At 34.3% G+C, this 72,089-nt stretch overlaps 4 protein-coding genes across 7 annotated transcripts; 1 reads left to right on the top strand and 3 right to left on the bottom strand.

Annotated features, from left to right (window-relative positions):
- Nucleotides 1–8,483: 8,483 nt before the first annotated feature.
- On the bottom strand, nt 8,484–9,566 carry LOC133311284 (metalloendoproteinase 4-MMP). Its single transcript, XM_061512307.1, has one exon. It carries the CDS (start codon nt 9,564–9,566, stop codon nt 8,484–8,486), a length of 1,083 nt encoding a protein of 360 aa, XP_061368291.1.
- A 16,297-nt stretch (nt 9,567–25,863) lies between these two features.
- Nucleotides 25,864–31,629, top strand: LOC133311269 (O-fucosyltransferase 29-like). The gene is made up of 9 exons (XM_061512291.1): nt 25,864–26,527; nt 26,636–26,726; nt 27,419–27,495; nt 27,768–27,856; nt 27,941–28,130; nt 28,318–28,499; nt 28,873–28,975; nt 29,235–29,563; nt 31,010–31,629. Exons 1-9 carry the CDS (start codon nt 26,270–26,272, stop codon nt 31,287–31,289), a joined length of 1,599 nt encoding a protein of 532 aa, XP_061368275.1. The 5' UTR covers nt 25,864–26,269; the 3' UTR covers nt 31,290–31,629.
- Nucleotides 31,630–31,860: 231 nt separating this feature from the next.
- On the bottom strand, nt 31,861–44,851 carry LOC133311286 (uncharacterized). 4 transcript variants are annotated; one of them, XM_061512312.1, is made up of 17 exons: nt 44,645–44,851; nt 44,457–44,548; nt 42,314–43,251; nt 41,363–42,223; nt 40,554–41,078; nt 38,974–39,347; nt 38,265–38,743; nt 37,813–37,865; nt 37,612–37,719; nt 35,880–37,525; nt 35,546–35,654; nt 34,836–35,010; nt 34,357–34,424; nt 34,128–34,243; nt 33,190–34,053; nt 32,951–33,026; nt 31,861–32,853 (listed from the first exon to the last, which is right to left on the bottom strand). In XM_061512312.1, exons 3-17 carry the CDS (start codon nt 43,239–43,241, stop codon nt 32,837–32,839), a joined length of 6,399 nt encoding a protein of 2,132 aa, XP_061368296.1. In that variant the 5' UTR covers nt 43,242–43,251; nt 44,457–44,548; nt 44,645–44,851; the 3' UTR covers nt 31,861–32,836. The 4 variants fall into 4 exon arrangements, with proteins under 4 accessions (XP_061368296.1, XP_061368295.1, XP_061368293.1 ...); XM_061512311.1 differs by having other exon boundaries at nt 41,363–43,251; XM_061512309.1 differs by having other exon boundaries at nt 31,862–32,853; nt 34,836–35,016; nt 41,363–43,251.
- A 9,985-nt stretch (nt 44,852–54,836) lies between these two features.
- On the bottom strand, nt 54,837–64,796 carry LOC133311288 (uncharacterized). Its single transcript, XM_061512313.1, has 11 exons — nt 64,755–64,796; nt 64,222–64,297; nt 63,984–64,094; nt 63,079–63,195; nt 62,251–62,610; nt 61,781–62,094; nt 56,951–57,050; nt 56,812–56,871; nt 56,151–56,237; nt 55,437–55,577; nt 54,837–55,166 (listed from the first exon to the last, which is right to left on the bottom strand). Exons 3-11 carry the CDS (start codon nt 64,029–64,031, stop codon nt 54,837–54,839), a joined length of 1,557 nt encoding a protein of 518 aa, XP_061368297.1. The 5' UTR covers nt 64,032–64,094; nt 64,222–64,297; nt 64,755–64,796.
- Nucleotides 64,797–72,089: the final 7,293 nt, after the last annotated feature.

The raw sequence follows: 72,089 nt of genomic DNA, 5'->3' as shown, positions 1-72,089 counted from the left end.
TTGAGTACTCCGTTGAAGGGGGAGAGCATATCAATGGGCTAAGTGAAAAAGTATATAAGTGGTGTTGGACTCACTTGGTGTATTTGATCCGCTTAGTCCATTGGATTGGCTAGGAGGCGGGTTGAGTAGGAGTTCATCAACCAATTCAAACCACGGTGGCCGAACCGAAAAATCGAAAACCGAAAAAAAACCGCAAAATTTAATTGGATTGGATCGATTTTTGGGTAGGGTAGGTGTTCATCAACCAATTCAAACCGCGGTGGCCGAACCGAAAATCGAAAAAAAAAACCGCAAAATTTAATTGGATTGGATCAATTTTTGGGTAGGGTAGGTGTTCATCAACCAATTAAAATCGTGGTGGCCGAACCGAAAAACCGAAAAAAAAAAAACCACAAATTTTAATTGGATTGGATCGATTTTTGACCGATCGAATCAAAATCAATCCAATTATTTCCCAACCTTACCATCTACTTACTTAGGCCTTTCCCCAATCATAGTTCAAGAACCATATAGCAAAATTATCAATCCAAGACCCATTAACCCATCATGTTGGAGAAAGTGAGATGTGCTTGATCTATGTCATGCTCTCTCTTTTTGGTAAGATACATAATATATTTTTATTACATAGGTTATACAACAGCTCTCTATAGGATGAAAATTTGGGTTACTTCGTATCTCGTGCAACCATATTATAAATTTTTTGTTGAAAGTAAAAGATGATAATTTAACTTTTTGTTGTACAATGCTTTTAGGTTGCACAATAATCATCTTACAAACTGTACAAAGCCGATACATATAAAAGATATGTTACTTTCCAAATAATCATCATACAAATCTTAAGTTTTTCAAAAAACCAAAAACTGATCCAATCCGAACCGAATAAAATTAGATTGGATTGGATCGGATTTGAAAAAAAATTCAAACCGAAGGGATTGGATCATATGATTTTTACGTCCAAAACCGATCCAATCCAGACCGCGAACACCCATAGTTTTGGGTTGAGATGAGGTGTCGGACTCACTTGGTGTATTTGGAGTAGCTTGGCCCATTAGTAGTGGTCCCTCGCCACGGGCTTTCCCTGAACCCGCCTGATAGTGGTATCAGAGTCTAGTTGTGCTCGAGCTAGCCTTATGATTGGCTAGAAGGAGGGTTGGGTACTTGGGGGATTCATGGGTCCTTCCACTTATATACTTTTTCACGTAGCCTATTACCAATCAATGTGAGACTCATCACACTTGAATATTGTAAGAACCCGCACCGTTAATTTAGGAATTTAATTAATATAATTATGATATTAGAAAATAATTTCATAATTGACCTTGAATAATTATGAAAAGACTTGAATAATTAATATAAGGACTTAATAATGTCGAAAGTCGCTTTTCTGACAAAAAATGCAGATACTGATTCTGCCACACGGTATAAGTGCGTACGGATGAAGTATCCCGAAAAATTATGAAAAGTATGTATATATCACTGGATTAATATCTAGGACTAGCATAACAAGTTTGGAGTTGAAATAATGAGACTTGATGTCAGGACTGATACCGGCTACGTAAAAGCGTGGACCGGCAAAGTGCTGCGAAAAATAAAATAAAAATATGAAAAATCCTAGAAAAATGGCTAAGTTCAGAATCTCAAGTTTGAGATTAAAATGATTAGAGGAGCTATTAGTGCTAATATCGACAATTAAAACTTAAGTGAACTATATATAGACTTGGCACAAAGACCTAGGTTAGTTTCCTAGTGTCTCCTACGTGAAATTCTGAAGGCACCTTGCTCTCCATCAGCCACCACCTTCCTCCCCTTAACCTTGTGAGACAATAGACCACCTTTCCTCTTGGTTCCTTCACTAAACCTCCATGTGTAAGTGTACTCTAGCCTTGGATGGTTGAAAAGCTTGTCATTTTGAGTTGTAGGTTCTTCTTTCTGAGTGTGAGGGGCTGACCTCTTGGTTAAGTGAAGAGGGAACCATTTCCTTGGTTGTTGAAGCACCAAGTGGTGAGCTTGGTGAAGAAAGGGCCAATCTTGTTGCTCCTTTTCGTGGCTTGGTGAAGTCAGATTTTTGGAGCTGCTTTGAGAGCTCTAAGAGCACCCTTTTATTCTGTTTTGAGCCTTGGAGTATGTTCTTGAACCTTGTTCATGAGTTTTCTTTGTTAAAAGTGAAGTCTTGACATGTAAAATGAGATGAGTAGGTAACCAACATAAACATTTGCTTAAATGTGTCTAAAAATGCATGCTTGAAAGTCCGGAAGTGTTAAAAATGGAACTTGAAGGGATATCTTCGCGCAAATGCAAAACTGCATTCTGTCGCAAAATATCCGGATATTTGGGTTGTGATATCCGGATATTTGGGTTGTGATATCCGAATATTGATATCCGGATATTGGGTATGTGAATATCCGGATATGTCCATGAGGAATATCAAGATATTCTGGAAAAAAAAATCATATTTTGAGCTATTTTACCCAAACAGAAGCGTGGGTTGGGTTTCTGAACCCTTAAATGATTGTTATGAACCTCTGGAATAATTTAATTAAGTCAGAACCAATAATATTGAAGGCTTATGGCTTTGAAAGAAACCTACGGTCATTAAACGAAAAAGAAAACGTTGTCATTATTTCATAAACTATTAGGTTATGAATGTTGATGTGATTACTGGTTTAAACAGACCGTGAGAGTGCTGTTTGTGGACCGTGGACGGTTGTGGACCGTTGACTTGGGATTGATTGCCCTAGAGGTAAGCTTTTGTGTCCTCGGTTTTGCCCATGTTTGGTTCCACCATACCTCATGGAGGGATGATTTATAAGCATGTCGTGCTTTTATTGAACTGTTAAGTGCAAGTGCCTTATGATGTGTATGTAGAGTTCCACCTAGACGGTAAGCCTGAGTATGTAGCGTCATACAAAATGGTGATCCTGTGGGTGGGTACAGGTAGCGTCTTGTACTACTGTGGGTTGTAGACGTATGTAATTCCTGCATTTTCTCTGGCCAGTAGGATTCTGACACACATGACATGATTATGTGTTGCATTGCACTGATTTTGGAACTTTTACTTTTTTAGAACTTATATTGCACATGTAAGTGAGCTTGGGGTGGAAAGATCCTTGATGACCCCTTGTCTTACTAAGATTTCTTTTTAGAGATCTCACCCCACGTTTGGAGCACATTTTCAGGTTCAGGTACCTCGAGGGTTGAGACCTCGGGCGGTAGAAGTCCGGAGCTGAGCTGAGCTGATTGATATATGCTTGATGATTTAGTTACCTTATATGATCATGTCTGATTCTTCTACTATGAATATTGCATTTGAGACTTGTTGATTGTACTGTTTATTTGGTGAGTCTGGGGATTGTCCATGCCATGTTGACTTGGCTATGTTTATTTAAATTTGAGTTGTATAATTGTATCAAGATATTGTCTGGTCTACGTGTTGTAGTTCCGTGACTAGATACACACTTAATTATATTATGAGATTATTCAATGTAGTTAACTTTTATTGCAATGTACATACATGCAATGTTTTGAAAAAGAATTAAGTAATCAACTTGGTTAATAATAATGACGTCATAATTGAAAAGAAAAAGTTAGCTTCTGCAATTTAATTGAGTTGCGCTTAATATCTTATCATGATAACAATCTGGGTATACACGGGGTGTTACAAATATCTCAACAATAATGAATTAGGGGGCCATAACTAGGGGTGAAAGTGAATCAGGCCGGCCTACGGCCTGACCTATATCAGGCTAGGCTTGGCCTATTACATATAGTCAAATAGAACAGGCTTGAGCTTTTAAAGAAGCCTATTTAGAAAGTAGGCGATAGGCTTTTTTTACATGTCGAGCCTCTAAGCCTACATGCCGTCCTATATCATATTATTTATTTTAAATAAAATAAAATAATATTATTCATAGTAGTACCAAATATGATAGTTCAGTTGATGTATGTAAGCTAAGTAGGTGGTGGAAGGACTAAGGTTTATTCCCTCACCAATACTATCTTTGAGAGTGGCATAAAATCTGTATCAATCTCTACAGTATCATCAGAATCAACATTTAGCGCTGGAGAAATAGTTATTAATGCCTATCGTTCTGACTTAGCTGAAGATACCATCCAAGCTTTAATATACAGCGAAGATTAGCTACGTAATAGGTATGACTTGAAGAAAAAACAAAAGGTATAAATTTAATCAATTGAAATTATTTTATAATTTAATTATATTCGATTACATTTTAAAATAAAATTGACTTTATTTTTTATGTAAGAGGAACCAACATCTCAACATATGAGATTGCCTATATAAATCTATTAAAAGATTTTTTGTTTCTTAATCTTTTTTTTTATTCTTTATTCTTGTTTTTTGTTTTCTACACTTACAAATTGTTTGCCAACTTATGTAATCTTGTTATTGTATTTGTAGGGGAGAGAAAATAAAGAGAAGTTTTTGGCTACTACAAGCATCATGATGTGTTTGTTAGATTCATGTAATTATTTTAATTTACATGGTATAGCTTTTGTAAAGAACCTTGAGGTCACCACCCCCAAAAACTAGCTCAAAGGGTGAGAGTGCCCAAGACCTTATAAATTCCACATTAGCTGCACATACAACCAATGTGGGACTATATATCTCAACAGCTTTGTTTGTTGGATCCGATTTAGTTTGAGCATTTTGCTTTTGAAAGTGACTTAAATGCAAATTGTGAAGAGTTTTGTTGTGATTCCCGGTTCTGTTTGGACGTTGAAATTATGATTTTTGTTTAGGCAACAAAATTTGAGTATTTTGTGAAATTGATTCATGATTCTGCTTGGAAGTTAAAAATTAAGAGGCTAACGGGTCAAGGCAGGCCATTTTTTTTATAAATGGGCCAAATCAAGCTAACAATTAAACTCGTACTAAGACTTTTCGTGGCAAAATTCGGCCAAATCTAGCCCACTTTCACCCTTAGGTGGTGTTTGGTTGAAGGGTTTTTGAAATTATCCCATGCAAATGAAGTTGACATTCTGGAAAGCACTTGTTTGGTTGACAAAGAAATGGCTGAATACCCAGGCAAGCATGATGCATAGCATTTTCAATTTTGTGAAAGAATGCTAGACTTTGGCACTGTTTAAAAAGCATTGTTGGAGGGGATTTTATTATGATAGCCGACTAAACCACATGGCCCCACAACAAATCAGACCATTATACCCCACAACAAATCGATCATTTTCAATTTTAACAAGAATGCTTTGGAACCACTTACATGCCCTGCCATGCCCTTATATGAAAAGGAGGAAGCGGATCTGCGCATTGTGCTTCAGGATGGTGACCTTGGCTTTCTTTCTTTTTTGTTTCTTATCGTTTTGGATCTTTGGTGCTGATACTGAGTATTGACCGACAATTCTTCTCTTTTTTTTCATTTCCTTTTATATTAACCTCCCACGCATCCTTCTCTGTCTCTCTGCTCTCCTTTTTTGAATTTGCAACAAATTGAAGATGATGTCGAAAGTGATTAAACATGTTCACTTGCTGGATAATATATGTCCACGAGGTGTTTGTAAAAATGACTAAAACACAAACTTAATAAAGATAGGGGGAATCTTAACTAATTATTAGATGGTACATAGACTTTACAGTTATTTTAAAAGCAGGGACATTTTTGTAATTGCCACTTATTTCTCCATCTATATTTTACTTCAAACTAAACATAGACTTTATAAATCTTACATAATTTGCCCGGTTAAATTTTTTCTAACCAAACAACTTTTTTTACATTTTCCTACCAAACTCATTTTTCAACAATTTTCCTAATATTCAAAAAATTTCTCTTCAACCAAACGCTCCCTTATGCATATCTGATAGGTCCCGGAAATTCCCAAGTAACCATGTATACTGTTGGTTGACATCTAATCTCCCAGTTAAAGCACTTTGTACTCACGCCCTTCAAAATCCAAGTTGTTCTGGCCCATTCTAAAATCTATATTCTACAGGACATTCATACCATGTAAGGCTGTCTGAAACACTCAAAGAAAGTTTGTCTGTATCTCTTTATAAGTAACTAATTATACATCACTAGACACTAGTATCTGTTTCAAAAAAGAAAATAATTAGTGACATTTCCGACGTGGCTAAAGTTGCTCAAATTCAACAAGAGGCCGTAAGGCCAATATTAGTAAACAAATAATAATTTAGGTTCTTTGCGCGATTCTGCTGCCGTTGATGATTTGACCACACAAACAAGGTTCAGGGCCTTAGTCTCGGCACTTTTTTTAAAAAATAATTGTATAAACAATATTTTATATCATTATTATATTAATTTTTAAGTGTATGGAGTTACTTTAGATTTATATATACAAAATTATTTAATATTAATATCGCTATACTCTTTGTAATCTTTTTTTATTATTATTAAATTGAAAATTAAACATGTTGGATCTCCTAGTGTGAACTATCGGGCCTCGTAATTGAGTGGTTCATGTTTTGCTGTATTTTTTTTTTAAGCCTATTTTTGTTTTGCTTTTTTTTTATTAAAAAGAAAACTGAATAGGTATAGAAATAGGCTAGGCATGCTCCGAAGCTTATGTCCTGACTTACATAAGGTCTAGCTTGATGTAAGCCTCTTTACTAAATAAGTAAGGCCAAAGTTTTTTTTATTAAAATCTATTTAATTAAAAAAATTTGACTTTAAAGCATCTTTTTTTTTAAATTTTAATGGATTGTTTATTTGAGTGAATGTAAATAATATATTATTATTATTTTGTATTATAATATTTTAAAATCATATATTTGTTGGCCTATTTAAAGGCTGCGACTTGTTGGTTTAGATAAAAATAATTTTATGCCCATTGACCTCTTTAGATATAAATATATTAACTTATTTAAAAGTTTTATAATAAAGTAAGCATTTTAATAAACTTTTAGCTCAAGCCGGATCTTAAAAAAATATAAAAATCTTATGTCAGGTCAGTTTTAAGCTTAGGTTTGAGAAATAAATAAAGCCAATATAAGATACGGCTTAACCTAATCCAATTCCAATTTTAATTGCAAAGATTATTTTTAATTTGTTTTATACAATAATAACACCGAAATTTAATATATAATATCGTACAAATTATTCAAGCACATACCATGGCCCCAGTGATGATACCGGCATTTAACTCACCTAAACATTTATTTACTAAAAAAAATTATTAACCTATTCATAGTGGCTTTCAGCCATTTTCAAATACTATACATTTTAAACTTCTGTTAAGCTTTATTTTGTTAATCGTCCACCCTCTATAATTATGATTGAAAAATTTCGCTAAATTTCTGTGGATCATAAAGTCCTTACTAGGCATAAGTCTTCTAGGCTATACATATGACTTATTATTTTAATTCTCTAGTGGACTTCACTTATACATAGTGGTGTATTCATGGAGAGACATGGATAGGCTGTTGCCTCTCCCTTTTAATAGTATATATATAATGATATTTTCATAATAATAATAATAGATTATATGTCTTAATAGTTTCCTAAAAATATTTATGATAATTAATCTTTTTATTAGTCTTAATAATATTTTTGACTTTAATATTTATTTCCGTCCCATAACATAAAAAATCCCTTTACTTATACTTATACATAAGCATACCAAAGTATATTTTATGTTTTTTTTTTCTTACACTTCTATCTTTCATTTCGGTCTTATATTAACTTGGGAGTAGTGTGTTTGTTAACTACTCTCATATCGTTTCCAATTGATTGATCGTCATGGCCAACTGATGCAAAATTATCTCACATTTTTTTATATTAAGCAACCTTGGACCACCTTTCAATTGAGAACGAAACGGTTTCATTTTTCCCAAACTGGGAAGAAAGAAGTCTTGGGTGGCAATGTTAGTTAACATTGATACTTATTATGTCCCTGCAATAAAAAGAGATACCTTAGTTCCTTTCACTAGTCAGGTTAGGCATAAACTTGTGCAATGTTATTCTATCCTCTTAGAACAACAAAACAAGTTCGTATTTTCTTCGCAGGTTTCCCATCAAGACTCATTTATTCCCTCAACCTTTTCAATCTGCCCCTTTCCACGGGTCAACTTGTCTTTAGGGTTGTCTCAAATACAATGAAAATTCAAAAGTGCATTCGCCTTTCCCCCGCTTAAGACTCTTACGTTGTTGGACAACTTTTTCTTGAGCCACAGATAAATGTGTTATTCCCTTTTTCTTTTAAAATGATATATCCCACGTATTTATCTTTACAACATAAGATATTTTATTTTATGTAACATACGATTATTAGGACCCTAAAAGTTATATCTTCTTTCTATAAAAAGAAAATAAAATTAACAGATTAAAATATCTCATGTAACAAAAATAATCTAAGATATCATAAAAGATGAATCCTTAGGGCTTAGCCCATGGGATTGAACTTAGCTTTCTATACTTTCTTTTTATACATACATATGCAAATCAAAGAATAAAAGTACATGTATGAATGAGGAATGGAAAAGGTGAAAAAAAAATCTAAGCACATAAAAATAATATCAACGAGGCAAGAGCCGAATAGAGGGTCCATTTAGAAAAATGGGTTACGGACCCAACAGCAAGATTGGAAGAATCCTCAGATTGCAACAAAGAACCAAAGGTGAAATTGGGATTGGAGCCATAAAGAGCTTGGACTCCCTCCACGTCATCAATCTTCAAGTCCACCTTCCTTGTCCTGGGGCTCAGGCTCGGGTACATCACCGCTTCCTTCACCGATGTATGACCCAGACCAAGCACGTGACCTATCTCGTGCGTAGCCACAGATTCCAAATCAACGGCCACCCTTGACTCATCATGGTCAAAATCAACGGACCACGTTTCAGCCGCATCCAAATGGAATCTCCCATTCTCGGGGGAGAAAGCATGCGCTAAAACCCCCAAAACACCATCAAACGGCTCTCCGTCACCGTGATCGCCCAGGTAAAACCCGATCCGAATATCCGCCGAATCGTACAGCTCGGTCTCCTGAAAACTCACCGGAATCACCGACGCCCACCGCGCAAAGGCACGCTCGAAAACCGTTCGGATTTCCGATAAGCTCAGCCTGTCGATCATGTTGTACGGGGAGAAAGCGTACGTAAGAGTCATCGGAGAACCACGAACCCACCGTGGCTTGCCGTTGAAGTAAGCAAAGTGACGGGTGGCGTGTATTCTATGCGTCGCTGTATCGGAGACGCCGCACCTCGGAGCCACAATCGTTGATATGGTATCGGAATCGAGCTTTCCGGTGGCCGGCAAGCCAAGCCGTTTCTGATAGTGTAAAACGGCGGACTCGAACTGGGTATCAAAGGTGTCCGTGAAATTCGGCGTCGTTTCGGGCGGAGAGAGATAACCGAAACGGTTGAAGTACTTCTTGAGCTCTGACATGCCGCTGACCTGGCTCCCTCTTTCGGCGTGCAGGAACCTTGAGAAGTCGTGCCACGTGGCGTTGTGCGTTTCCGAGGTTATTACGGTTACGGATTCAGGCACGATCCTCGCGGTAAAGCAAGGGCGCCAAAGAAAGAGGGCCACATAGAAAAAGGAGAAGAAGAAGAAGTTAAAGTAACTGAAAAACGGAAACATAACTGTTAATTATGGGTAGTTATGTTGGGGTATGAGACCCGATGTTGCAGGGTAACGAACGAAGAGCTCAATTATGAACCTCGAATAGAAGGAATGTTCCGGAGAAACAGAGTATATAATAAAAGGTATTATCTTAAACTGTGAGTTTATAATCATATATATATATATATATGTATGCGTATGGAGCTAGTCTTTGGTATGATCGAAGCCAAGGAAGTTAATTACGATGATAAAGATAAGAAGATTCTGCCTTTTTTGATGGGAGATCATGACTTTTGAAGTGTGATGGTGGGTAAACTAATGTTGTTTCTGCTTCTTATTAAACTATATTTTAAGTTTGGCCGTTTAATTTTGTTTGCCTCTGCTTGTTGTTGATGACTGATGGAAATTGCAAAGAAAAAAGGCATGGGTTTTAACTTTGAACTCTGAAATTCAGATACGATTTGTTCAAGATTAGTTGGGTCGAAGAACTATACCATGTTGGTTGACCCAATTTGGGGATAAAGGGTTTTAACTTGTCAGATAGGACAAGGACTAGATATTATTTGAGAAATAACTATGTAATTATGTGTGACAAATAATGCCTCCTCCGCTAAATTCCTCAACTAAAACATTCTTTTTATATGATGCTATGCAATCGATTGATCTTGCAATTGATTAAAATAATACTTGAATGTATGATTACCGGTGATTGCGTACTGGTCAGTTCCCAATCGTCTATTTCATAGTGCGTAGCGTACTAATCAAGTTCAAATGTCAATGAAGCTAAAAAGAAAGTCATGGGGGGAAGTCTGGTCAAGAAAACACATTTCAATGTTCAAGCAAACACAACTGCACACTGCACAGCATATCGACGAACTTTACTTTTTTTTTTTTTTTTTTTTTGAAAATATTTCATCAGTTCATCGCTTCGCGATTAGTCTGATTCGGGGCGGGTCCAGGATTAAGACTTTAAACCCCTTCCAAAGGTGGTACTGGGGAGGTTTGAACACATGTCCTCACCCCCACCTGCTCAGCTTCCATGCCCCAACTGAATCGACGAACTTTACTAGTTTAGGTCTAGTCCTCGTCATTTACTATTCCTCTATCTCTCATTTTAGACCACCCAATACCCGTATTTTAAGAGGGGGGGATCTTTTAAATTCTCTGAGCAAATGAATTCAATTTTGTAAAAGAAATAATTGAAAACACAATGAAAAAATAAGCATGAATGAACAGAACAACTAAAGAATACTTTGTTAGCGCAAATAGCAACATGCCGAGACAGGTTGCGTAAATATGCAGTCAAATGGATTTTGTTAATTACAAAATAGTAATTATACTGAACAAAATAGATTATAGCACGTAAGCACACTTTGAAACTAACTGGATTTATTGTATTTTTTTTTTCAAGATTGTGTTAGGTACATGGAGAATGAAGAAGTTGAGGAGATGACCAAAATTAGAAGATTAGAGATTGTTTAGTATTTTGCTTCTTATTCATAACTTGAGCTCTTGTTTTTATTTATAACAAGGACGGTTAAGGTCCAAGTGATCTGTGTATTCGCTTTCAATACGCCATTAGGTTATCTGCATGACGGAAGTACCACTACCCCAGTAATGAATAATTTGTGTCATTGTCATTGGTAATTGGGGGTCCTACATCTCCTCTCTTCGGCAAACTGGGGTTGGAGTTGCTTTCTGGGCCTAACTTTTTTTTTAATTGGATCTTTTAATCCAATGATCGTGTTTCAATGTTGTTGTTATTCGAACGAAAGATGGGAAAGGCAGAAACAAATACAAGCAGTGAAAAAACAAGAGTAATATAACGAAAAATAAAAGAATACGGAGTAAATGAGGAAGAGCAAAAGATTGAGCCGGCGAAAAATGGTGGCATTGGTCTTTCACTTTCTGATCGACGAATTGACTATACTGATCTAAGTTTGACCACATTATTTACACATTGTGCCTTCCTTCATTCAAAAACAGAGGCTTTAACTTTTTCAACCAAACATGTTATTTCTTGTGTTTTTCCCCGTCCAGTTTTTGGCCGAATCAAGAAGATTAGAAGAACATTGATAAATAACATGTGACTGCGCGGAACAGAAACCCAATCAATCATTAATGTCGCCTCGTTTTTGTAAATTACTTTATAAAGCCAATTTTGCAGAATAAGTTAGTTGTAAATTTGTAATAAAGAGTATTCTTATTTCGTTATGAAAAGTGATTACTCTATCCGAAATTATGCTAGCTTATTAATAACATTCTTGTATAACATAATAATAATCATACTTTTTCTTTATTTCTATTGTGAAAAACTCATTATTTGAAAGTAATATTGAAAGTACAAAAATTTACACTAAGATATATTTGGATAACTAACTTTACCAAAAAAGGATGACATATACATTTATCAATTCCCTTCTACAAACTGAAAAGATAAGGGTATAATTCAACAATGAAGTTTGATTAATATAAACTTTATAAGATTGACTAAACTAGATAAAATATAATATTCTCTAAACGTATTAGATGTGGTTTTGACCAAGACCAACAATTAATAATTATTAACAGTTTGCCCCTCCCGCCCAAAAAATATCGTCACTATTTTTTCTTTTTTTTAAATATGATTTAATATTTCTCTGTCTCTCATTATATTCATTTAATGAAATGATAAAAAGTATTAGCAAAGTGAACAACAATATAGTTTACCAAAAAAAAAAGTGAACAATAATATAGTAAAATATATATTTTTAAATAAAGATATTTAATAATTTTTTTAATCTTTGTTTAAAGTTTCTTTAATTAACAATTATTTTGAAATGGATAAAAATTTATATTTAAAATTTATTTGTAAGTATCCCTTGCATGAGTATTTGAATATTTGTAGCATTTTAAAAAAACATAAGTTGTTTACCACAAAAAAAAATATATTTAAATGAAATAAACAGGTGCCTACTAAAAAATTACTCTGCTACGCTCTAGTTTTAGATATACATCTGCAATCAAAAACAAAAGAAAAAAATTGCTCAATCTGTTTTCATTGTAATTTTTCGAAGTTTTTTTTTTAAAAATTAGTTCAAAAACTAAGAAGATTTTTAAAAATATTAATTGTACGAAAACATAAATATACTTTGACTAATTTATCTCATGTAACATGAGAATAATTTTTCCACACACACATATATATATATATATATATCTTTTTTTAAAGCGACAAACAAAGTGAAAGAAAATATATTCCCTAGAAATAAAGGGTTTATCATTTTTCCTATTATATATTGGAGATAAAGTCATATCCGTTGTTAAAATCGAGATTTTAAGTAAAATCGAAAGGGGACAAAAAAATCATAAAAAATAAAATCGTAATGTAAAAAAATCATAAAAACGTTTGGAATATTGGTAATATCGTTTTGATGAAGAAAAAAATCGTAAAAACGTAAAATCGTAATGATAAATCAAGATTTTAACAACTATGGTCATATCCCAATATTACATCATATTGAGGGTTGAGGGAATTAAAGAAGAATATTTTGGTAAAATTTATATAACAAAATAAATAAATAAAATTACTAAAATATCCTTCATTAATTATCTTAATGGCCAAAAAGACGTAGTTTTAAGATTGCTGGATATAAATTTATCTCCTGTAACGGGAGAAACACTTTTTCGAGAAATAAATATTATAAGGGTTTAAAGTTTCTAGAGTTTCTTTACATAACTTTATCTAAGGTTTATCAAAATACACAAAAAAGTGTATGGATTCATGTGGATCCATGTGAAGAGAAGAGAGAAAAAATAAAAACATGGGGCCCACACCTTTTTGTGTATATTTTGATGAATATTAGATAAAGTTATATAAAGTAACTTTAAACTATCTTATAAAATACTTTTAACATTTAAATGGTTGAGAGAGCATCTCAACTAAGAATAACAAGTGACCTAAAATTCAGCACTTAATGTGTGATTCAATACTTAATAGTTTTATAGGATAGAATTTTTTGACATCGGTGTTGAATTAAAAATTTTGACATCAAATCTTAACTATTAATTTCTGTCAATCTAACGGTTATAATTTATCAAAAATTAGTAATTAATTAATAAGTATGATTTAATAAAATATAACTTTTAAATTCACAAAAAATATTACAATGATTAAGATTTGGTGTCAAATTTTTAATTTGACACTGATGTGAAAAGATATTATCCCTAATTTTATAATAAATGACAAATATTTTGTTAGAAATTTGTATAACAAAATGCATTTTCTGACATTATCTTTTAACATATTTTATTTTCTTAAGGATTGGTTCTCGAACTCCACACGCAATAAGTTTTATAGTTTTATATACCAGGATTAGATAAATTATTATTATTTTTCAATAAAAAAAACCACGTATGAAAATGACAGCCCTTTTATACAAAAGATGGAAAAATATATATGAAAAAGATGGGGACAGGAATGACCACGAGAGCTGGTATTTGCATGGTTTTCTTATTATTAAATGGATTATAGTTTTCAAATCTTAAATAAAGTGTAGAGAGAAAACTAAACTCTATATTTTACTAATATATGTAGTAGTCTAATAGGATAGAAATGTACTCCTGGTATAACATAAAGATAATAAAAAAAACATACACAAGGGAAGGGGAGGACGAAAAGATCAACTACTCCCAGCAAACACCAAATAGTAACTAAAACATGATGATAATAACAAATTAAACTAAGGCTGAACTGATGAACAACTCCCTAATCTATAGTTAGCTCAACAGAAAGTAAACAGAAATAGAATCATTGCCTAACATTCTTCTACATGAATTTCATCATGAGGTGCCACTGCATGACTTACTTTCATTTTATATAACTATTTACTTTTCAATTGATTCTCCAATCAAAACAAAACGATCAATTCTCATTATAAAAAGACTATTTAATTCACTTCAGTCAATTTTTCTCTTCAAAATTCACCCTAGAAAATACATAAAGGAAAATATCTTATGTAATATGAGAGCAATACTCTAAGTTCAAATACAGTTGTTAAATTTAAATTAAAACATTATTTAATAAATTTAAATTCAAATCTTAACAACTTAAAGTAATATCCTCGTAATAGTTTACAATTTCTGAAATCTGAACATGAAATGAATTGGTGGAGCATAATGGCAGCACAAGTGTGAGCGTGGCACACCTGCCATGATTTAGAAAGCCACATAGTAATGTTCAACCGAGGAATTATTAAATTTGAAAAATAATGCTCGTTTTGTTGATTATTGCCGAAGGGAATTTTAGTTTGTGGAACTTCTTTTCATTCCTTTCCCCCTTTTCTTCCAAAAGGAATTATTTGAATTATTTTAAAATTAACCTTTTTATAACACATTTAAAATCAAACTTCTTAACTTAGAATGACAAGCTCATATCAAAATAAACTTAGAATGACAAACTATTTCATAATTACCAGGCCAAAGCATGATAGGAATCGCATATTCGCAGTGATTAATTGGTTCGTTGATAGACAAACCATTTTTTTTTTTTTTTTAATAATTAGTTGCAAAAGTCAACTAACTGTTATACTTGATTGAATTTGTTTCCCTAGTTGCTTCTAATTTTGCTCTGATTAATTCTCGAATTTTTTTCTTACATACAAATAAATAATTTCTCGATAGCTCAAAACAAATAGTAATCTGATTCTTACATTTTTTTGAACTCTCCGTTATATAGTTTCACTCCATTATTTATTGACTAAGTACAACCAAGCTTTGAATTGCATTGGTTTTTATTTTTTGGGTATATTTTTTTCTGTCTCCCAAGGATTCCTTGTCAAGGAATTCCATTACCACGATCATTATGGTGGGGTAATCGTTTAAATAATCCAAATTTTGGTTTTCGGTATTCAGTAATAGGATTTGGAAAGGCCGAACTTTGTGATCGGCCCATTAGAAAAAGAACCTTAGATTGAGGAGTACGGAAAAAACCTGTGCCCTTTTGGGGCCATGAAACTCGGCCCAAATTTAAGAGAACAAAGAAAACAAAACATGTACTAATTTACTTAGTTCAATTAAAAATTTAATCATTTATTTTACTAATCCGTTTATACTAATTTAATTTTCATGTTATTATATCTGCAGACATCAGACATTTTAATTTACATATATACACCACATACATTGCACAATATGACAATATGCTCTTCACCTTTATAATATATTAATATATTGTCTCTCAGTTTGAATTAACTTGCATGTTAATCTTTTTTTTTTATTCGTAAATAATTTCATCTAATACTGGTGGGATTTTTAAAGTGGATTAAATCTTAGTTTCAGAAGCATGGCTGCCATTTGTCAACCAAACAGAGAAATCTAAGAGGCGTTATTATCTCACGGCCAGTAGTACATTGGTATTGGTGGGACCGTTCAAGATAGATGATGATAAGTACAGAAACATGAGAATTGTTTAGTTGATAGTATTTTATAACTTAATCTATGTCAAATACATTAATTAATTGTTAAATTATTGGGAAAAATGTTTATCATTTTAAATGACATAAAGTTATGTCATTTTAAAAGAAAGATAGACACAAAAAAATATTTTTTATTTAAAATTTGAATTAAAAAAACCACTCACTTTCTCTTTTATAGTTTTCATTTCTTGTGTCTATCTTTCTTAAAATGACATCATATCTTATGTCATTTAAAATGACAAACATCAAACTCTAAATTATATATATATATATATAATGGCCATATCTTCGACCGAAGTTGAGATTGAAAGATTATTGGCTCTATATGGATGAGGTCATGACTCATGAGGATATCCTCTGTTGCTGCAGTTACTCAAAGAAAGAAATAAAAAACAATTAAGACACAAATCACTTGCTTTGTTTTTTATTTCGCTGTTTTCGCTTTCATTCTCTCTCTTGCAATAGGAAATTGCATGATGCATGGGCTCACTGTATTTCCTTTTTCTTTTTATATATCCTGCGTGGTTTCTTATTGGGGAGTTGGAGTGGTTGGAAAAAAAGAAGATAATGGTATCATGGACGGAAAGAGACAACAACAAAAAGAAAGAGTAAAATCTAGAAAGAATGAAAGTGTGTTTCCAATGGGCATACTGTGATACCTGGGAGGGACCGCAAAAGAATGACGCTGGCTAACCTCGTGACAATTTTCCTCTGGCGCATGATAAAGACTTGGACTCAGGTATTGTTACAAGAAAAGTATCATTGGGTAATTACGACACCTCGTGTTCGTTTGGATGTATTTCTTAAGGGATAGAATATGCAATCTTGTTACTTCAGAAATTTCAAAAGGAAATAAAAATAATAAATGTTAGTTGAAATTTTAATTTAACGGTGTTGAAGAGAAGTAAGTCAAATAGACATGAAAAATAAGTAGAATAATTTATCCCATTTTCTAATAACAAATTTACTTTTACTATATTTTACTGTTTAAGTTGAATTTTTTTTTTTTATATAAACACGACTATTAACAAATATATTTTTATTTTTAACTTAGAATTTGTGTTTGTATGCTTTTTACAACATAAAAATTTGTTCCAATATTAAAAAAAATACTTCTTAACCTTAACATCTAAAGTTCCATAAATTAAATAGCTAGGTTTTGTTTACCAAAAAAAAAATAGCTAGGTTTTACTTTTTCTTTTATAAGTGAACTGATGTGGATTTAGAACTAGGTTTATATCTCTTTAAACATGAGTGGACAGAGAGATGCGCGAGTATTGGTGGCCACTCCTTCCTAAATTTTATTTTTTTTATTTTATATATAAAATAATCTTTTTTAATAATAATAAGTTGTTAGAACTAATAATTAGCCCCTCCCTCAAAAATATTTATAGTAGTTAATATTTTCTATTAGTTTTAATAATATTTTAAAATTTAAAATTTTATTTTTATCCCTTATTATAAAAAATTCTGGAACCGCCACTATCTCTAAGTGTATAGTATATCGATATGGCGGTGCTCAAATAAACAATGGTATGAATCATAGTTCAAAAGGAGTAACCGCTATTGCTATCTCATATAAGGGTGGGGTATTGGTTACGATGACTTTAGAATCTAGCAAAGTAACAACTCATGAAAGTGGTAAAAATTGGGTGCCTCCTCTAGTTGCAGAGGAATGATTTATATAGGGAAATAAATATTTCTTAATGATAAGAGAGAGAGAAAATGTGAGTCAAATCTGTTAGCTTTGCCTCCATTATTGCAATGAGGCGTTGCCTCACCATCATGGATATACAATGGTGAGTTGGGTAATTAAGGAGAAGAAATCCCCTAAGTTGAAATTTCATTGCTCACCATAAGCTATTTGTTACGATCCCTAATAATAAATTGTGATGAGTGAGTGGAAGGATAAATTGGTCAGAGTGATCACGTGGACAACAATGGATGATCACGTAGACAACAATAGGTTGTTACAAGTATGTTACAAATAGGTTGAGGAGGAGGGAAGAAGATCATTTTTTGGGACTTACGACTTTTGGGCATCTCTTGGTGATTTGGGAGAGATTAGCGCCTCTTAGCTTTTGTATTTCCTTTGGTTGTATTTCAGTTCCCCCGTTACTGTAATTCTCATAGTTCTCAATGTTACTATCGTTGTATTTCTCTGTTGTTATTGTAATTATCTTTACTGATACAATGTATCTATTGTTTCCCATAATAAAATACGTATGTTGTTGGGTTCTTTTGAATTTGTTCTATTTATCTCTATTACTATCATCTAGAAGAACCTCTTGTCGGGCCTTTTATCATTCGGCCTACAACAATATAACTTCATCCAAACCAAACTTATTCTATGCCATATGCAGTTCAAAAAATATGAAAAAGGAAAAAAAAAACTCTAGTCAAACGGAGGACAATTCTATGGAGGGGAAATATCTATGGTACTACTGCTGTACTATTCACTCAATGCATCTATGGAAGATGTACCTGCTACAGGTGTACACAAGATGCTCTCGCAAGACGGAGTGTTCTGTCTCGGAGCTGTCCAAATGCATGCAACTTAGTGGATCCAATGATAGTGGTAGTGGTATTGGTTGTAATATAAAACAAAATTAAGAAAGAGGGGAAGGGTCATTTCACATATACATGATCAAACTCTCATTCTGCTTGACATAGCACTAATAGAATATATAAAAATCCTTCGTATGATGTAATTGGTGGTAATAATAAAGGTCGAGCCAAGCATAGGAGAAGGTACGAAAATGCTAGATTGGATGATATTTCCTCATTTAGTGGAGCACAATCCATTGGTGATTTTGGTTTTGATGCATCATCTCAGGGTAACCGAAGCAATTGTTCATCATATTACCCACATCCTTCTTACATGTCACATGAATATTATCCTCTTATACCGGCTTCACCGTATTATCAGCCTTCCATAGATTACCAAGACTTTTATGATCCATGGTGAAATATATATATTCATAGATTGTTTATGTTACGGTAAATAATTAATCATGAATGAATTTTGTTATATATATATATATATATATATATATATATATATATATATATATATATATATATATATATATATAGTACTTACTAATTTATTATATTTTAACATTGCCTAATTAATTTTTTATTTTAGATATTTCATAAAAAAAAAAGTATAAACTATTTTAACAATTATCTTTCTCTCTTTTCTTAATATTCTGATCTAACGGTGTTGGAGGGTGGTAGGTAAAGGTAAGTAGAAAAAATGGTAAGTAAAATAACATATCCCATAATACAAATAATAAACTATAAGTTATTGTAAATTGTACAATAATTTACGCCTTGTCTATTGCATATACAATATATAGCGTAGATGTGCATCCTATAAGTGGCCAGGATAGTATAACTATAGATAACCCACCTCTTCAGTGTTTATTGCAGATGCAGTGCGAAATTCTCATAATTATGCAAGTATTTCTCTTGATATAGAGGTTGGTTAAAAGAATGATTTTAAATAGTACGAAACGAAAATATACGAATTCACTCACATGTGATAGATTTATTAGAAAATGATATATTTATGAAAATAATATGATTTGAAAATTATTTATTAAAGTAATAAAATTATAATAATATTAGACTCGCACCTGAACTCTGGATTAGTCTCATAGGCGACTCAAAGAGTCGAACCCGTGGAGATACTAGGAATTCTTATTCGCCTCAAAAAGATAATTAGGATCAGTTTCAAAAAAAAAAAAGTTTATAATATTTCTTATCATTCTTGATCATACCAGTTCCACAAACGTAATGTGTCATGGTTATATGTCATAAAATTACATTTATGACACCCGCACCGAAAATAATTTTTAAAAAATCATATTATTTTAATATATTTTTTTAAGTATATCACTTTAGTGGATCTTCCCTCTTCTTCTTTTTTTTAAGTATATCAATCTTTTTTTTATCTTCAACTAACTCTGTAAGGTCATGCGATTTTAGAGTCACACATTTGTAACTTTTTCCACACAAAAAGACTTTGTATTGAATAGCAACACTATAAAAAACAAAAAGATAGAACAGAGTGACGCACGGCCAGTATTTGAGTGTGAGTAAGTGCCTCTTTATTTTTCTTTTGCAACTTGCTTTAGATCACTTGTGTCTACGGGTGAAAGTTGGCTGGACCAAGTTTTGGTCCGAAAAGTCTAAACTTATGCCAAAATTTTTTAATTTGATCTGTTCTAAGTCTAGTACGAGTCTAACTGTCACTCTGATTTGTCCCGTTTATAAAAAAATAAATGGTCTGCCCTAACCCGTTGGCCTGTTAATTTTTAACTTCCAAGCAGAACTATGAATCAACTTTACAAAATACTCAAATTCTGTAGTTAAACCAAAAATCATAATTTCAACATCTAAATAGAATCATGAATCACAACAAAACTCATACAATCTACATTTAAGTCACTTTCAAAAGCAAAATGCTCAAACTAAATAACATATATTTCATCATATACAACAAACAAATCCATACTATGTAAATTAAAATAACTACATATATGAATCCAACAAACACATCATGATTATTGTGGTAAGTATAACATCTCCCAAATACCTTTTAATATATTCATATACACAATCTAACATGCTAAAATGTTGGTTCCTTCTACATAAGAAATAAATTCAGATTTCTACTAAAATATAATCGAATATAATTAAGTTATAAATAATTACAATTAATTAAATTTATATCTTTTCTTTTTTCTTCAAGGCATACTTATTTTATTTTATTTTCTTTAAAATAAATAGTATAATATAGGCCGGCATGTAGGCTTATAGGCCAGACCTTGTGAAAGTGGCCCTACGGCCTTTTTATTAAACATGTTTTTTCAATGCTCAAATTCGGCTTATTTTACGAAATATACTAAGTCAGGATTGACCTGACATAAACCGATTCGTAAGCCCTTGTAGACCGACTCGGCCCAGTTTCACCCCTACTTGTGCCCTTCAACTTCAAGAGCTTAACGTCACTTAATCATTACTAGTTTCCACTCATTATTATTTTTTAAATGTAGTCCTGGCTTTAGGCTACTAATCAAATGAGTTTCTTAGTGCCATCATTAAGCGGCTGCTCCATCTTTTATTCAGAAGCGCAAAAAAGAAGAGTGGTGAATCTAGCATATAGTACTCTCTTTTTCTTTTTTTTTGTAATGTAGCATATAGTACTAAGTGTACTCTACACTTTTGTATTTTAAAGTTTAAAGTGATCAGCCATGAGAGCAGTACATCTCGCTTTTATATTTTTCTCTTTTAATCCCTTTAAGCAAAGGATCGAGTACATTTTACATGTAAGATCATGGAATTTTCCAGTTCCACGGCTAGCAATCATAAATTTATGACCAACGTAAAGATCAAGATATCAATATTTAGGGTTTAGAGTTTAGGGTACGGAATACACGTGAGAGTATATATGGATTTATGGGGAAAAAACATATTATATAGACTTAAATATTGAAGTGTCCTTAAAATTTTTATTTTTAAGAGGATGCAATTCACACGAGTGTTTTAAAACCTCACCTCATCTTGGGTGGACCCCTTCGAGTCACTAACCCCTTCTCTCTGAGGGTTCGGGTTAACAGTTAGACACTACTTGCACGTTGATCCCTCTAACCCTGAAACCTCCAGTTGAACCCATGACTCTCGAGTGAGAGAGGTCAAAGGGATCACTGCATTTAAAAAAAATATATATATTATACACGAAATCACGTCATTTGATGTGTAAAAAAAAAAAAAAACTTGATGCTGCCTAAATTTAGAACTAGATCTGAAATTGAATCGTTCTTCTTTTTTTCTTTCGATCTTCTCTCCTAGACCCAGACTTAGTCTCCCTGTTCCGGTGATATCATCCACCGTGCTAGTTTTTCTCTCTCAACCGTTAATTTGTCGTGTCATCGTCTCTCCTCCGCTATTCGGTATTGGGTAAGAGATTTTCTTTCACATACTGTTGTAGGTGCATGAGAAGGACAAGAAGGGCCTGAGTTTGATGATATAACTTTTCATTAACTCCATTGAAATATGTGTTTATACTTTGATAGTTTGATGCTTTGATTAGCTTATGAATATTGACTTGTGTATGTAATTGGTTAAATTATGTTAAGTATATTTTGAATCTTTAATGATTGGTGGTTTGAATTTTTTATATAGAATATATTTTTTAATGCATAAAATTGGATCAACGAAGTGGCCCCATGACCTCCGATTGAACCTATGACTCCTAACCTTGGCCGAATTGATAGTCGGACCAAATTTTAATTGACACAATGAAGTATGGTTATTCGATAAAAAATTTAGTAATTTAGGACCACCAATCATTGGGTGATTTTTTAAAAAAATTTGGGACATAAATAAAAATATAAATGAAAGAATCAGTAAAGTGGAAGAATTTTTTTTCATATTTTCAGGAAAAGACTACACAATTGTTAGTAATCCTGACCACTGAAAATTTTTTCTTATAAATTACTCAAACTCCGAATGCTATGGACCAATCGAGTGAAGTTAATGTGCTCCCGGAGCAAAAGAGGGTTTGGTGGGACTGGGGAGAGAGAAAGAGAAAAAAAATTGAGGAGAGAGAAAAAAAGAAAAAAAAATTAATCCAACTGTCAAATTTTAAGTGAAAGGACCATGGTGGTCCTGAATCACATTAAAAAAATTCCGGACCAATCACACCAAATATAAAAAATTAAGCCTGGTCTATATTGTCAAATCATTTAATAACACGGCATGTTAAGTATTATCATTGCATCTTTTATGTAATGTTTTAGAGGAGAAATATTCTAACTACTAAAATTTTTCACTACCAACTTATTATCTATCTAATCATCATTAGATTAACATTTTCTCTCTCTTCAAAATCTTTTTAACATTTTCTCTCTTTGATCCAACGGGTAGTAACTTAGTAGTAAGAATTTTTGGTAGTTAAAATATCTTCACTCAATATTTTAATATTTTAAGTGTTGATGTGATAATGTGACTTCCTTTAAAAATTAAAACTCATCCAAACTTAAAAAGTAAAATTATAATTCAAAAACATTTAATTAAGGGCAATCTTGATAAAATAAAATTCAATAACAGATTTCAACCAAACAAAAAAATAAAATATATTACACAAATATTCAGTTTATTAATCTAACCTATCATTACAAAAATATTCATAAATCATATTAAAAATGAATATTAAAAATTAAATAAAAAATCCTAAGAGGCAAGCACGTAATAATATTTAATTTATAAAATAACCTATCATAGTAAAAATATTTATACATTATCTTAAAATTAACCACACAAGTCAATATTTAGGTGTTTGCATATTATGAAAGCTAAAAAATTATATATTATTAATCTTTTCTTCTCCTGCAATTAAGAAGGAAAACTTATGTATCCATCATAGGGAATGATTTTTTTTTTGGATACATAGGGAATGAATCTTTTTATATATGATTTAACATAACTTTGATATGTAAAATATCTCAAGCGTTCACGGACAAATCAACAATAATAAAATATGAACAGAGAAAAAGTGTTGGGATAGAGAATATGAAAAAGATAACTAGTGATTTATATGTGAATAATTGAGATCCTTTCATGTAACACAATCCTGTTAAATCATCTACTAGAGGATTCATTCCCATCCATGAGATATATAAATACTTTTCACAGTGAGAGAAAGAATTATTTTTAATGCAACAAAATGAATTAATATGGAGGTATATTGTTTCTCCATATAAAGCCTAAAAGGAGAGAGGGGATTAACAGTGTGTTGAGTTGAGTGGGGGAAAATTTTAGGAGCACTAAAATTGGCACAATGGCATATGCGGTTGGTGGTCCTGAGATCAGTGGCCCTAATCAAAGGAATCTCATTCTCCATATAAAAAAGCAGGCGACAGAGAAACTCACCCTCTCAAATTGACTTGCAGCTTCATAATCATAGCTACCCCTAAGACCTGCACATGAATCATGGCTCGTTGTTTGCTTTTCTCCGCCTTGAATTTGCTGTTGTTTGTAGTCACGTCGTTTATCCAGAGACACTGTAGCCACTGACCGCAAAGTTCTTATTTTATATATATATATATATATAGTATAAAAAAGTTTTGACGGGGGAGACACAGATATATAATTCACCAGGGTCAGAATAGACCTGTTCAACCTCTACGAGAATTTATGCTGGGGACAACGGAAAGAAAGTCCATTTTACAGTTTATCCACCAACATGAGCTTCAAAATAGCCAGAGGGAATCTAACCCACGCCCTTTTAAGATATGGGTCGACTCCTTGGCCTTATTTTCTATATTTTTTTTTTTGTATAAACTGGAAGTATCTTCATTCAACCTCCTCCAGTCACCTTGTCATCGTGATACTGCCCTGTAGGCTAGCTCCTTATTGGAACAACGGGTGCATTGAACTTCGCTATCGGAGGAAGAATGAGACTAATCCCTCCATTCGAGGAGGGAGGCACATCCACTGAGTAAGAGTAATATTTTTCTTAAATTATATAAGAAAATATTATTTTTTATTTAAATAATAAATAAAAAAGAGAAAAACATTTATAGGATTTATTTGAAAAATATAAATGTAAAAGATAATATTTTTCTTATATAACAGAAAAAAAAAATATTACCAAGTAAATTGCAACTGACAAAACACAACAAAAACATGGCTAACGAATATATACATACCTGGCTCGTATGGTTACATTACATACACCTGCTTTTCCTCATCACATCCCGTTCCATCCCCCCAAAAAAATCTGGTACATGCGTGGTTCCATTATTATGCCTTTTTTAATTTTTCTATCATCCGTAATAATTATAAAATTATATGTTACTGAAAATTTACTTAGATAATTAAAAAAAAATTAAAATGAAAACCTATTCCTGAAGGCTGAAGACACTTTATTTTTATTTTATTAAAGTCTAATCGTATCATTTCTTTTCGTAAAAAGATGCCATAATAGAAATCTAGCGAATAGAAAAAAAAATTGTAACTTAAATGAATTTGTAAGAAGTTATAACACACAAACTTTACTACGAATTTGAAATTAATTAGGTGAAATTCTTTGACTAAATTCGAATTGAGCTTATCTATCGGAGGAAGGATAAGACTAATCCTCCTATTAAAAAAAAAAGGCACATTCTTTGATCTCCAAAAAATTTTCAAGAATTTAATTGAGACAGAGTTTGAACCTCTGACTCAAACAAATCATTGAGAGCTCAGCTGAATATAGCAACTACCTTGAAGGTTAACTATATCCAATTTAAAGACGCTATTTCTTAGCGTTCCACCAGCGCATAGCCATAATGGAGTTAATAGTTTTGTTTTTGTTTTAAAAAAAAAAAAAAATTTGTTAAAAAAATTATGTGACGTATCATAATTAATTTAAAATAAATAAATCAAACCAAACACCTTCTAAATTTATAATGTATATATTGCTAAGGTAATACATAAAAGGTATTTTTATATTCCAATTTCACCCTTAAAAATTTCCGACATTGGTTAACGGAGTCAGCACTTGATTCGTCATAGCGTTAGTTATTATCGGTCCTTTAAACCGGGAGAAGTAAAGAGAAGTAGTTAGCCACTTTCCAATTCCCATCATGCTTCTTGAATCTTCAGGTTATTCTATTTTCTTTTGTTTACCTTTTTTCCGCTCAAGATTACTTCCATAAAACCAGAATTTGCATAATTTGTTTTGTTTCGTTTCGTTTCCACACCCAGATCAGATCTCATTATTTATGTCACTATTTCCTTCCTTATCTGAAGAACGTTAGTAAAAACTAAAAAGACTAGTGCCAAGTTAAAACGTAAGAGGATAAATAATCACACAAATAAAAAATAAAAATAAAAAGCCATTCGAGGCTGAGAAAATGACAACTCTGCGTTTGTTGCAGCTTGCTCGTTCCTCCAAACTCATACTCATACTCACACTCACACTCACTCCAAACACAAACACTGTTTCTTTCATTACACATCCACAGTGATTACCACTGATACTAATAACTCAAGAAAAACCCTAAATTAGGGTTCCTCTTCCTCTTCCTCTTGATCTTGCTGAACCTCTACATTACTTAGTAGTTAGCTGCACCTACAGTATCCTAATTGGTTATTATTAGTCTTCCCCACACATTTTGGAAGGAACGCAACGCAACGCAACGCAACGCAATGGGGTTTTGTTGAATGAAGGAAACGATGCTGGTTTGGGGTTCGTTAATCTGACCCAAGCAAATGGTGGGTGTGGGTGTGGGCAAGGGGTGGAGGTTCAGTTTGTTTTCGACGAACGTGGCTCTGTTATCGCGACCTAACAAACATTTTTGTTGGAGATCGACGACGCCGTTTCAGCAGAGGAAGCCGATCTCTTGGTCGGTGGTTTGCGGGTTAATGCTTTTCGGGTTGGGTTTGATTTCGCTTTTGACGGGTCACATGGCTTCTAATCTTGAATGGTACTCCAACCGATTGGTCCATCGCACTTTCTACTCCAGACTGGTAAATCTTCTTGTTTTTTCATTTTCGTGTTGCAATGTGCTGTGCTGTTACCACACAAGTTCGATTGATTGATTCGAGTGCTAGTTTTGCATGTGAATCTCTTTCTAGGATGGGAATTATCGTGCGCCAATCGATGTTTGGAAATCACAATATTCTAAATACTACTATGGATGCAGTGAAAGGGGACGCCATTTTGCTCGTGAGTTTCTTTATCAACCCCTCTGTTTCTTACTCTACACATGAGCACCGTTCAAATGCTCTTCTTTCGTGAATTACAATTCTTTATCAACCCCTCTGTTTCTTACTCTACACATGAGCACCGTTCAAATGCATCTTCTTTCGTGAATTACAATTCAGTATTTTCTTTGTGCCAAAAGTTTGAGCTGTTATCAAGCGCCATTGCTATTTTAGAAAATTTTATTTGCGGAGTTTAGTTAACTCTCCTCTGTTGCGTGAAATCATAGGTTTGTTGCATTGGCTAACAATGGAAGCGATTCTACCTTCTTATTTATGGTGTTTTGCTAATACTATAGATATCAGATTCTTCTAGATTACTTACCTGTGGCACTGCTAATGAGATCCATTGCTGGAATCATCTTCTTCCTGCTCTTTTAAATATGTATGTATTCATTGGCTGCAAGGGAAAGAGCTATTGTCCTTGAAAGTTTCTTATTTTGTTTTGAACACACTATGTTTCTTGCTAACCATTGATGTGCACAAAACTTAGACTGATAAAATCTGGGCCTTACGAGACTTGTGAACAAATTGAAAGGCTCCATTTTATGTTTTGATTTGTTTGTGCACAAATTATCTCCTTGAGATTGGGCTGAGAAATATACTAACTTTTCAATGTGTCACTTTCTCTCTTATTTTGGCAACTGGATTATGTAGCTGCTGTGCGCGAACGAATGTCAAATGGCTACTTGCTTATTGCAACTAGCGGAGGACTGAACCAACAAAGAACTGGGGTAAGTAGGACATAAACTTCATGATCTGTTGAATCATAATCATAAGAGGTTTTTATAAGATCTTTCGTCTTAGTTGCTTCCCTACTGAATAAAAGCATGACAACGTAAGAGCTTTATACAGTTTTCTCTTATCTAATTGGCTCTGATTCAGTTGTTTACAAGAGAATATGAGGCTTGGTAAGGTTCTCTTTCCTAGTCATGCAGATAATTTAGAACTTTATAAATGAATATGTTCTTTATGTGGAAATGACAATCAATGTTCCTGCATCCAGATAACAGATGCTGTCGTTGTTGCACGAATTCTTAATGCTACACTAGTTGTACCTGAGTTGGATCATCATTCTTACTGGAAGGATGACAGGTAATCTGCAGATCCTATTATACATTTACCATAAGAATCAAGTTTAGTGGTTCATTTAATAAAGACACTTTTGTCTGAATACAGTGACTTCATCAATATTTTCGATGTTGATTGGTTCATTTCTTATCTTGCAAAAGATGTTACTATTGTCAAAAGAGTTCCTAATAAGGTCATGCGGTCAATGGAGAAACCCCCATATACAATGCGTGTCCCAAGGAAATCAGACCCTGATTATTATCTTGATCAAGTTTTGCCAATACTTTTGAGACGACAGGTATGGCAGCCACTTTACTCGTTGCAATTGGTACATGTTTGAAATTTCTTAATTCACTAGAGGATGTTTTGATTCGTTATATGAATGTCATGATGAAAAATTAATAATTGGTTTTTGTCAATTTGCAGAATGTCTCTGTGAATTTGGCTGTGGTAACTAAGTAAATAATATTTGGGACATTTTTCAGGTTGTGCAATTGACGAAGTTTGACTATAGACTTGCGAGTAACCTTGATGATGAGCTACAAAAACTGCGTTGCCGTGTTAATTATCATGCTTTGATATTTACAAAACCTATACAAGAACTTGGTCAAAGACTTGTTATGAGAATGCAAAAGATGGCACACCGTTTTATAGCAGTCCATTTGAGGTTTGTTTGATTTTTCACTTTTCATAACTTCTTTATGGTGTTCTGAAATTTGAAAGTCATTGTAATTCAACATCAACATCAACAACACCTTTATCCCAAAATAGTTGGGGTTGGCTGAAAGTCATTGTAATTAGTTGAACAATTTCAAAATGTTGAATTGGAAGTATTTGTTGACTTACTTCTACTTTGGGGTGCTAAGGAACGGGACCTCTCAAATTCAACTTTATCATGCAACTTAATAGTTGCACTAAGTTGATAACAACTTCTTGTTTTATTCAAAAGTAGGAAATAAAATGAATGACATAAGAATTTGGGAAGCGAGGGGGATCCATGTTAATTGCCACTAACAGTATTCATGATTGATTTATGACAGGTTTGAACCAGATATGCTAGCATTTTCAGGTTGTTATTTTGGTGGGGGGGCAAAAGAAAGACGTGAGCTTGGTGAAATCAGAAAAAGGTGGACAACATTACCTGTAAGACTACAAGCCATTGATTCTACTGCTAAAATCTTATTCATTCAACTAGCCAGATTTTGACATTTTGTCCTTTCTTAACTCTGCTGACTTTCTAAAGGTGTTGAAACCTACTTTGTTTCTGACACAGCCTACTGTAATATGCTTTCGGAGATGCTTTCTAAGTACAATTTTTTTTGCCGTATAAAACTTCTTAAAGTTGAAGTTAGTTATTTTTATGCTGGTATGAAATATTTGTCATTACCTCATGATAAAACAGGATTTGAGCGCGGATGGAGAGCGGAAGCGAGGAAAATGCCCACTTACTCCTCATGAAGTGGGTTTGATGCTGCGGGCACTTGGTTTTGCAAATAACACATACCTCTATGTTGCATCAGGAGAAATATATGGTGGGGAAGAGACTATGCAGCCTCTCAAAGATCTTTTCCCTAACATATATACAAAAGAGATGCTTGCTGATGAAGAGCTGAAACCTTTCCTTCCATTCTCTTCCCGCCTTGCTGCTATTGACTACGTTGTTTGTGATGAAAGCGATGTGTTTGTCACTAACAACAATGGTAACATGGCAAAGATTATTGCAGGTCGAAGGTAAGAGTGTTTAAAATTACTCTGATGTCCTCTTTTTGTTTGGTTGGTACATTAACGAACTTCCTTATTTAAAAAAAATCATACTGAACACAATCAGTAAAGGATTATCCATGTCTCATATTGGAATAGCTAGAGTCATAATTATTATTGTTCTGTTATGAAATGTGGCTACTATGTTGCCTTATTTACTCTCGAATTATATTGAAAGTTGGTGGGAGAACAGTGTGATTTTGGTTGGATTTAGGAAATGTTGTTGTAGTTTACTATATGTATAAAAAAAAGGGATCAGTTATACATTTAGGATCCTCTGGAGCCGTGAGCTTAAAAATTGTGGAAAGATACAGAGTATAAGATATAGATTGGGTATAAAAATGGTCCACGTAACGTCTTAAATGATGTTATGATCTATCCTGTTCCTTGTCCCCCTTTTTCTTCTGGTGATCATTCCACTAGCCTTCTAAGATGTTTCTCACGCCTTGAACAATGTTGCAGATAATTTATTTTGGGCTAGGAACAAAAATTTCATATTCGGTGTTGTTTGGAATTAACAAAATCCAGTTGTAGAGCCAAATTTGAAAAGTTCCAAGGAAAATCGAGGTGGTGTAATATATATAGTTCCCAGACCATAACTTTTGGAAGATTAGTATGTATATTTTAGCTTAGCCAAATGCCTTTTACTATGAAAACCCGTTGAGAAGCCAAACTTGATTCGGTTGATAGTAGAATAGGTGGGATAACATTTAAGTCAAATTTGTATGATTTAAAAAAACAACTGTTTTTTATGTACGAACAAAAAAAAAAAACTTTTTTTTTTTTTTTAGTTGAATTGGTTCTTTACATGGTATCAGAGCCTCGGTATACCAGGTTCGATCCTCACCGCCCCCCATTTTCTTTCTAGTGAAATTTCTTTCTTCGCACAGGTAGGTGGGTCTGTACATTGTTCACCCTTCAAGCCCATTGGGCTCTCGTGTGAGGGGGCGTGTTGAGATATATAAAATCATTAATATAGCTTCACCCAACAGTTTAAGCTTTTGGGTTGAATTGGTTCTTTACAGCTAATACTCTACCATTTGAGCTAGACTTGATTAACATATAATCTTCAGTCAAGAGTCAATAATCGAGGAGATTTCAATTTCCTTGTTTACCTTGTCAACTTCCTCATTTACCAACAAAAAAAAAAACTTGATGCATGTATTGTCCTATGAAAAATATAACTTGTTTCAGGAGGTTTTCTGCAAAGCCTATGTTTGCCTTGCCACTTTTTTATAAACCGGAAAATTTAAAACTTGATGCAATAGTATACAGCATCAGGGTCTCTTTAATTGTCATCCCACCTGCTTTTGTGGGTCATAATCGCTTTTACTGACTATAGCATTTTTGTTGTCAATATATATATTTTTTTGGTAAACGTGCCTTCTCTTAAGTTTTTCTTTTTGTTTGTAATAGGAGATATATGGGTCACAAAAGAACCATCAGACCAAATGCAAAGAAGCTTAGCACGCTATTCATGGGAAGGCATGAGATGGAGTGGGATACCTTCGCCAGAAAGGTTAAGGCATGCCAGAGAGGATTCATGGGAGAGCCAGATGAGATGAGACCTGGACGTGGTGAATTTCATGAATACCCCTACTCTTGCGTGTGTGAGAGACCATATCTCGATGAACTCAGCAAAGATGTATACCGTTCCCCTAGACACGTTGCAATAAACCTGACTGCAAAAGCTTAATCCACATCGAATGGAAGGCCAAGCACATGATAAAGTTAGTTACTTTTGACCAGGGAGGTTATTGGGTTGAAAAAAAAAATATCAATTAAGAGTTGTCACCCACTCTGTTAATGCCATCGGAATGTCAATTGAAAATTGACATGCTACTGGAATGCCTCCATTCATCAGGGGGGTCCAGTTCATTGGTGGGTGACTCAGTTAAGATCAAGACATTAACGTGTTGCAAAATGTTAATATATATATATGCTTACAGTAGATTGCATTTAGGTAGTGTTTGGTTCGGCAGAAAAAAAAATTTATTAGAAAAATGTAATTGATAGGAAAAACAAAGGAAAGTAAATTTGGTAGGAAAGTTTATAAAAAATTGTTTGGTACCGCAAAATATTGATGGAAAAATTGGGTTAAAAAGCCTGATGTATGTTTGGTTGAAAATAAAAATTAGATGGGAAAAATATCTTCAATTACGAAAGTAACCTTTATTTTAAAAGTTTGAAATGGTCATGTGTGCTTAAGAAAGAAGGGTAAATCTGTCATGCCATTCATCTCTTTTTTATTTATCCGATTTCTTCCAACAATTTCACCTTTACAAAGGACTTCCTAAACAGCATAGACTCTTGTTTTTTACTCATTTCTCTCAATTGCTAGGCAAAGCGTTTTGATGGGCAAATCTACCACAATGCTTCAACCAAATGTGGAGATGTCTCTTATCCACATGCACTTCTTCAACCAAACGTGGAGATGTCTCTTACCTGCATACACTTCTCCAGAAGTATTTTCACTTCTCTCTGACCAAACACTACCTTAAGCTCTTTTAGCTGTGGGTTTCTCTTCCGACAAAACTGAGTTCCACCTTTTCTTCCATCCTGGACAGCTCGTGTTCATGCAGTAGCACATGCAAATTCAAATTGGAAAAAAAAAAATTAAAAAAAATGAATAATTAAATCAAGATTTTTTGACTTTAATCTAAAATAGTTGGGCAGTAAATAGTGAGATGTCGAATCTAAAAATTGAAACCAATTACTTAGATTAAAAAAATAATTAATCAAATATATAAATCACTCATCATTATTAGTTTATTCTAAGTTCAATATATTAACTAAATTTGTCATTAATTAAAACTTTTTTTTTTTGCTTTTTATTTGTCAACCTAAACGTAAGAGAGACAAATGAACGCTAACCCTAGCAAAGTAAACCAAAAAAGGGACCGGTTAGAAGAGGTAAAAGTCAAAGCCAAAGGGACGATTGGCTTGTAGAACATCACGTTATCATATAATCATCAAACCTACAAACAAGGCAACATGGAGAACTTCCATATACAGCAAAGGCTACAGAACCACACGAGTGGGGGATCAAATCACATTTAAATAAGACTAAAATCAATATGACCAACTATCTACTGAACTATAGTCCGCCTAAAACAAAGGAAGCAAGAATTTCCATTCCTAGGTTCCCTATTATAAATAATATACACATCTATGCTGTGCATTTGTTAATCTAATAACGGGCTGATCCTTTAACTGTACCGCATCATTGCAAGCTTCTTCCATTCAACCCTGGTTATTACCTGTTACAACTTACAGTGTTAGAACTGTAAAATAGACTCAACCAGCAACAGAAGCAAGCACTTGACTCAATAAAAACACTGGGATATGGATTCTCACCTTTAGAAGTACTACGATTATGTGAAACCGAAGGAATCTTTGAGATGATCAAAGAGCTCTGCAAGCCTTCTAATAGCTGCCATGGAGTCAACCACCATGTCAGATTCAAAAACAAAAGGGCATATATAAAATACAACTTTTCAAAGACAGTGAAAATGGTTTCACACTAAGGAAAAGATAGAAGAAGATATTTCATTAGACACGATTAAGAACAACCATTTTCAGTTATAGAAACTTACTCTTGACGTTGGCTGGATCCTGCGATTGGATCTACGGGGCTCAGCAACATCAGATGTTGAATTCATGGGATTGTCATTTAAAGCCTTTTCTACCTGACCCTTACCGAACTTGTCCCCGGCAGGTGCAAGTTTTCCTTTACTTGCTCTTGAGGTGGATGTCTTTTTAGTGGGAAGTGCATCCGCTGAAGTTGCCAGCGATGAAAATAAGATGGGTCCTTCTGTCACTCTATCAGTCGCAGAGTAGGGTGCTCTATCTGCCTGACTTTCACTCTGTGAAGCATTCTTGAAATGATTTGAAGAATCCTTGATCCTTTCTGTAAGATCATTGGTAAGAGAAAAAGCGTTTGATAAAGAAATGTCTTTTGGTGGTACCCCTCTACCCAATACACTCCGTGGTTTTCCAGACTTAAAAGTCTTGGGCTTGGAGTCAGCTCCAAGTTTCTCTTTGGTATCATATTTGGAACTATTTTTCCATCCTCGGGATCCCGAACCTTGAGGCATCAAGAAATTTGCAAGTTTAACCGAATCATTTCTATCATTAATCTTACTGCTCCCATGTGCAACATAATGCTTGCTTACTTCCATAAATTTCCTTTTCTTCCCAGGTTTAGGAACACCAAAAATCACTCTTGATCCTTCTTTTTGAAGACCAGTCCTTGTCACTCTCTGTGCATCCGGTTTATTTTCATTCTTGCTGCTCTTTCCAATGTTAAACACTTTATCGTTTTCAGTCAAATTAAGTAATCTCATTTCATCAGGGTTTGCTGACTCCACAGCATCAATACCTTTTGACATCTTGTCTTTCCCTTTTACCTCTGTAGCATGACTACCCAGTTTGGGTCGTTTTTCTTGTGGTGTATCGCCCTGTATGCAAAATGTAAAACTCAGCACAGACAGGCATGTAGTTAGAACATCAGAAGCAGCTACCAACAAAGTACCTCATGCGTAGAACTGTCATTTGCTCCCACCTTGGAAGATTCAATCCACTCCCCATCCTTCCAAATAAGGGATGGACGGAGATGCCAAGCTCTAACAACCAATGTTTCACCACTAGCTGCAGAAAGACAATCAGATTATATATTTCAAAGAACCAGGTACTAAAGCGCTATACATTTGTAAGAAACCATGCACATTACAAATTAATTTTTAATCAAGAAATATACATACCAGGAAAGTGGACAGTTAACGTTGTTTCATCTTTCTTATTCTTCTCTGTGATTACTCCTCCTCGCCAGCTGATAACAAAAAACTAGCATGTGAGACAACTTGAACAAGCATATTTATCTTTTTCGGTTTTTTGTTACAAATAATGCTCACTTTTATTTTTAATACTTGTTAGTTCATTTTTTATTATTTATCTAATTAAACCATCTTACTCCTTTTTTTATATAAAAAATACTCTAATCTCTTTTTACTCAACATACTTCTATCAAAAGAATGGGAAACACAATATGATAAGATTAAAGAACGGAAGTACAAAATAAACCTAACTTCATAAGCCAACCAAACCCACAAACATCCATGTCTATCACAACGGAAATCAATAGTGATGATATTATATTGTATCCATACACCATGTTAATAGAGTATTGAAAAAAGGCCAGTAATAAATAGCTAATAAAACAGAACTCAGTAGATAAGTATACCTTTCTTGTATCCATGCATCGACTCTATCCCCAACAGACCATGCATAATCTCCCATAGCGGCTCTACGTCTCTTTCTTGTACCTTCATACTGCAAACTAGTTAGAGGACGAGTAGTACGTATTCTGGGGGGTTTGTCTCCTTCACCTTTGAGTGAAACCCATTCCTTTAAGGGCCCTGCACCTAAAAAGTAGAGAATTAATGCATGAATACACACTCATACACAATTGAATAAAATCTTAATGAAAAATGGCAGGCAATTCATTAGCAAAATCTCTAAACACGTAATTTTTTATGATTTATCTAAAGTGCACAAAATATACTTCCAAAGCCCCAAGTATGAATTAATTTATTAGCCCTATCGCTAATAACTCCAGCAAAATCCCATAATTCTCTATGTGGTTTGTCTCCTTCTCTAAAGTGCACAGAATCTACGTTCAAAGCCCCAAATATGAATTAATTTATTAGCCCTATCGCTAATAACTCCAGCAAAATCCCATAATTCTCTATATGGTTTGGTCTAACGTAGCATTCATATCTGGATGTTCCCTTTTAAAAGAGTCCTCCTGATTGTACACACAAATGGGCCCAAGACCATCAGGTATTACCATAATAGCCAAAGAATGGAAAGACAGTCAGGTCATTTTTCTCACGGGTCAACATAGAAACTTTCATTGTCATCAAAGTACAAGCATGTATAAGCTTAACCAACCTTCAACAGCAACAAGCGAAGTGTAGCATACATAAGCTTTACCATCCTTCAAACTCAAAATATTGGCTGTGAACCACGCAGCTTTATATCCTTCATCATCTTTGAGAACCTGATACATATGATTGCTTCAGTTTATGAGGAAAAATCTAATTTTAAAGCAACACATTTCTTTTCAAAAATGTAAAGAATGCATGTAAATTAATTAAAAACTAGTACCAAATCATCAGTAGAGTTGGCATCAGAAAAATGAACCCATGGGCATTAATCTGGCTACTTTAACAAGTTTAGTACTTCAACTCAAAAAAGAAAGAAAGAAAGAAATAATTAAAACAACCTCTACAAGTGAGCCCTCCTTGATGTTATTTGCCTCCAGATTTTCAGATCCATTACTAACAGTGAAAGAGGAAACCTGCATTCCAGGCTCAGATCCAGGAACCACATCAACAGAATTGACTAGACCAGAAACCCTGCGGCCCTTCGATCCTCTTGAATTCTTTTCATTGATGTTGATAGAAGTTGAATTGTCCCTGTTCTGTGTATGAGAAGTTTCAGGAATATCTCTAACATTGTCAATGTTCACCAGATCCCTGCTCACGTCTTTCAATAATCCAACTTGCTGAGAAGACTCTCGAGGTGCTTTCCAAAACCCCTCCGGACCAGCTTCTAATAAGTCACTTAATTGCAAAGGATCACCCATAGTTACAATCTTTCCAGCTTGAGACACAGCTTCTGCTGCTAGCTCAGCAGCCTTCACGATGGCATCCATATTTTCAGCTCTTTTTGTGGCAGCTGAAGCATCTTCCACTCTCCTTTTAGCTGCTTCCTTTGCAGCAACAATGATAGAACCAGGACTATTAGTTGCATTAGCACCATTCAAGATGGAAGCAGGGGTAGCTTTTCCCAAGTTACTCGTACCCTCATAACCAGATGAAATCAATGCTTCATCAGCCATCAATTTTGCCTGAAATGCAGCATTTGATGCAACATTGGCAGCTGCAGCGGCTGCCCTTGAAACAGCTGCAGCAGCTGCGATTGCAACTGCTGCAGAAGCTAATTTGGCCTCAATATCTGACATCAATCCAGAACTTTTATGCTTGTCCAGCTGATTCCATAACTCCAGGCTATGATTCACTGCAGCAGCAGAAAGAGCAGAAGCTTCCTCTGCATGTACCTTAGCCTCCTTAACTTTCAAAAGAGACTCATCTGACAGAATCCTCTTATCAACATTCTGATCACTTTTGGGGAGATCAGCTAGAGAAGATATAGATACAACTGATTTCTCAACAGCAGTTACAGGCACATTCCTGACAGGGGTCAGGACAGCAACAGAAGTAGATGTCTGGCGACTGACAGCAGGAGTCACCAATTGCAAAGCCTTCTGGCTAAGATCCTCAGCTACAACCTTTTTCCTTTTCTTTGGCTTTGAACCTGAAGAATGCTGAACAGGTGGTACTGTCACACTATTTCCATCAAGCAGAGAGGCAGTGGCAGTCCCTACAAAGATACTTTGCAAACCTGCATTGGAAGCTGGAAAAGCAGGAGTACCATTCTTTATGCCAGAGGAAGGAGGCAGAGAAGATCCTTTGACTGAGCTTAACTTAATTGTGTCTGAGACAGGTGATGCAGAAAGATGGGCACTGTTGTCTGGTGCAGGAGTTGGGGAAGCAATCCATGGTCCATGAAGGGAGGCTTGGGGTATCCAAGATGTGTTATGTCCAAGAAAGTTCCTCAGAGGTGGAGTTTGATAAGGATGCAAAGAAGTAAGTGCTTGTGGATAATCCACAACAGAACCTCTTGCAAGGGCACTAGATTGCAGGGAATCACAAGAGAGAGTTGGTAGATTCCAAAGGGGAGATGAAAGAGGTATCAAGGGGTTTACAATTGTTGGAGTAGCCTTGCCGCTGGATCGACCAAGAGGCGAAGAGACACCTTTTACTTGAACTGTATTTTGCTTAATTGCCAAATCAGAGGTTCTAGCAACTGCAGATCTCAATTCTCAACCATCAATCAAGTCAAAAAATCAAATCAAATAAAAAGCTAAACATATATATATATAGGAGATATACCAGATCGTGATTGCAGAGGTGTTTCTGGGTTAACGGGATGAGATTTTTGACCATGCTGCCTCTCCATGCAGGCACGCCAGGCATTCTCCCAAATGCTCCTTCCACCATCTAAAAAACACAATATCTCGGAACTCAATATTTTGTTATGAATAAAAAACAGAAAAGGGCAAGCAAGGGAGTCATTGTAAACAAAAAATTAACCTGGCCCCCCAAAAGCTGATATCATATACGCCTCATCAGGTGCTGTGCCTTGACTGCAACAACATCAATAACAGAAAAAATTGGCTCACTTAATTATCATTCTTGAAAGTCTAGAATATTCTGTTGCTAACACTAAAAAGTTACCAGAGCAAAATAACTTTCTCATGCAGATCTAAATGTCTCCCATGAACCATGACTTCAAATAACAGTGTAATTGAATGAGCATTGAATAGAAGTAAAGTTTAACACAACAGAAAGGCAAAGAATATAATCAGCTAAGATTATTCCATTTTTCAATTAACCATGGGGAGTGGGGGTGTTAGGTCATGTCTTATACGAAGAATAGGAGAAAAAATGTATGATTGATGATTCATTAGCAGAAATCACATTTGTGTAGCATCCATAACAATTAAATAACATACAACAAAACCAACATTTGAAGTTGAACTCACATCAAAGCTCCATAGACAAAGATCTGTGCTCGCAATTGTACTTGTTGTAGATCCGTGAAAGGCTGATGAAACAAAATTGATGGAGAAGCAGAAGTATTCAAATCAGGAAGGATAGATGTTGAAGTATTTACAAGAGCAAATGGCTTGTTAATGTTTGAATCACTGTGCCCATACTGCTGCACCTCATTTGATTGCATCAGCTGGAAACTAGGAGATGGGCTCAGGGAAACTTTGGTTGATTTATCCCTTCTTTCAGACTGTCTAGCCAGAGTTGTGTCTTTCACGTGACTTCCTTTTCTAGAAGATTCCTTTCCGGCTGTCTTAGTAGATGATCGTCTAGTTTTGCGCTGAGGTGTGGCCTTAGAACCACTAAGAGCCACTTCTCCATCTGATATCTGTGGACTTCCATGGGAGATATTTCCTACATTTTTTATTTTTGAAGGACCTAGACCAGAAGTTGAAGGAGATCCCTCCACAGCCTTCAATAATGAAGAAGCAGAGGGAGAAAAAAAGGAAAGAAGTCTATAAGATCACTTCATATTCATGATGAAAACAACAGAATATATCATCCATGCATTCACATAATGAACATTCCAAGAAGCCCCCTTGCACATTCAGGAAGAAATTCAAACAGGAAATATAAGCAATGAAGAGAATAACATTCAGATAAAAATCCTTAGCTTGGATCATAAAGTGCAACAACACTTACTGTTGATGCTTTGTTGGTTGCAGTTGCAGTAACAGGAACTGGTTGCCTCTTGCCAACATCTTCTACATTCACATCTGCAACATCTTTTTTGGACAAATCAACCACTGAATTTACCTCAGGAGCCGAGCTTCTCTCATCTTTAGATGCATTATTCCCCTTCATATCTTGAGCAGTAGACAATGTATTTTTTGCATCACTATTGGCAGAAGCCTTAACTTTAATCTCATCCTTTTCAGTTAGAGAAGGGCTTCCAAATGTACTAGGCGGACTGCAAGCACTATCGGAAGGAAAGTTTCCAGTCTCATGCAACTCAACAGAAGAGTCAGGTAAAGGAGCAGAAGATATGGAACCTTTGTTTCCAAGTAAAACATCACCTACAAAGTTATTCTTGTAATAGGTAAGGAGACATTTGAATTAATGTTTTGATAGAAAGAACATGTTATGCACATCGCCAGCAAAAACCACTCAGCACCAGACATTATAAAAAATCTACCATCATGACATGGTTATTTATCGCCATTGACAATGGAGCCATGCTTATAAAAGGACAATTACAAACATATAGGGCTATGCCGCTATGCAGAGAAAAATATAGTGGTCATCAGAATGGTTGGGACGCCGCTAACTGACACAAATAACACTTGTGAACCCCAGAAGACTAATATCTCAGGTTCAACTCACTTTTATCACCTTTGCTCCTTCACGACTGGGTGTATGCTACTGATTTATCCTGTCGAAGGATGTGTATTTAAGGGAATCTTCTATAAAGAATTGTTTCCCTGTCTTTATTGCCTTTCAACTTGGATGAGGCTCCATTTTCCCTATTCATGAAAATTTCACTTCTCCAAGAACCTCAATAACCAACAGAAATCTGATTCAAATTCCAAGTTGGGAATTCTCAATTCTTTCTGCAGTTCTAACACTCTTAATGCCCAACTAAGGGTCTTGGTTCCGCAGGTTCTTTCACTTGTAAATCTTATTTTCTCCATAAGATCCTTTCTAGTGTACATCATGATGGTCTTAGGCTTACAAAAAACGATTGAAATTTCAATAGCGAGAGAATTGACTATGGAAGAACTAAAAAACACATTTGGATTGCTCATATAACCAGGATTTTGTTCATTGTCCCTCACTTATATTGTTCTCTAATCGCTATCATATTCTAAATTGCATAAGCTTTAGAACTTTAATTATAATTTTTCCTTCTCCTCCCATGCTGATGCAAAACCACAATTTGTTAAAGGAAAAAAAAAATTCTTACTTTACATAGCAGTAAGTTACTCCGAGAAATCACAAGATGCTCTTTAACTTAACATTTAATGAATGAATACATATAATCAGTGTGTTCCTGAAAGTTGTATGGCATAAACAGACAGACAAAGTCATTTGACAACGAGAACATCTACAAAATTCAATAATAATATCATTCAAGCAAACAAAACTTGAGAAATTTGCATAGATGAGGGCAGGTATTATGGGTGTTTTCCCCATGTTCTAGAAGTGACGCATAAACCTCACAACAAAATGCAGAATATGAATGGAATTTAATAAGTAGACAACGAGACTAGATTAAAGATTACCTAATATTTTTGAGGATGATTTCTCATGATTCTCTTGTACAGCCTCCTTGCCATCATTAATAAGAGAAACTGTGGCACCATCACCCTGTTTGTCGGATGATTCACATAGAACTGGAGGCACACCAATTTCTTTTGTGCATTCCTGAATAACCTTAACATCTATTATTACTTGAGGTTCACCAATCTTTACAGCACCATCAGTCTCTACAATGTGCAGACAATCACTAGCCCTCTCACATAACAGTTGTCTAGAAGTATCAGAAGAATGATGTTTTTCAGATGCCGTAACAGGACAAGAAGCAGTTTCCTGTTCAGAAGACCCAGCAAGGGTAGATATGCCAGCTTCCTCATCTATTTTAACTGAAGATTCTTCCTTTTCCTCAGCGCAAGAAGACTCCACAGGAGTTATCCTTTGAAAATCACTGTGACCAGTAATTTCACGTCTGGAAACAACTTTGCTAGGAGGTGGAACGTCAATTATCTCACAGGATGTCAAACCAATATTTTCTGAAATAACTTGTGAAGCTAAAAAATAAAATGAAAAAAAAACCTTAAAGTTAGGAGCTATTATAAATTTGATCCTATCATATATTAAGTCAGCTTTCTTTTCTGAAGCAATCACATTAATTTAAATATGATCCACTATCAGCGGAGGACTTTTTACTCAATCAGCAAACAAGTAACTAAGGTTTTTCACATGTATTGCAAGATTTTATTAAATTTTCAAATAGGTGGCATCATATGGTTCATTAATAGTGGAGAACTTTTTAGACTGCCAGCAGTGTAAGATTAATTCTATTACAATATACCTGAATTATTGATAGGCGTGACATCTATTGATACTGTGGAAGTTGTCAACTCAGTTTCCATGCTACCTGCACTAAGAGATGATGAAACTACTCCCTTATCAACAAGATGGGATCCGTAAACATCACAATGCATTTGGCTAGAGTCACAAGGAATCTTTTTACTCTCTTGGTCATTTACAGAAATATCTTGATCAAATGTTTCATGGTCCCTCTGTCGGTCAGGTTCGTTGTTTTCGCATATTTGAGATGATTCACCCAAAATGGCAGATTTTGTTGAAGAAGCCGCCACACTGAAACTGGAAAACCCTCCAACCGTGTTGTCACTATTTCCTTCACTAACAGTAGAAATGTTATTTTCCTCAGCAGAAGACATAGATGCCTCTGACTTGCTTGATAAAATCTCTCTATCCATGTTGTCACTAGTATTAAATAACTCATTTTCCTTAGTAACACTGCTCTCACCATATGTCTTTTTGTCTATGACATCCACATTCTGCTGGAGATGAGGGGAAATCCCACAACTGGAGTTACTAACCTCAACCACCTGGCCCTCAGATATACAATCATCTTTGATTGAAGCTTTTGGTATTTCACGTGTATTTAGTGCAGATAGATCATCCATCACCACATCTTTAAGCAAGTTTACATCTTCACTTGCACTGTTCCGAGATGGATCGCTGAAACATACATCTTCACTGCATCTTTCTGCTTTCTGCAAGTCTGAAACAGCAACGGATTCCGTTCTCAAGGAATCCTCTAAACTACTTCCGCCAGTTTCAAGGCCTTCAACTACACTCCCCCCCTCCAAAGTTTCTTCAGTGGGGATTGAACAAAGAGATCTATCAGGATGATGTGCATCATCTGCAACTGCATTTCCATCCAGAGTCTGAATGTCAACAACAGCTTCTTCGTTCATCATAGAAGATTCCAAATCTTGATGAGGTGCATCACCTCCAACTGCATTTCCATCCAGTGTCTGAGTGTCTACAACAGCTTCTTTGTTCATCATAGAAGATTCCAAATCTTGATTATTAGTTTGTTTTTGTAAAGGACCTTGCTGCTCATCACCCATATTATTCACAGATGATTCAGTAATATTAGTTTGCACCACAAACGCAGATGAATCATCTTGAGTTTTGCCATGATGTGAGTCATCATCCACATTCTCAACTTCTCTTCGGTTTGTATCGTCATTTTTGTCATCAGTAAATAGAGTCGGACTCTCCTCAGACATAGGCAAGTCAATGTTTCTGCATATATCATTTAGTTCCATATTACCTGAATTTCCATCAATGGATAATTCACCTTCATGACCTTGGGACACTCCAGCCTGAGACTGCTCCATTCCTACATCCTCCTTTAATCCAGACAAATTTGCATGAGTACCACCAGGTGGCCGTAAATCTGTAACATTATCTTTAAATTCATTTGTATCATCAGGTTTTGGATTGGGGTCCATTTGCTTAGCTAAGCAGGCCAGTTCATCGCTGGCATCTGATTCCAGAATAACAGTTTGTCTAGGAATATACTCCTCCTGTCCAACAGATTTTAAAAGCATTTCAACAGATTCCGAGGAAGTGGCCTCGGACCAAACATTGTCATGCCTTGATATAGAGCAAGATTCAGCTGCAGTTGAACTAAACTCTATACCACTACCCCCCCGGGAGAATGCGTCAATCCAATGGTTATCTTCGTTACTTTCAATGCCAAGGAAAACTTCAGCTTCAACCAAACTATCAAATCTTAAATTAGGTTGAAGGCTTTCATCAAAATCAAACTTGGGTAGAGCATATGGCCTTAATACTGGAGGAAATTTGGTGCTACCTTCACCAGCTAAATGGAGATTCTGGCTTTGAAAATCATTGTCATCATAATCCATGGATGAATCCCTAATAATACAAATAAGCATATTAGAATAAGAGAAGCAACAAGAATAGTGAGCTTAAATATATGCATGCATAAACAGAAACACATACATAAAGACAAATATAAAAGCAGACACAGGCACACATAAGATCCACCATGTAGACATATGCATGCATCATCCAAGCATCAATGTGCACAGGGTACACAAACACACAGATGCACAAATACATAGAAATTCAATAATTTAAATTAAAAAATTGTTGGCTTGTTGATAACAAATTATCACCCACGTACAAAGCATAGAAACATAGAACCTCAATTTAACAAAACATGAAAAAATATTGTAAATTTAAAAATTATTTATTGCCGGTTACTTCAAAATCTCAAGCCCACTTGCAAATATGTACCTATTACCTATCATAGCTAGTAAAATAAAAACCAAATATCATATCACAAATAACTGAAGTTCCCCAATGGTAATATATATATCCAATTTACAACTGATGCACTTTGAAAGAGGGGCCAGAAGAGAGTAATGCCTTGAGTTTGTAGGCTGTCTAGTGATTTGGGTAATTGTTTTGAGAATACTATGCAGGGAAAAAAAATTGGATACGGTAAACCTAAATAATTGAAAGAGTCCAAGTTATTTTGATCTCATAAGTTCTACAGAAAGGTTAATCCTCAACGGCCGTAGAGTATAAGAAGGCTTCTTTGGCACAGTACCATAGTAGCAGTCAGCAGCTTCTTTATTAGACTTATCTTATTAAAAAAGATGGCAGGTTTAAGAATCGATACATCAAGCAATTCTTTAAAAATGAAAAATAATTTATAACTAAGTGAAGTGTGTTATTGTTTTGACTCGATTAAGAAAGCTACTTAATCAGCAGTACAATTGGAATACACTTCACATAGCACCAATCTTCTCAAAGTATTAAGCAAGCCCATCCCTTAACAAAACGTCCATATAAACCAACCAACCGAGTAATAATAAAAGAAAGAAAAAGAACAACAACTGAAACAGTTTACACACTAAGATTAACCACCTTGTTAAATTAAAAGGAGTCGTTGAACGATTCTTCTCTGCGTGAATTAGCCAATGGGAGTGGTTAGGAAGAAAGTAAACATTTTTCAAACAAAACTCACCATTTCAAAGCAAAGGAAGCAAAAGTTTTTGCCCTAATCACACAACAACAAAAATTAAGAACCCAAAGTCGGACATGAACAGTACCAGAACAAGTAAGTCTAAAGACGCTACCTCCCTCCATCCGGCGAGGAAATCCAACCCTTTTGATCTCAGCTATTCCCCAATCGTACTGTCATCTAATCCACCAAACACAAAAATCCCTTCGTCAGTGTAAATTTTCAGCACAGGAAAAAAAACAAAAAGGAACAGCAACAAGTTCAATTGAACCTCACCGGTTGATTCAAGTTCCGGCGGATCGAATAGGGTTCCGGCGAGAGTAATAAGGGGAAGCGGAAACAACACGAAGAGTGTGAAACTGATAGTTTACGAGTGGATTTGTTTTTCTTTTACTTTCCTTTTGTGTTGTTCTTCTTCTTTCCTTGGCTAAGGAAAAAGCACTCCACAATTTTGTTTTTTTCCTCAAGGAAGAGAAAATATATGTCAGCGATGGGAATCAAAATTGAAGGAAAAAAAAAAATGGGTTTTGTTTTGTAAATAGTCAAGATCCAACGGGTATAAACTATAAAGATCGAAGATGATCATTATGTGACACGTGGATGGTCTTGATTCGCTCATAGAAAGTACATACTATATAGGGTTAAGCACAAAACCGCTATCCGTGGAAAACAGCGTCACGTATACACGGCTGATTGGTTTTTTGAAGAGAGAAGGGCAAATAAGTCAAATAAATGTCCGATCAGATTCAGATGGTATAATCCAACGGCTGATAGAGGATTTAGATAAAATCGGTACTTAGGAGCGTGCAGCGAGACTGGTTTTTCTATTTCGTTCGTGTCATTAAATTATTTTAAATTAAATGCATAATAAAAATAAAAACTCTAACACGTGGCAAGGTAATTAGATTGATTTGTTAGCATAGTAATGGACCCTTGGATGCCCGTGGGCTGATTGACATCTCGTGCCATAAAATATTTTCGATGCTTTTTTGGGAATACTGATTATTTTGACATGCTTCATCAAATTATTTGTCAGACTGTCACATCAATAATAAAAATTCTAGAATGTCACGCGACATAAAACACTACACTATGTGGCGAATTATGATTGCTGATGTGGCACGTCTCAATTGGAAGAATAATTCGCTTCACAGTATAGCGAAATACGTGGTCAAAATATCAGAGTGCACAGTCAATAACACGACACGTGTCAAGCCAGCAGTAATTCGTTACACTGTGTAACGAATTATGCAAGATGATGTGGCAAAGGTCTGTTGGATGAGTAATTCGCTACACAGTGTAGCGAATTACTGCTGGCTTGACACGTATTCTGTTGCTGACTGTGCACTCTGATATTTTGACCACGTATTTCATTTCACAGTGTAGCAAATTATGTCGCGTGGCATTTCAAAAAAATTACTGTTAACATAACAGTCTGATAAATAATTTGGTGAAGCGTGATAAAATGGTCACTGTTCTCTCTCTTTGTATCGAAATTTTTATAAACTTTTTTATCAAATATAATAAAAAATAATATTTTTATATTTATTTTCACTCATGTCTCATATTTTTTATTTTTGAGCATGAAAACTCCTTGTGCAATCATTTTTTACATTGTTCAACTTAAAAAAATGGGATAATCGACTCTTATGTACACAATCAAGAAGTAGGGTGCACTGTGGAGCCCATTTTTTGATTGTGCCGTAGAAAACAATATTTGTTTCTTGCAACGAGACAATTATCCAAAAAAAACTATATTAAAGAGGATTGGTTCAATGGTTACATGTTTAATTTTATTTAAAAAAAAATTGGATTTAAGTCGTTATGAAAAAATGAGAACAATTCCTAACTCGAACAAAATTGTTTCAAGGATATATATGGTTTATCAAAAAAACAAAATTAAAAAAAAAAAAATGGAACCATATGGCAGCGTGCTATGCACAAGTTTACTATCACGTGGCAGTGTGCGACGCTAATAAATTTGTATAATTATTTAATTTAAAGAAATTTATCAATTGAATATATGGATATGATTATGTTTTATTTATTTTAATTGATTATGGAAACGAGGTATTAAATCTAATTAGCATGTGATGGATATTTAAATTATCCTGATGAATTTAAATTGATAAACTTTTATGTTAAAATAATTATTTTGCAGTGTGAGAGGTCAAATTATATTCACAAATTAAATTTTCCACCGAATTAATTCTTAGTGCCTGCTTGGGAAGTATTTATTTAATTTCTCTTCTCCAAAACAGGTTTTTACAAAAGTTTTTACAATAAAAAAAAATTATAATGAAGCAAAAACAAAGATTTATCAAAAAAATAGGTTGCTAATCAATTCCTCAATGTATATAAAAAAAAATTCATGACCAAGTGGTCACAAGTTTGATTTTCATCGCTCTCATTCTATTAAAAAATAACTAAATTGTATGGAGTTTCTTATCATAGATAGACAGAGCCCGATGAATTTTTTATTGTGTGAGGTGTGTGTTAGATAAATATATTATAAAATCATTTATGTACGAGCACCAAATAATCACACACATAAATCAACGACAACACAGAGAGAATAGAAGAAATAATAGAGTAACAGATTTACATTGATTCACCTAATGTGAGATATGTTCATCAATGTTTAACTATTTTATCCTCACCGAACTCATTACAAAGCACTATGCTTTCAAGAGGAATATAAATATGCTTAAAAATCCTAAGCAACAATAGTTATTCATGAGTCTAAGCTCAAACTACTAAAAAGAAAAATAAAATAAACCTGAGGTCCATTATAGTATCAAGCCTTTGTGGTCTCGGTGGCATTGCCCCCATACCCCTGCCGGGGCAGCTTCCCAAGACCCTCGTTTGCTTTCTCTACATCCCACCAACAAGAGTTATCATTTGAATGTGAAGTATGAGACATACCTAATATCCTAGTTGGAGGACATACCTAATATCCTAGTTGGAGAATGCTTCAGATATTTCTTTAATCTCAATGCAGTTGTACACCATTTAAACTTCTCTAAACTCTCTGTCTTGGTTTGAAAGTCAACATTGTTCACCTTAGTTTTAACTTTCTCTAGCAATACAATCTCATATTCTATCTTCTCTCTAATAAAGTAATACTATATGCCCATGTGCTTGACCCTTACATGGAAGTCTGGGTTTTAGCCAAGAAAATAATAATCTAACTATCACACTCAATAATCACCTCTTATTATGTAAAACCAAGCTTTTTACACAATCAGCGTAATTAAATAACCTTCTTGATAGCATGTGTCGAGGCCATGTACTCTGCCTCTATAGTAGATAAAGCAATCATGCTCTACCTCTTACTTATCCAGCTCACAAATTTGTCAAATAAGGGAACAACGTATCCAATCTTAGACCTTCTAATATCAACATCACCTCCCCAATCAGCATCCACAAAGCACTTAAACTCGAATGGTGACTGTCCGCTTGAGCCTTTCATGCCTTTGTAGAATAACTCAAAGTTAGATATACCACGAATATAACGGAACACATGCTTCACTATGATTCAATGCTATTTTTCTGATTTTGATATATACCTGCTCAATACTCTCTCTACTTGAGCAATATCAAGATGAGTACAAATTATAGCATATATCAAACTCTCATCTGCACTAGCATAAGGAACTAGCGTCATCTCTTTTTTTTCTACTTCATTATTGGGATAGTGATCAGTTAATAGCTTTAAATCTATAGATATGGGAGTCAATGTTGATTTGTTGTCAATCGTATTGAATTTCTTGAGAATATCCTCTATGTATTTCCGTTGACTCAATCACAACCTTCCTTTTTCACGCTCCTTCTTGACTTATATGCCCAATATCACATCTCCGAAGCCTAAATTTTTCATTTCAAATTGCTTTGTCGACGGTCATTTGATAATCTTGATAATCTTCAAAGTGTTCTAAGCAAGTAATATGTCTTCAACATATGAGGTTAGAATAACAAAGTCAATTTCTAACATTTTCAAATAAATACAATGATCAACATAGCAACAGTCAAAGCCAAGCTTCAACACATAAGTGTCAAACTTAAGGTACCACATCCCAAGGGACTGCTTCAGATCATACAAAAACTTATTCAGCTTGCAAAAATAAGTTCTCTTATCTCTTACTATGAACCCCTTTAGTTGCTTCATGTAAGTAGCCTCCTCCCAAATACCATAGAGGTATGTAGTGTTTACATTCAATTGCTCCACCTATAGATCACACGCAACTGCCACAGATAAACGAGTCTTATGAAATTCAACTTTGCACAGATAAAAACACCTCATCATAATCATTTCCTTCTGTTTAAGAATATTTATTTGCATCCAAGTAGGCCTTGCAATGCTCAATCTTCCTATCGTCTTCCTACTGTTTTTAAAAATTTTTAATTCATCATTTTAATTTTTTTACCAAATTAATTATATAAGTTGTTAAATTAATATAATATCTTCCTTACTCCGCACGTCTTCCCAAAGCTAATTTTATTATTGCCACCAACTTTGAAAAATTAATGAAATTAATATTGTAAGGAAAGTAATATTTAAAAAAATTAGAGTGTTAATTTAATATTTGAGACATTTTCTAATGTAAAAAAACTAATAGAGAGATTCGATAATTAAACAAGTTGGAGAATGAAAGTATGCTGTTGATTAATTATTTTTTTGTATAATATTAATAATTAATAACTCATTAACCATTAAATACTGTTTACTTTAGATAATTTTTTTGATAATTTTTTTGGCAAGTTAAAAAAATTATCAAATAAGTTTTATCAAACATATCTCTGTACAATTTGAAATTAAAACAAAGTTATATAATTTATTTCAAAATCCATTTCATTTGTTTATAGTCATTTTAAACTTCGATAGTTAGATAAATGTAAATGTCTTTAATAATTTTATTTAAATATGTACAACTATTTTAAATATGTATAATGTATTTAATAAAAAATTTAAATCAATAAAAGATGTTACTCAATAAATATTGTATTAATATATATATTTTTTTATTTAAGATTTGTATATATAATAAAATATTTTGATTTTTGTTTATTTTCAAAATTATATAAAAGTTTAAAAAATTTGAAAGGTGAAAATATAAAAAGTCAATAAAGATGTTACTGAAACATCCATAAAAATTAAGAAAAAATATATATTACTGAAACAAATATTTAGACCCAAAAAAGTTATTTTACGGACCTTACAATATTTTTACACAATCAATTGTTTTTCTCTGTTTTATTTATTTATTTATCTTTTACCTTTGCAACACGCGTCATTTTTTATTTTTATTTTGTTAAAATCAAGCACTTTTCTGATGTTGAACAACTCTAACCGTTCACATCTTACGGAAGTGCAACTTATTAAAAGCCATCATAATCAAATATCCCTACATATTCCAATCAATTGTCATTTTCGGTAGATCCCGACTCCCGTGTATAAACTGAATTTGCACATTTTACCACATAAATAAGAAGAGAAAATATTTTCTCATGTTGCATGAGAATTCAATTCTACCTTTTGATTTACGTGTAAAGTTTTTCTTTTCTTTCTCTTTTTAATAAATGTGGGACCCACCACTAGTTGAGTCACAACATGAGAATTGAATTATCATGCAACATGAGAAAATCAAACTCCAAATAAGAATCTCATCAAAATTTGAAAAGTTTTTTTTTTTTTTGGTTAAAGTTATTTTGTTAAAACTCTTCAAGTACTTGTTCATAAGTTTTTTCTTTCCGATAAAATAGACATAATCCGATGTAAAAAATAAATTGTGCTCCTGTGGATACTAGTCGCATTGCCTCTTTTGTCGAGGTTTTGAATGATTGTAGCATGATTGATCTAGGGAGTTATGGTCCCTTTTTTACCTGGAGAATGGAGAGGCCCTAAGTTTCTACACCTGGATCGAGTCTTTAAACGCCTTGACTGTGCAGGTGCAAATGGGCAATGGAGAATGGCGTATGAAGAAGCAGTAGTAAAGGTGCTGCCTAGAGTTACATCGGATCATAACCCTCTTTTAATCTCGCTCTTCAGTAGAAGGGATAAGTGGGAGGAATGACCTTTCCAATTTTTTCCAGCTTGGCTTGATCATCCAGGTTTTAACCAAGTTCTGTCAAAACAATGGAAGAATGATGCGCACACCAATTGTAATTTGATGGAACTTACTCCAGTCCTTAAGGATTGGAATAGGAAATCTTTTGGTAATATTGATTATTGAGTATAGGAAGAACAAAGTTCTCAATCGGTTGCATGGTATCCAGGTGAGGTTAGATGCTTGTCCCAACCGTTACTTAGAGAGACTTGAGCAGAAGCTAATGAGAGAGCTTGAAATTATCTTGGAGCAAGAAGAGCAATTGTGGTATCAGAAGGCCAGAACTGCTTGGATTGTTGACAGAGATCGAAATACGAAATATTACCATGCTTTTACAGTAACGAGGAGGCGTAAAAGCAGAATTACAACTCTTAAAAATGAAGCAGGTGTGTGGTTAAGGGATGAAGAGGCTATCCGTAGAATGGTGACTCAATTCTAGCAAGTTCTCTTTTCAGAAGAGGTGCAGGAAAGGCCTTGGGAACAAACTTTGGTTACTTGGCCGAAACTGGAGGATCATGAAGTCAGAGCATTAGGAAGACCATTTGTACATGCTGATATTAAAGCATCATTTTTTCAAATGGGAGCCCATAAAGCTCCTAGTCCTGATGGATATCCAGCGGCGTTCTTCCAGAAGAGTTGGAGTTTGGTGGGTAATAGGGTGTGTGAAGATATTCAAGATTGCATTCGTCATACTGATAAAATTAGAAGTATAAATGAGGCCTTTATTGTGCTTATTCCGAAGGTACTAAAGCCAGAAAAAAATGGGGCAACTAAGACTAATTTCTCTCTGCAATGTGTTCTATAAAGCAATAACTAAGATGCTTGTCAACAGATTGAAACCTATCATGAGTAAGCTAATTTCTCTGTTTCAATCTAGTTTTGTTCCAGGTCATGTTATACATGACAATGTGATTATTTCTAGTGAAATGACTCGATCCATGAGAAGATTAACGGGGAAGAAAGCATATGTCTATAAAGATTGACCTAGAAAAGGCTTATGATAGGCTTAGTTGGCAATTCATTTGCAGTGTTCTTCAAGAAACTGGCCTTCCGAGATTATGGATATTATCATGACTTGTATCTCTTCCACTCAGTTTCAAGTTTTTTGGAATGGATCAAAATCAGATAAATTTGTGCCATCGAGGGGCATCAGACAAAGGGACCCCATCTTACCCTATGTCTTTGTGTTATGTATGGAAAAACTTACTCATCTTATTGCTGAGGAAGTTAGAAGTAAAAGGTGGAAACCCATTAAGGCAAGGAGATGTGGCCCATGTGTCTCACACCTCATGTTTACAGATGATTTGGTGCTATTTGGAGAAGCATCACTGTCTCATCTAGAGGTGATTCAGAGTTGTCTCAGCAATTTTTGTGCTATGTCCGGACAAAAGGTTAGCATGGAAAAAAACAATTATTTATTTCTCCAAGAATACATGTGAAGGTATTAAACAAGATATTCTCAAAGCTAGTGGGTTTCACCAGGCTAACTTTTTGGGTAGGTATCTTGGTGCGATGCTGAATCATAGGCGTGGAAGGAAGCATAATTATGATGGAGTTTTAGATAAAGTTAGACAACGCCTTGCAGGATGGAAACGCCAATATCTTTCTTTTGCAGGGAGGGTTACATTAGCTAATTCTGTATTGAGTACGATTCTCATGTATCATATGCAACATGATGTGATTCCTTCTTCAATTTGTAATGAATTAGAGAAGATTCAAAGAGGTTTTATTTGGGGGGATTCGGATCTTAAGAAGAAAGATCATCTTGTGTCTTGGGGGCAGATTTGTCGTCCTAAGAGTTTGGGGGGACTAGGTGTGCGTAAGATTTAAGTTCAAAATGAAGCTTTTCTCATGAAGTTAGTTTGGAGAATGTTGAGTCAACCGAATGACTTATGGGCTCAGGTCTTGATTGGTAAGAATGGGAGGGGCTTGGACTTAAAGTGGCAGGCTTGCACCCGCTGTTCCAATGAGGGGGTATCCTTCGGGCCGTACTCCGAGGACAAGGTGACCAGAGGAAGTTGAATGGGGATACCCTCCAAGTTATACCAAAAAAAATGTGGCAGGCTTGCAGTAAGCAAAGTGACTCATCTCTTTGGAAGGGATTAGTTAGAATATGGGATGATACTCTGGATGGTATGTGATGGAGGATTGGTAATGGTAGAGACATTCTTTTCTGGAAAGATCGTTGGACAAAGTTAGATCAACCTCTACAGAATTTAGTTGATGGTAGATTGGATCAAGCTGAGATTATTGCCAAACCTGCTGACTTGATGGATGAAAGCACAAGCATGTGGAATTGGGAATATCTTAACTCGAAGTTTCCTAAGGAAGCTCTCAACCAAATAAGATCGTTCGTCACTCCTTATCCTGAAAAAGGGTCTGATGTCTTGGCCTGGGGTAGGAAAGGTTGTGAGAAGTCAATTGTTAGTGCTGCCTACTATAAGAAAATGGAATTTGACGGCATGATTAATGATCCTATTTGGAAATTTATTCGGAGCTGGATTGGCCCGCCTCGAATAAGCTCTTTCATGTGGTTACTGGTGCATGAGTGTTTGCTTACAAATGAGCTTATCTCGAAGTGGGGTGGGGCTCCCTTCTGTCCGAATTTCCCTAATAAAGTGGAAGATGCTTTACATGTTATGCGTGATTGTTTACACGCTAAAAACCTCTGGACGGATTGGTTGGGGCAAGGGACACTAATGAGTTTTACTCCTCATCACTACAACAGTGGATTAGGAGCAATCTGGAAAGGAAATGGCATCATGTATAAGCGCTTGACTGAAGGGACATTTTTATGGTTTCTTATTGGTTTCTCTGGAAGTGGAGGAATAACTCTATTCATGACAATGATTTTGTCGCCTTTCTAATTCAGGTATGGTGATCTCTTTGTATATTTCCTAGATGAAATCGGGGTTCCTTTTAAATACTAGAGGAAAGCCTACTCGTGCGAAACACAACCCATTTTGGAAACCACCTCAGATAGGGTGGTGGAAGTTGAATGTGGATGTTGCAGTGTGTCTTCATTCAATAGTGCTGCTTATGGTGGTTTGATTAGAGATGAGAAAGGTAATCGGATTATAGGATTCACCTACCAAATTGGTGTTTGTTCCTCTCTAATAGCTGAGTGTTGGACTATTATTAAAGGCCTGGAGGTAGCTTGGCGGACGAAGGCTACGCAGGTTGAGGTTGAAAGTGATTCTAGTATGGTTGTTCAACTTGTTACAGGTCAGATTAAAAACAATTCCCTTCAAAGCCTAGTTCACGAAATGCAGAGCTGGAGTCATAATAGTTGGAGTCTGAAATTTAATCATGGTAGCAGAGATTCAAATTGTTGTGCTGATTGGATGGCTTCCTTTGCTTTCAAAAGGAACCAATATTTAGAATTGTTTTCATCAGTTCCAAACGGCTTACAGTTGCTGGTGGAGTCTATAGACTAGGTTTACTTTAGTTATTTTGTTGTTTTGTTTTGGGTTGTGCCCTCATTATCTACTAAAAAAATAAATAATAATAATAATAAATAAATTGTATGGTAAAATATAAATTAAACGATCAGTACTTAATTTTTGGTGAAGTGGAAAGAAAGGAAAGGGAAAACAATGATCTAATGCAAATACATGAGGCCATTAGCATTAGAAAGCAGAACCCAAACCGTGGGGAGAGCACTCCAAATCTTTATATTCTCAGCATCATTAACATCCATTTTAGTCATGAAATTAGCTTCCCGGAATACGTGCTCAACCCGCACAGTTCACAACCTCTGCATAATCTTAATAATTTCCGCATTAATCATTGCATAGATATGGTTTAGCACCAATTCAGAGGAAATTAACCTGGCAGCATCCCTAACATCAGTCTCATACACCTCTTCCCCGTAGCCCATCTCCCAAACTAAGGCAAGACCATCTTTGAAATAGAACGATTAGGACTGAAATTTAATTATGAAATTGAGCAATTCTCAGAATTTGACGATATTTAAGCTAACAGTCTTGAAAATTCACAAGTTGTTTTGGTAAGCTTGGAAATGACATTTAGCAAAGGTCGAAACCATACTTTTTTTATTAGAATATTTACATTGTATGTTCTAAATAGAAAAGTAAATTCATATGTTCTCATTCAGTTTTAAGTCTCGACAACATAAACATTTAGCATATAGTTTGGAATGAATGATTTGAGGTGTGCAAATTAAAGTTTTAAATTAGGGTCAAACTACGATTTAAACATGCTAATTATTGTAAGGTGTGCGGCTAGATTTATCAAAATATTTTTAGAGTATGTTATCTAAGGCAAGCAAAGATCATAACGTATAATTAACTTCCTCGCTTCCTCAAACCAGCTATGCTCCATGGCTAATAAGAACCTCTTCAGAGCAACCATGGTGTGTCTATTAGATCCTTTGAGAACATGTACCTGAACCTAGAATTGTAAGGCAGCCATTCTATGATCTGAAATGACTTTTTGTTGGATTTACGATCAAGGCACTTCTGTATTGAATCATGCAGTTTCTCGTCAACACTTTCCATGATCCATCCAAGGAGATCATCTATGCTGATTGATGCTTCTCTAGAAAATCTTTCCACCAATTTAGGGAGAAAAACTTTACTTGACTTCTTTACAACTACATTTGCTTGAAGAAACTCTCTCTTAGCAACATTCAGCTCTTCCCTTACATTTGATGCTGAGTAAACTTTTAGCTGCAGCATTGTAACAAAAAAATTATAGATCAACTCTTGAAAATCAGGGTATCAGATAGCAGGGAGAATTATGGATGCAAATGTAAATATCATACCCCATATTTTTTAAAATTTCTCATATTTACTTCATATCCGTGTTTCATCAATGCATCAACATTGAAATAAATGCAGACTCAAATAAGAGTAAAGTCCTACACAACTAACATCACATTTTCCCAGTGATATTCAAAATGCAATTTCATGAAAAAAAGTAAATGAGAGAAAAATTACCGCAGGATCTGACAATGCTCCAGTGCAAAGGGCAAAGCAGACAAGGGGCTCGGAATCTGTAATACCCAATTTTGAGTTGATAAGCCGTCTTTCTTCACCACTTTTCTTCCTCAGTGCAGCGGACACAATGCTTTCAAGCCACTGCGTTTGATAAAACAGAAATAATAATCAGATGAAAAATGAGATGCCATCCTAGTCCTAGCATCAAAATTCGGTGTGAAAGTTTGCTTCAAATTCTGTTAAAAAAGAAAAAAGAAATGACAGTATAATATCAAAAAAGAATTAAGGGCCTGAAAGTCTAACTATCTCACTCACCAAAAAAAAAAAAAATCATATTAAAACTATCTTGTACAGTTGTAGTCTTTTCATTCAACCATTACAGTGGAGAAGCAAACTCTATAAGTTTAAAAGACCATGGGTAATTATTAAATCATAGCTGTGCCTGTGCAATACCAATTTAATGATGCCACACAATCAAATGGATACAATAATGTCTTTCTGGAGCAACATAGGATTGCAAGCAGCAGATGCAAATCATGGGAAGAATCAGTGATTTGCAACCCTCAGCAGGCCAAAACAGAAAAATATATTTAGAGTTGGACTATTGGACCGAACAATATATTCCACCATTAGAAAGAATGCATCCATAAACCTGACAACACTTCGCATATATTTAGAGTTGTCCATGTTTTTACATGAGAGTCAGGTGAGTACCCGTCCAATGCGGGGTGTTCGGAAGCAAAATATCGCTTGTTCTATGGTATTAGCACTTATGATATGACCGCCAATGTTGTATGCAGCCTGCACTACACAATTCTACTCATCAATTCATATTGTGCATGATGTATCTATAAAAAAATGATGTTATCAAGAATAAAATTGTACCAATGAGAAAAATGGAAGAGCTAAAAGCATATGACTACGATATTAAATGTTAAAAGTATATTACTTCTGAACAGCGTCTAAATGTCCTACAAATGGCATGGCAATTTTACATTACATGCCTTTTGGTGATTTAAGTCATGCAAATGCCAACAACTATTTAAGAGAAGGTGCAAGAGATAAGGGGGATTGGGGTACAGAGGAAGACTTTAGTTGTTGTTCCCTGAAAACGTGTGGCAGTTTCTTTATAATTTGATGGATTCAAAAAGTCAATGCTAATGAATTGGTTATGGTTCCTCGTCTGGGCATCACAGAAGACAAAGACTGGCTTGTGGAGAGGGCTCTGGGGAAAGTATAACCCTTCCAAAGATGCAAAAACATTCTTAAGGTGTCAGATAATCTCTGCATCTAAAGTTTCCCAGATCATTTAAAACCATAGAGATTTTGCTTCAAACAGATGGACAATATACAATCGAATAAAGAAATAAACTACCTTGTGAAACAAGGCCAACCTCCTGAGAGAGCCCTGGGGAATTCCATATGCCAAATATGCCTGTCAACAGAAAAAGATGTTAAATGTGCTGAAAATTGGTAAGTCAATTCAGCACCGGTCATGTGAGCGTGAATCTTACATGCATCACAAGAGCATTATGCACATTGATCCAGAACGCAATTTGTCCATCACGTTCGATTTGACTGATATTCACCCTTTCAAGTTGTTCAACTAGAACTCTAAAGGAAAAGAGATAAAGAGCGTGTTAAGACAACAATTCAATCAAGAGAAATCTAGGTCATGCTTGAACAAGTACGAATAAAACTAGAACTGAAATTTCCTTCCCCTGGGGTGGGCTATCAGCTACATAGATTGATCAATGTTATTGTGTCCTGTCAAAAATCACGTTTCTAGAAATGCCATTTAAATGAAGGTTTTTTAATGGTTTCTTTTAGAATTTTCACTTGTCTTTCTCTATCTCTAATTCATTGTTTATGGTTTTTCATCACATAACCAAATCATATTGGGCGAGATTCTGTCATATTTTCCATAAACAACATCGGAGTAAATTAGAGCCTAGAGCCTTTAAATGTGTCTTCCTTGGTTATGCTCCCAACAAGAAAGGATACAAATGTTACCACCCTCCAAGTCGTAAATTCTTTGTCTCTATGAATGTTAGCTTCCATGAATCTGAGTCTTACTTTCTACACCCTCAGCTTCAGGGAGAGAATAGTGTAGAAGCTTCATCCATTTTTTTCAAGTCTGAGTCTCCCTTTCTGTTACCTACATCTTCTACTCCAGTAGTTACACTAAATGACAATGAGAAGGAAGACTTAATTGCTGAGGTTGAAAATTCATCTGATTCCTCATGTGACATGCCTCCTATTGATAGACAGAAAGTACGCAAAGCTGGGACACTTGAACTATTGTACCAAAGGAAGAAATAACCCACACTGCCCCATCAGCAACTGCAATCGCCTGAACCGCTAGTAAGTACTGAACACACTACTTCTTTTATTCCTGAGCCTGATATTAATTCTAATGACTTACCCATTGCTATAAGAAAAGGGAAAAGGTCTTGTACCCAACACCCTATTTCTCATTTTGTCTCCTCTAAGAATCTTTCTCTGCAGCATAGAAGTTTTATTACAACACTTGACTCCATTTCAATCCCGAAATCAGTACATGAAGCATTAAAGGATGATTATTGGGTTCAAGCCATGAATGAGGAGATGAATGCATTGGAGAAGAATAATACATGGGAAGTTGTTGGCAGGCCAAATGGAAAAAGGACAGTAGAGTGTAGATGGGTGTATACACCGAAGTATAATTCTGATGAGACTCTTGAGAGGTATAAAGCTCGATTGGTAGCCAAGGGATATACACAGACCTATGGCATTGATTACGAAGAAACATTTGCTCCAATGGCCAAAATGAACACTGTAAGAGTTCTATTGTCCCTCGCTGCTCATTTTAGCTGGGATTTGAACCAATTTGATGTGAAAAATGCCTTCCTCAATGGTGAATTAGAAGAGGAGGTTTACATGGAGATTCCACCAAGATTTAACTCTACAAATGGAGATAATAAAGTTTGCAGGTTAAAGAAGGCGTTGTATGGTTTGAAGCAATCCCCGCGTGCTTGGTTTGGAAGATTTACCAAAGTCATGCTTTCATTGGGATACGAGCAAAGCCAAGGGGATCATACACTTTTCTTTAAACATTCTCAGGAAGGTAAGGCCACTATCCTTCTAGTTTATGTTGATGACATTATTATAACAGGGGATGATATAGGTGAGAAATGTGCTCTGGAAAAAAGATTGACTACTGAATTTGAAGTTAAAGATCTTGGAAATCTGAGATATTTTCTTGGGATAGAAGTTGCTCATTCAAAGCAAGGGATATTTATTTGTCAAAGGAAGTATGTTCTTGACCTCCTTAAAGAAGCAGGAAAACTTGGGTGTAAACCTTCTAATACTCCGATTGAGCAGAATCACAGACTAGGAAGTGAAAATGAGAGCTCTCCAATTGACAAAGGACAATATCAACGAATAGTGGGCAAATTGATATATCTAGCTTATACTAGACCTGATCTAGCTTATGCAGTTAGTGTTGTTAGTCAATTTATGCATGATCCGAGGGAGAAACACTTGCGAGCTGTGGACGGGATTCTCCAATATCTGAAAGGCACACTAGGTAGAGGACTATTGTTCCAGAGAGGAGGAAACTTATCCTTAGAAGTTTATACAGACGCCGATTATGCTGGATCTGTGACTGACCGACGGTTTACTTCGGGCTATTGTATGTTTCTCTGTGGAAATCTTATAACATGGAGAAGTAAAAAGCAAAATGTGGTTGCTAGATCAAGTGCAGAAACAGAATTTCGAGCTATGGCTCAAGGTATCTGTGAGTTATTATTGCTGAAAATCATTCTAGATGATCTCAAAGTGAGATATGAAGGATCTATGAAGTTACTTTGTGATAACAAGTCAGCTATTTGTATAGCCCACAATCCAGTTCAACACGATCGAACCAAACATATTGAGATTGATCGCCACTTCATCAAAGAGAAATTAGACAGTGGACTGATCACTACTCCATATGTTCCTTCTGGTCGTCAATTGGCTGATGTCTTAACCAAGGGTCTTCCTAATGATAGATTTCAAGAACTTACTACCAAGTTGGGAATGATAAATATCCATTCCTCAGCTTGAGTGGAAGTATTGTAAATAATAGAATTATTTTATTATTATTTTGTAATAGTTAGAATACTCTACAAATGTATTTGGGCTTAGCCCATTAGGTTTTTTAGTCTCTTTAAATAGAGAACTCTTGTACAAATATTATACAATTCAATTATATGCAAATCTTCTTTTCTAGTATTTCACTCATAGCCAATAAAAGAGAGGTCTACCAGTTAACAATCAAGAATATTGAAGAAAATCTGAACTATCCTCTTACAGCCTTCAAAATCCTTTGCACAGGATAGAAACCCTAATTTAAAAACAAATCCTACTTAAAAAAAATCTAATACCACCCGTCAAAGGCAGCTTGAACAAACAAAACGTAAACTAACACTTGCACCAGTGCAGTTGTGTTAATAGTGCCATCTACAGGGTGCCAACATTTACGTATAATTGGCTTACTGGTCCTGCGTCGTAGAATGTGAAGATGCATAGATCAAACTATTCAGGATTGTCAGTAGCTTTTTTCCTAGAAGGCATGCACTAGGTCTAGGTGTATTGGACTGGTCATCTCTTGGAAGGCCAAGCTAGTCTGTATCTCGGCTTTTTTACCATTGTGCCCCTTAATATATTAAAAATTATCACTATGCCCCCGTATCAAAACATATCACCCATCTGCCCTTGTTTAACAGCTGACCGAGTTATATACTCGAGTATAGCACCCTGATACTCGAGTATTCTTCTCAAAACAGTGTATTAGTGGAATACTCAAGTACATGATGTGGTGCTCGAATATTATGCACGACCTGGGTTTTTTTATGAAACCCTCGTATCATACATTCCTAATTATTACATAATCCGAGTATTAAGCTTTGGGCATGAATTTCTTGAAGATAAAAGACAATACAAGACTTTACCAACATTACTTTCTCTCTCTAGGGTTCGTCAATGGTGGCATCTCCCTGGCAACGGGAAGGACAATGGTGGACTCTTGTCCTTGTCAATCTCCACAACGTACTCGCTCATCTCGCCAACATCTTCTCTAGTACATATACGTCCTTTAGAGATAGCAACACCTTCATGTTCGTTTTTTGTATAAATGATCTTTGTACTTTTGATTTCTCCCTTGTTTTCCATTAATTTCTTTGTTCCCAAATAGGTCAGTATCTTTTTTTAGTTGGATTTTCTCGAGATCTATGCTTTAGTTGAAACACTAATTTTGTTTAGAAACTTTTTGTCTATTTCAGATTTTGCTCTTATTTGATTCAATATCTCTAGGCACAAAGGGATTATGTGGCAAATTGTATTAGCTCCATCATTCCAGGAGATATCTATTAAATACTATACTGTGAAAGCTACTTCTACTGAGTCGGTTACAATTTTTGTTTGCAAACTTTCTTGTCCATCTAAACATAATAGAATATAGGTTCCTCTTTACACTGCTGCAATGCTACTGTTGCAGCCACTTCAAGTCGCGAGGCACGTGAAGTGGGGCTGTTTTCAATGTCTTGCGATTCGCTTGGGGCTTCTGCAAATAATATACTCGAGTATATGAAATACTCGAGTAAATAATGACATACTCGAGTATTAGAGTTATGTACTCAAGTATAAATGTATGAGACATGCTTGAGCTTCATCCCACAAAGATTACTCGAGTATATGGGTTAGGTACTCAAGTATGATGACTAGTCAATGGTCAAACAAGGGCAGATTGGTGTTACGTTTAGTGGAAATGTCAAATTTTTTAAATAGTTTAAAAATGGGGGTATAGTGGTAATTTCCAATATTTTAAGGGACACAATGGTCAAAAAGTCCTGTATCTCAAATATGACAGATGGATTCAAAGGAATCATATATAGAATCTGAGAAAAAACCTAGAAGACTTTAATGACAAATTCTGTGAAATTTAAAAAGACTTTAGAAGCTGATGAAAGCCTCCTAGTAGTCTGACTTTCATTTTTGAACTGAAGTACTCTTAATATAAATCACAGAATACTAAACTGTATTAACAATACTTTAGATGTACAAAGAGAATTGCCAGTCAAAAAAAAATGACCAGAAAAGAATTGTACACATCGCAATAAATATACAATAGTAGGTAATTATGAATAACTCATGCTAAGGTTACCAAATAACTATTAGTTGTCAAATTTCTAATTTTCCAAACAAGGAAATAATTTCAAGGTAGCTATCCAAGATTCTTTATAGACGAACCTAAAAAAAATTATTGAACTTTGGTACTCATATCCTTAATATCTTTTTGAAATTATCATATTTAAAAAACCAACCTGTAGTTGTCGATGGCATAAGAAGCATGAGAAGAATGACGTTTACGAGTAGCTATCCAAGATATTTCCACTGCTGATTTGCAAGTACAGTCTCGATTCTCTCCAACATCATGTCCAGGCGGTATAGCATTAGTGGATGACCTTGACAATAAAGGTGATCTGCTCTTTTCAGTATTCACAGAAGTTGCACTTCGAAGCCAGCAATATACAGTTGCCATACACCTCACCATCTCCTCAGAAAGCCTACTTGGACACTGGTATAGATGGTCCTTTAAAGTTCGCAATACTGGAGTTTTCTCCATTCTAGAAATCCTCTCACGAACCTGGCGTATGATTGAGGTGACAATGTTAGGAGAAACATCAGAAGAGCATAGTATTCTAGTTCCATTTTAGTATACTAGTATATATCAATCATTTTTTTTTTAATCTCTAGCAAAAACAAAGGAATCGAGCTACTAAAACTCGATAGCAATATATCCTACCTTGGTGGAATCAGTACAAGTCTTTCCAAAATAAACTTTGCCTTTGCTACTTGATAAAGGAGCATGACTTGACCCAAAGATTCTATTCCTCAATTCATTGTTAGAAATCATAGCTTGCAGGGGTCGCAGGGGGAACTTTTTTGATGAACAAAAAGCACTTGATATTATACTTGGATGCTTCCTGGATTCATGCCTTGTATGAGCTGGTGAAGCCGCACCAGAATTTTGTTCAGAAGATGACTGGCTAACACACTGTTCAAAAATACTCCTGTACATAGCAAGCACATGCTGCTCACGGCTTGTAACCTCTTCTTCAAGTAACTCAATTTCAGCAATTAAGTCTTTTGTCTAAGAAGGGAAAAAAAGAAGAAATAGTTAATTTCCACAAAACAAATACTTAATGGCCATAGCTTACTGCTCACGAGAAATATTACATTGTGCATTATGCATGCAAATCAAAATTTTCAATTGAAGAGTCCCCTTATGCTTATCATCAAGCTACAATAATGTACATGAGAATCAACTCCTCTGGTCCTTACACTTCATAGTTGTAAATGTCTTATTCTATGTTGAGTCAAGTTTATGCAAACTTAAACGCTTTAGTAGGTAATTCCATGCAATCAAACTTCTGTAACAAGACTATACAAACAAAAGACTGCATAAGATAGTAGTCAATAACCAAATTAAACTTTAAACTTAAGCTGTTTGGTGGCTCCCAAGAATGGTTTATATCTCTACCATGCCCACCCATATCTTGACAGCTTAAAAATATGAACAGGGCCAGGCTCATTGCTTGAGTGGCAAATATCAAATTACCTGAGCAGCAAAGTGCCTGTGTCCGGGTGATAAAGTGCTTGAGGCTCGACCCATTGCTCCCTCGAGCAGGATACGCATAGATTTCTCCTGCTGTAGGCGTAACTGTAGCTGCTCAACCTGCAAATCAGTATATGACTCGGGACATCAATCAAATATTAAGGTATGGATATTGTACAGGAAAATAAGAACCTCCACTATCTGAAGTTGTTTTTTCAGAATTTAAATCCCTGCATGTTTCTTCCCATATATTTTCATGGAAGAAATAAAATACATAAGGTGCAACTCCCAAAAAGAGGAACAATTTGGTTTCTTAAAATTGGCTTATTTTCATATGATTATTTTCTACAATGTTTTTCATTGTCATTTGTTGATCTTAAGATGCTTCTAAAAATCTACATTATTGACAATGGTCGTTCCAGGAATTGCCTCTCTGATCCCACAATATAGTGATTTCAAAACTTTTTTATCCTGTGAAAAGAGTATGCCAAATTGATTCTATGAAACACGTAACTTTATATCAATAATTTCCAAGATGATATAATCAAATTCTTCCCCTTTTTAAAGAGGCTTCTTCAAGGTATACTTCCAGTGTAATTGGAAACCCATTGTTTGTTCGTTTCCCACGCACCCCCCCCCCCCCCCCCCCCCCCCCCTTCTAAATTAAAATTCCACTATGCATTAAAACTTAAAAAACAATAACTCAATTTTCGCAATCAATTTTATTGGGGGACAGAAGAGAAAACCAAGAAGCAACACAGACTCATTTTGAGTCATCTCAGCATGTGGGAAGTTAAACAGAATTGTTCACAAGAAATATTAAGTTACAAATCTAGATATGCAGAGAAAAGTTCCCTTGGAACGCCAAACCAAAATGAAAGGAGTCATTACATCCAAATATAGCTTACATCTTTTTCCAAGGATGCTCTATGACCTGAAAAATTATTCTTGTTCATACAAGTGACGTTGCCATGCAACGGACTTTGTAACCTAGAAGCCCTCACTGAAGGCGGTGATTCCTGTTCAAGTCAAGGCAAAACCAGTGAATTATCTTGGGTGTTGGGTCACATTCAATATTATAATACAAGGCCTACACAGTGCATTTGAAGTGAAAGGTCAAATTTATATTGTAATCTCACAACTTACAAGAGATTCATCCTGGTCTTTCTCTATAGAATGCAGAACTCCACCTCTTGAGAATTTCGGGTTCCTGTCAGAAGCACTGAAAAGTGCACAAAAAAGCACATGCTATATCACAAAATGAAGCAGCTGAAGATGATAGCTGCAAGTCGTCTAAAAAAATTAAGATTCAACATTCACAATAAAACCTTATTAACACAGTCTAGAAAGTATCCCAGACCAACTTTTCCAAATTGTTATTTCAGTGATATAGTCAATCAGAGCCTATCATCCACTCCAGTTTTCATATCTCACAACGTTCTTGAATTCAAGAGAGATAAAAAAAAAATAATTAAATTTTAACCGAAGAAGCCAAATAAGCAGAGCACAAAGTGCGAAAATTTTCACAGAAATGGACAGGAATTCACTAACCAATTAAAAATATATATAATGAATACATTGTTTACATAACGTTATTAAGCTATCTCAATGGAAGAAACCGACAACAACAACAACCAAAACGAGCCATGACTGAATTTCAATTAAAAAAAAAAAAAAACCTGTTAGAGCGCCTATGTCGAATTCGTACACGAGAATCTGCGTTCTCACCATATCCACCTTCTTCTGCATCACCGTTTTTTTCAAATACATGATGAAACTCACCCATCATTAGTTCTTAACTATTCTAGAAACCCCATTCGCATTCTTCTTCTATGAAGACTATAACACGTACTCTACAGCACTAGAGACTGAGTTTGAACTTCACATAAATGGAAGGGAGAGTGTGGGCCTCAAATAATTGAATATAAGCAAGCTTTCACTTGAAGATTTGAAAAAATAAAATACAAATAAAAAAAAATAAAAAAATGAAAATGTAATTTCGCAGAGAAGCAGAAGAATGTGAATCGAAATAAATATCAGTAGTTACCGAAAGACTGCGGTAATCAGACAAGGTAGCTGCTGTTGTTGCAATTGAATTCGAAGAGCATTGGGTTGTTGAGCGCATTCAATATTGCGATTTAATTCATGTACTGATCAAAACCCACTCTCTCTCTCACACACACATGACTTTGGTAATGGTGAGTACTGGCAACAACGCAGACTCACTGATCCGTTCAGACTTTAACACAAACACTTTGATTTTGAAACGGAATTATTGGTTTCCGTTGATTCTGGTCCGTTTGATTCACCCGCCAAGCCAATGTGTGTGCCTTTGCCCTTTCAAACAATGTTTTCCCACTTTTTTTCTTTCTGAACCCCACTAGCTTAAAATGTTAATTTTCAAGGGTTTGAAAACATTTATGTATTTATATTTCTCCGTTATTTAAATTTTTAATGCTCTTTTCATCAATTTCTTTATTGTTTTACAGGGTATTAGTTTCTGTAATTTATTTACTAAAGTAATAGTTTATAAAGAATTAGAACCTCAATAACAGTATTTCCAAAAAAAAAAAGAACCTCAATAACATTAAATTAGGAGATAAATTTTATCTGCTATACACCCATAAAAATATATGAGACCTATGCGGCCTGTATGAAGAGAGAAAAAGAGAAAATATGGATCACACACACTTTTATATGTGTGTAGGAGATAAATTTCTCTCATATCTCATACAACATGAGAAACAATAAACTATATATATATATATATATATATATAGAGAGAGAGAGAGAGAGGGGCATGATATACTTACCACAAAAATTTTTTACCATCTTTACAACCAACCTAATCACCATTGATTTTCATCAATCTAATGATTATAATTTATTAAAAATAATAATTAATTCATAAATACGACCCAATAATTTTCAATAAATTATAAATGTTAGATTGACGAAAATCAATGGTAATTAGGTTAGTTGTAAAGGTTGTAAATTTTTTTGGTGGTAAGTATATCATTCTCATATATATATATATATATATATATATATATATATATATATATATATATATATATGAGATTGTTTTTCTCATTTAATATGAGAGAAAAACAACCTCCTACACACACATATGGAAGATAGAGGAGAGAGAATAAGGGAGAGAGAGAATTTAAAGTGGAGCCCACATCCAATTTGTATCTAGTGCATGAGATAATTATCTCATGCAACATGAGATAATTTTTTTCTATATATATATATATATATATATATATATATATATATATATATATATAGGGAAATAATCTGTTTACAAATTTTTGCAAATTACATTATGTACTATCGGGAGAACATAGTGTAACCTAGTGTTCTCCCGGTAGTACATAGTGTAGTTTGTAAACAAAAAGTTTGTAAATATAACCATTCTCATATATATAATATATAAGTTTATTATTTTTTATGTCACATGACATGAAGTTATGCCGTGTCACCCTAAAACTCATTTTTGGAGTTAGAGAATTTTTTTTTTTTTGGTATGCGAAGTTAGAGAAGTTAACGAAGGGTGTTTTGCTATTTTTGTTTGTTTATTTATTGGAAAAAGTGTTTGTTATTTTTTTTTTTTTGGTACATAAGTGTTTGTCATTTTAAATGATACAAAGTTATGTCATTTTAAGAGAGAGATAGACAAAAAAAAATTATTTAAATTTTAAATTAAAAAAAACACTCAATTTCTCTCTCATGATTTTCATGTCTTGTGTCTATCTCTCTATTAATATGACATAACTTATGTCATTTAAAATGACAAATACCAAACCCTTATTTAGTATATGAATTCTACAAAAATACCATTCATTAATTTTCCAAACTCTCAAAACAATATAATTTTGGGGTATATGACATGACAAATGATAAACCCTTTATATATATAGGAAAATATAGCTTAGACGTTGCTACAAATTTTTTTTATAGCAACACATAGAAAAAGTCAGGTTACGCATAAGGGTCTTGGCTTTCTTTTTTTTTAAAGAAAAGAGTGGGTCTCATTTTTTCTGTGTCTTCTGGAAAAAAAAAATCATCTGCAGTGACTGCAAAAAAAAAGATCTATATATATATATAGGGTTTTATGTTTGTTATGTTACATAACATAACTTTATTTTCCTACACACACAATATGTAACATAACAAACATAAAACCCATATATATATATATGGGTTCACTTTTTCTGCAGTAAGCCCAATACGACGTCGTTTGGGACGAAAATCATGGTGTTTTTGTAATTTTAATTTATTTAAGTGTTATAATAGTCTTTATTTTTATAATTTTTTAAGATTTCAATACCAAAACGACGTCATTTTGGGATAAAAGCTGATAACTTATCTGCATTAACTGCAGAAATATTTTTTCCTATATATATATGAGAAATATTTTCTCATGTTATAAAAGAGTTCTTTTTTTTCTACCAGTGATCCTTCGATTTTGGTGCAATATATTATTTTGTTATTTTTTTAATAGATGTGGTCCCCACACAAGATGTATCCATAGCTTGAGATACATATCTCCTACTACATAAGAAAATTGAAACCATATATATATGGCTTTAATGTTTCTAAAGTGAATGTAGATAAGTTATCTACATTCGCTCCCAAAACGACGTCGTTTTGAGTTTAAAAATTAAAAAATTATAATAAAAAAGACTATTATAACCCTGAAATAAATTATAATTACAAAAATACTTTGATTTCCACCTCAAAACGACGTCGTTTTGGGCTCACTGTAGATACGTTGTCTACATTGACTGTAGAAAAAGCGCATCCTATATATATATATAGGGAAATGTTTTTCTTATGTTGATGGAGATAGGTTATCTCATGTTAGTGATACAAAATTACAAGATGGACCCACAAATAATTGGAAAGAGAAAAAATAGAGGTGGAACCCATCTTTGTTATGTGTGTGTAAGAATTTGATTTATCTCATGTCAAATGAGATAAATATAACCCATACATATATGGGTGTAAAGTTTTTAAAGTTATTTTCTTTTTTCTCTTTATTTTCTACATGGACCCCACATGCTTTTTTGTGTGTATTTTGGTAAATATTAGATAAAGTTATCTGAAATTTGACACTAAATCCTAACTGTTAATTTCCGTTAGTCAATAATTATAATTTTTGACAATCATACTTATTAATTAATTATTAATTCTCAATAAACGATAACCGTTGATAAGCGAAAATTAACGGTTAGGATTTGATGTCAAATTTTAAAGTTTGACACTGTTATCAATCTTTCTCTCTACACACACACACATATATATATGAAGCCGTTAGATAAAAAAAAATCAATGGTGTCACATGCTTACAAATCAGAGTCGTTGATCTTTTTTGATCTAATGGCTCTCAGATGAGGTGTCAAACTTCAAATTTGACACTGATGTCAAAGGATCCTGTATATTTATATATATATATATATATATATATATATATATATATATATATGAGAAAAATATTTTTCCGACAACTTGAGAAAAGTTTATCTCTCGCCACCCTAAAACTACGTCGTTTTGTTTATTTATTACCTTGTATTAATTGATTCACCTTTGAATGATTATGATTCACTTTTTTTTTTCTTCCTTTATTACCATTGATCCATCTTTGTATGGTTATAATTTAGTAGCCGTAAATAAAATTTTCTCAACTAACTTAAGATAACGATAATTTATATATATATATATATATATATATATATATATATATATATATATATATATATATATATATATATAGGCAGGATATTCTTACACCAGTGTAAGAGTTAGAAGTCTTACATTCAATCTTGACCATTGATTCAGTTGTATCTAATGGCTCACATTACTAAAAAATTAGAGCCCTTAGATATAAATGAGATTAACGGACAAAATTGAGAGTGTAACTTACACTGGTGTAAAATGATCTTAACCCATATATATATATATATATATATATATATATATATATATATATATATATATATATATATATATGCAATGCGAAGGAAAATTACTTATTCTCTTTGCAAGATGTCCAGGGTAAGATTGAGATTGATTAAATTCATTTTAAAAACAAATTTTTAGTTGTTATGTTTAATTGCAAATACTCACGTGGGATGGGAAATAGTGATTTGGTTGAAGATGAAATCTTGAGTACTATCATTGCGTTCAAGTCTCAATTACGGTTGACTTTCTCAATTGAGTTTCAAGTTTGGTGGCTCATTAACAGTATTTTACAAGGGTGTTTAAGATTCATCTTCAAATAATTTCGTCAAATTTGTCAAATTAGGGCGTGTATATTTTCGTATCGAAATCAAATCACATTTTAAATTACTACTCTATCATGATTTTATGTTATACAATATTCAAAGTTTTATAAATTTTGTAAAAATAAAAAATAAATTTGAAATTTACTACAAGAAATTCCATAACCATTGGTAAAAGTCATAAATTGTCTGTTATAAAAAATTATTTATGACATTTCAACGGCCATTACACCGCTAATATAGAACGCATCATTAAATATTGCTGACGGCTAAAAAAATTATTAGTATTACCATCGACTATACTGATATAGAAATTCAACCCAATTTGTACTTAAATAAAGAAAGAAAGAAATTCAAACCAATGATTTGAGCAATAAAGATTATTGGTTGAACAAGTAATGTTTCAAGTTTTTTATAATTTGACACGTAATGTATACATGACAATTAATCATAATTAAACAAATAAATCAAACAAAAATAAAATTTTATGCAAATTAATTGAATAACAGTTATCTTAATTATATCTTGTGGTGGTATTCATTGATGCCACCAATTAGGGTTGTCCTGACAAGAGAAGCTACTGTATTGAATATAGTAGTGTACATCAGCAGTGTCGAATCTCCTGCATTCATAAAACTGTCCACAAGGGGAACGCATAAAGAAGAGACATAGACACGATACAACACGACCAAACACGTGTATTGACTATTAGAGAGTTATTTGAGTTTTTGGGAATGTAATTATGTTACAATTTTTTTTTTGAGATATTCCAATCGATTTATCGTTTCACGATTAGTTCAATTCGGGCTAGGAAAGATCGAACACATGTTCTCACCCCCACCTGCTTAGTTCCTGATGCCAACTGAGCTATCATTATTTGATATGTTAAAACTTAGTAACACTATATATATAGGGATAGGTCCTTTGACACCGGTTTCAAATTTAAAGTTTGACACCTCATCTGAAAGCCGTTAGATAAAAAAAGATTAATGATATCACATACCTACAAATCAGAGTTGTTGATTTTTTTTTATCTAACGGCTCTCGGATGAGGTGTCAAATTTTAAATTTGACACCGATGTCAAAGGATCCTACCCCATATATATATTTATATATATAGGGCCTGTTTGGAGCACCTGATAAAGAAGATAGGATATGATAGGATAACATATCATATCCTACTTTTATATCTTGTTTGGTGGGTCAATAGGATATGATTAATTTATTCTATTGTCTCATTTTATCCTATCCAATACATGATTTCTTATCCTATGGGGGAGTTGGGTTAGGATTCAACAAGATAGGATACCAATATTGGATACCCAATATATCCCCACGCTATCCAAAAGGATCTGAATCGTACTTGAGATCGTTTTTTCTCTCAAACTGGTTGGGATCGACGTGTAAACACATAAGATTAGTGGAAACAAACGTTTCCACTATTGAAGCGATTCAGGTAAAAAAAAAAACCCAGATTTATGGCGGCTTAGATTTGGGAGGAAAAAAACGGGAAAGAGGAAGAGTCTTGGGCCCAGGTGGTTGGTAGAGACACTGAATCCTCAACAACCTCTTGTGATTAAATTTGGCCAATGGAACTTAAAAAAGAAACTTAAGAAAGTAACAGAACTGAAGGAAGAAGAAAGGGAAACACTCGCTTAAAGAGAGAGAAAAAGTCTTAAGAGTGAAAAAGTTAATAAAAAATATTTTGTTTAAAATTATAATTGTTAGAATTGTATAAATAAATTTAAAAAATTTAAAAATTAGTTTTTGATAAATTATATGACATTATGTTAAAAATGGTATTTTAGTCTTTGTATCATATTCTGATGATATCTGGTTCGCCTCAAACACATGATAGAATAACATAATCTTATCAGATTGCTAATCAAGTGCTCATCACAGAACATGATATAGGTTTATCAGCCCCATATCATATCCTAGCCTTATCCATCTCTCTTATCCTATCCGTTCTTATCTTATCATGTCCATCAAACGAACATATATATATATATATATATATATATATATATATAGGGCTTAACATTTCTGCAACCGTAGATAGTATTATCTACAGCTGACACAGAAAAGTGGGCCCCACGACTTTAAAAAAAAAAAAAAAACTCAGGATCCGTTGCCGTATCTTAGGATTCGGATGCGAATCCTTGCTTGCTGTAGGTACAGCAGCTGCAGAAATCATTTTGCTATATATATATATATATATATATTGAGAGAGAAAAAGACACCATGTAGCAGAGCTATTTCCACTAAGCCGTCCAACCACTGGGGATCAGATTCAATAATATTCATGGTATTAAACAATTCAAAATTGCCAATGGAATGAGGTATTGAAACTAACGACATTCTAATTTAATGTTGGCCTTTGTATTCGTCTGGGAAAAACATATCTACTGGCCTTATTAAATGTGTGCATATAATAATCGATGGACAATCATTGGAGTTTATGAACTATGAAAATGAGAAGGGTTCATGTTCATCACTCTTTTTCATAGTGGAAATTATAATGCCTGATAACAATATTTATTGCCACCCTCCTTGTTGTCATCGTCATTTAATTTAAACTCATTTTTTTTTTTTTTTTGATTTGGCTACCTGGAAAATGACGAGTTACATATGTTTGTTTAATGTAAATGGTTTACATTGATAATATTCGATTAGGACATGCTTATCTGCTCAGTGTTCTTTAAAGCTCCCCTGTTCATTAAT

The sequence above is a fragment of the Gastrolobium bilobum genome, unplaced genomic scaffold, assembly GCF_033153095.1.
Source record: "Gastrolobium bilobum isolate Gb01-03AN ecotype WA unplaced genomic scaffold, APGP_CSIRO_Gbil_v1 utg3539, whole genome shotgun sequence".
Lineage (NCBI taxonomy): Eukaryota > Viridiplantae > Streptophyta > Magnoliopsida > Fabales > Fabaceae > Gastrolobium > Gastrolobium bilobum.
This window is presented reverse-complemented; position numbering and strand designations above follow the sequence as displayed.

Excerpts from the sequence above, each read along its gene's own strand:
- LOC133311284 (XM_061512307.1), bottom strand. The coding sequence starts at position 9,566 with ATGTTTCCGTTTTTCAGTTACTTTAACTTCTTCTTCTTCTCCTTTTTC.
- LOC133311269 (XM_061512291.1), top strand. The coding sequence starts at position 26,270 with ATGGTGGGTGTGGGTGTGGGCAAGGGGTGGAGGTTCAGTTTGTTTTCG. Across the intron at positions 28,500-28,872 it reads TTTATAGCAGTCCATTTGAG|GTTTGAACCAGATATGCTAG; the intron begins GTTTGTTTGATT and ends GATTTATGACAG. Across the intron at positions 28,976-29,234 it reads AAAGGTGGACAACATTACCT|GATTTGAGCGCGGATGGAGA; the intron begins GTAAGACTACAA and ends ATGATAAAACAG.
- LOC133311288 (XM_061512313.1), bottom strand. The coding sequence starts at position 64,031 with ATGAACAAGAATAATTTTTCAGGTCATAGAGCATCCTTGGAAAAAGAT. Across the intron at positions 63,196-63,983 it reads GAGCATCCTTGGAAAAAGAT|GTTGAGCAGCTACAGTTACG; the intron begins GTAAGCTATATT and ends ACTGATTTGCAG. Across the intron at positions 55,578-56,150 it reads GAACACCCCGCATTGGACGG|TGGCTTGAAAGCATTGTGTC; the intron begins GTACTCACCTGA and ends TATCAAACGCAG.
- LOC133311286 (XM_061512309.1), bottom strand. The coding sequence starts at position 43,241 with ATGGATTATGATGACAATGATTTTCAAAGCCAGAATCTCCATTTAGCT. Across the intron at positions 41,079-41,362 it reads CACGCCTATCAATAATTCAG|CTTCACAAGTTATTTCAGAA; the intron begins GTATATTGTAAT and ends TTTATTTTTTAG. Across the intron at positions 37,526-37,611 it reads ACCTCTGCAATCACGATCTG|TTGCTAGAACCTCTGATTTG; the intron begins GTATATCTCCTA and ends TGAGATCTGCAG.